This window comes from Eleutherodactylus coqui, chromosome 8, assembly GCF_035609145.1.
Source record: "Eleutherodactylus coqui strain aEleCoq1 chromosome 8, aEleCoq1.hap1, whole genome shotgun sequence".
NCBI classification, from domain to species: Eukaryota; Metazoa; Chordata; class Amphibia; order Anura; family Eleutherodactylidae; genus Eleutherodactylus; species Eleutherodactylus coqui.
Genome location: NC_089844.1, coordinates 87,604,497 through 87,659,057, shown reverse-complemented (window position 1 = coordinate 87,659,057; position 54,561 = coordinate 87,604,497). Strand labels below are relative to the sequence as shown.

The following is a 54,561-nucleotide window of genomic DNA, read 5'->3' as shown; positions in this document are numbered from 1 at the left end:
ATCACAGATTCGGCACAAAATAGCAGCAGAAATAGCGCTGCATGCAGCACTTTTTTTTCAGTAAAATGCCGGACAGCTGAGTGGAAACCGGACGGACCCCACTATAGTTTGGTTCCATCATAATATGGAACTGATGTGAGGCTGTTTTGTCATGATAACTGCCTTACATCCGCAGAGAATTCAAAGGATGTGGAGCGCGATATGGGGGCGGGATTCACAGACCCAGATCGCGCTTGCCAGTGTGAAGTTAGCCTGAGAGCTTATTTACAGGAGCGTATATCAGCCGCCATTTTCACAGCCGGCCGATATACACTACTGTTTAGTGACGGTGTCATGTTGGAGGCCCATTGAGCTCTCGGGTGACTTCCTATCACATCCCACAAGTCTGTCTCTGTCAGGTACGTTCACACGGGCGATTTTTTTTCACACACGACTTCTGTTCAATAGCGATATGGATGGAACTTGTAAGCTCAGCACAGCAACTGTTAGCAAATTGCTAGCGGCAGCCTACAGAGCTTGTGTAATTGCGCCCTGAGGGTGCTTTCACGTAGACCGGAATTGGCCCGCATTATGCACCCAAAGGCACCCCTTAATCTGCCGCTGCAAATTCTACACCAAAACCTACAAGTCTCATTATGGATTTTAATGTAGAATTGCCGGAAAACTGTGTGTGGTCCTTCTGCATATATTTTTTTTGGGGGGTGCGCAGATGCACTGAATTTTTCAGTGCAAAAGGACCCGTAGGATCAGGTAAAATATGCGCGCGTAAGTAATTCTCGATCGTGTTAATATGCAGCATATTTACACAGCTGAAGTGCGCTTATGCCCGTGTGAATGAGCCCTTAGATGCAATAAGACGCCCCGTCTTCCCCATCACCTGCGCCGCCTCCTGACCTCCCTCTTATTTCCTGTATAAGATACTATTATTTTCTTCACTCTACTGTAGAGCAAAACACGTGGGGCCCCACTGAGGGGGACTCCCACCAGCAAACTTCTTCTCAAAGTCCTACAGAAAGCAACCGGGTCACATTGCAGTCCTGTCATTAAAAGGTTAATGCTCTTTGTTATCTTCTGTCAGACTAAAGTGAGGATTAAAGAATCAGCTGACTCCAAATTACAATCAAAACAGAGCAAAGTCCACAAACCCCTGAGACCCTCCCTTTCCTGTATAAAAGCCCAGTGCAGAGCTGAATGGGAGCAGTAAACAAAGAGTAGAAGAAGTAAAAGGACTCTGAGTAAATTATGGCAAAAGAGGGTGCTGTGCAGGTCACCGAGATGAAGGGAGGTCATCTTCCTGCAGGTAAGTAGTTGGCGCTGACTTTTGCACTGGGGTTATTCTTCATTTACTGTAGTTTTTGAATAGTATGACTGTTAACAAAAGCTTTGGATTTTGTCTTGCTACTCTTATAGTCCTGCATGGATATACAGATGGTTATTTCATGAATTGCATTTTTTTGAAGAAAAAAAGCATTTTATCCAGTGTTTTATCTGCTGTTTTTTGTTGTTTTTTTTACTTGCCCATAACTTTTTTTTCAGCAAAATTGCTGCCGCCACGTGTTGGCTGGAAACAGATATGAAACGTTATAGTTTTCCCCTTTTTTTTTTTTCTGTGGTAGTTTTCCTCTGCTTGCACGGTTCTCTTGCATTTGCTCAGTCCATGAAGGGTGTCTTTTGGCTTGTTAGGAAAGTGACCACATATATTAGTATAACACAGGCAGATACTGATGAACGGTACGTTCACATGTAGCGAAAAATGGTGCAAGTCTACTGCAGATGTTCAACAAAATCTGCACCAAATTGGCTACACGTGAATGCACCCCAAGGACTTATTCACGCTTTCAATTGCAATTCTTAACCCTCCTCCTCCCCTCCAGGCCATGGGTCTATGAAAAAAAAAATTGCATATTTGAAAAGACCCACTGAAGTCAATGGGTCCATGTGCAGCCCGTTGCAAACACAGACAAAAAAAAAATCCCTAATGTGCATGGGACTGCTACATCATCCACGATTGGGGCGATGTGTGTTCTCCATCATAGAACTGAACATGCATAGTTTTTATGTGCCAAGTATGCCTTTTAAAGGGAGAGGAGGTCAAGGTGCATTTTACTGCATACGTTGCCCAGATAGTACTTTGTCCTTGTCTCAGCAGATACAATGACAATTGGTCCATATACTAACTGGTTTTCACTTGAGATACTCAGTCTATGGTTGCAGTTTATCAATGTTGTGCTTATAAAACATTAAACCAAAGCTTAAAAAAAAACAAAAAAAAAACTGGAATGTAAACTTTATATATGGGGAAAGGATGCCCATAAAGGAACCCCGAGAGGCTACTTTCTCACGTTTGGGTACAACATCTTAACAGAATCCTAGATGGAACATGAACAAAAAAAAAAAATGCAGACATGCAAATAAGTCCCAAGTTGAAACGCTCGTCCTACGTGGTGTTGCTCTATGAAGCTGTTTAGCAGGCCATCTGTCACTACAATTTTATCAGCTGAGTGACTCCCATTCACACGCATTGGTGATGTAGATCTAGGAAGACGTGATGAGGCTCAATCCAGGTTAGGGAGAGGGTGTGGAGTTTATCACTGACTATTGCTGCTAACTGGGTACTTGCAAAAAAAAACCCCAAGTCCTGCCATCATTGATGCAAATCATTGTTTGTCTTTGACCATTACATAACACAACATTTTCCTCTGAGAGATTACGTAAATTCTCTTCTCATAGCCGAATCTTAATCTTGTATTTCCAATGAAGAATGTAATATTTGCTGAGCAAGAATTCCCTGAAGTCTGTAGTTTTCATGCAAGGTTTGGTGATTTGTAATACAGCAGCTGCAGGGCAGGCTTGTATGACTTCTTCAGATATGAGAACATTATGTATCCCGAAGAGCAGCTGTAGCAAGATGTAAATGTGTAGAACTAAAAGCTCTGCTCTGCTCTCGCCCATTATTGTTTGATGTCTTGCCAAGAATATTTTTGCAGTCCAGACTTGCCCCAAAAAAGACACTACCTTAACCAGTCTAGAAAAAAAACAAGTCCTCCAACTTGCATAGTTATAGATTAGACGTGTGCTGATGAGCTCACATTTTTAAGACTCCGATGTTGGTTTGTACTTGATTGTAAGATAGTTCTGATATTGCAAGTAAATTAAACCATGTAGTTGGCCTTTTATAGAATCGTTTGTTACGTTGGACCTTATGTGGGAAAAATGCCCTCAAATATCACACCTAGAGCGTTTGAAAACCTCATTGGGGTTAGAAAAAATGGCAAAAAAGCCCCCACAAAAATACAGTCCGTATAAAAAAAAAAAAAAAAAAAAAAAAATGCAGATCTAAACAGAAAGTGGTTGTATGTTTTGACTTGTAAAATAAGGTCACTAAAGCATGACCTAAACAATGTTGTATCAAAGTCTAGATATAGTGGCGTGCAGAGGTAGAAGTTGCAACTGGTGCCTAAATGACACATGGTAGGCGGAGATCCTGTTACATAATACTGCCACTCCACCCAACACTGTGCATGTGCTAGTGAGACATGGTACTCTTGACACACTAGGATATTTTCTCTTGCTCTTTGGGATCCCCCTCCAGTTAAAAACATACCTGAAGTCGGGCTGGGATTAGTAGGCCCCACATACAGAGCTTTAGTTTGCAAGGCACAGTAGTAATTTCCCTCTACCCTGTAATGAAGACTTCAATTCCAGGCCCGGCCCAGGTCAGAAACAGGGCTTGGGTAGGGAAGTACATCATAGCATGGGGGTAAAAGACTCCTCCGGGCTTGCAGTTCATGCTGACAACCGGGAGTGTTTACCTGTTTAAACGACAGTCCTTTACAGCTTCGCCTTCCCTCTACCGGGGTAGGTCGGTAGTGCCGAGATGCAGAGGAGCTGGAAATCGTAGAGGGATTTGTTTGTACGAGGTCCAATCGCCCAGAGTTGAATGGTTACAAATGAGATGCTTTTTCCCCTCTGTGGTTTTTGGCCATAAACTCCTTCCAACACAGACTCTTCACTAAGAGATGCTCCCTAATGCTACACAGGTACCTGGTGTTCTGCTTCCACTCAACATTTCACACCAACATCACTATTTGCAGGTCTCCTTCATCCATTCCTCTGAGTCGGTAGCTAACTCTTCTGCTTAAACTGGGGACCCCTTTGTACAGACCCATGTGAATCGGGCCTAATGAGTTGTTCACCCCCTCTTGTATTTTTCAAGTCCTATAGAAACACGAATGGCGGGGGAAAAAAGTCCCAAAAATAAAGTGCCCTTTGTGTAGTGCATATTCCACTACAGACTTTAATGTAGATCTGACTGAAGCATTTTTGGACCAAATGCGCTTCTCAAAAAAGTGGTGTCTTTCAGTGAAACACAAACAAGCAGAAAGCCCGTTTCATTCAAGCTTAATACAGGTGAATTGGAGCTCTCATATTAGTGCTACATGTCCTGGATCAACCATGGGTCTAATGACCCGAACTAACAGCATCAGCATCTAAGATACTGTCAGTTCAGGTCATTAGACTTGCAGACATACTATAGGAGCATAAATGCACCTATACTAGTGTCACCTCCTAGTAGGGACTCCTTATGGGGCATATGAAAAAGTGCATAGATTAAGAGTGGATTTACACTAGACAAATCTGCAAAAGATGAAATCCACCTCCTAAAACATGTAGATTTGTCTGTGGCATAAAACGACTCCATGTGAATTCACTCTAAGATGGCTCATTATTTTGATCATTCAGATTATTTTCTTTTTAGTTAAAGCCGGGAGAATGCGAGTTTCCAAGAAACAAGGAAATGAAGAAAATATTACACCAGAGAAAGTGGCAAAGAAAGCTGCAACTGAAAAACCAAGGTACAGGCGTGGGCATTGGCACGGTGTTTGAAAGGAAGTGTGTATATCCTGTTTGTCGCTGTTTGCAACCTACGGTGTTAAAGTAGCAGACAGATTTTGGGACTGGTAGTCTAAATAGAAGTTGCAAATGAACTAGGACTAGACTGTAAAATTGCTGCATACTAGTGTTAAGAAGCAGACACGGCAAGGTTATCCAGGTTAAACTAGGCATCTTCACATCTGGCCTGGTATGATCCTGGTTGTTCCTTGATGTTGGCCCTATCACTTTATATGCATCGCTTACCTGAGTAGATGCTCAGAAAAAACAGAGAATTAAAGGGATTTTCCTGGCAAATGTCATGGGATAAAGAGATTTTCATGTAACATGTTTAAGATTAATATATGGTGTAGCAAGCCATATAACGTGTTGAGAAGTATAATAGACACCACAGTTTACCTCAAGGTCTACTAGGACGCCTGGTGTATCAGTTGCAGGTATGCAGCTCCTACAGGGTTGAGAAAGGTCTATTCGAAGCATGGCCGATGAGCTATGAGAAGCTAATTCAATAAAAGACAATGGCCATATGTAGCATATGAGTGACTTGCTGACATCAGAGTTCGAATACGATGTACCTAGGGCTATTTGCCTGAATACTACTGGTTATCCTGGAGAGTGACGTTAAAATGAGTTGTCATTAAACGTTTACAGTCAGGACCCTCGTGTGCAGAGTGGAACTCAATGGTTAAGTAAAGTTTATTTTATAAATGGGTGGGGGGGGGGGGGAATGCTGCCATGCCATAACACCACAACCTTACAGCACCTGTGCCTGGTCAGAGCTATCTGTTCCCTCCCCATACCCCAGTGTTGTGGCGCTGACAGCAGGCATCTGACCGGCTGACTGACCAGGGCCTCAAGTGGCGCACCCAAGTAGGTCATCAGTAGTTGATCGATCTTGAGGTTAGGTCCTCAATAGTATTTGCCTGGAAAACCCTTTTAAGAATGTGTTCAAAACTAGAACTTGACTAGCCCCAATGCCTGGCATTGTCTCCATGCCAGTAATACAGGGGTGATTATTACACCACCGTATGAAACCATCTTGCTGCTGAGGTCGAGAACTTGCATCAGTGTATAAAGATTCAAGTAATTTTCTTATGTTCAAAAGGATTTTATTTACTTTCATAGAGAAACTACAGTCTGACCTGAAGTATAGAATATTGAATTAAACAGTGTGCATTAACAGAAGAACATTTTACAGTCCTATATAACATTACTGGATTTGTTCTCTTCTTCCTCCACAGCAAATGTTTCACTTTCTTGTGTATATAGAACAATAAACCTTTCGCCACTTTCCCATGCCATGCCCAATGAGCACCCGCCCAGCCAACTCCCTGGACAGTGCCCAGCGGCCCAACACTATTCCCTTTCAAATACTAAATCGTTCCTAAAGCATACCAAAGATAAGTAGTTTTCTTATATGCCAAGGTATTGCAGGCATCCTGTGTAACCGACGGGGGCTTCAGGTCATTGAACGTCTTAAATCTGCCAAAGAACAAAGTTCTTGTGTTAATAATTATCAAGAAATTCTGGTGCAGTTGGCTATTAAAGCCCAGTGGGCATGGTATCATATCACAGCCGCACATTGAGGTGTTACAGCTCACTGAGCCTCATTAGCTAGAGAAAGCTGTTCTAATACAAGATATCTTCTACCCCCCCCCCCCCCCCTCCCTTTTTTTTCTAGCTCCACAGTGAACCTGACAAAGATGCAAGCTATGAATTTCCTTGCTGGAGCTCTAGAGAAGGTTGGTATCTGCAAGTGACTTTTGTTTGCCTATCTTTCATAAGTTTAGGTATATACTGGCCACTTTATTAGACAGTGACTCTTCCATGATTGGCACTTAACTGTGTCTAAATTCGACATGTGACCCACAAAAAACTTGTCACTTGGTTTTTTGTTTTTTTCCCCCCCTTTACTGCACTCTAGGATCACTTTCAGTGTGACTCCACAGACGGCCGGGTCGGATCCCGCTGCAATGACCAGTGCGGCGCTCACCTCTCCCACGGCTCTCGGCTCTTTGATGTGCCGGCTGGCGCATGCACAGAGCGGAGCCAGCGGCCCAGGAGTGACATTTCTGTGCAACCTCTGCGAGACCCGCACAGAAATAGAGCATGCTGCAATTTGTTTTCACACGGATTTGTCCGTGACTTCACACGGACAAATCGCGGCCGTCTGCATAGGGTTGCGTATTGTAAGGCAATTCTATGCAGGTGTGCACGGGTGGAAGTTCTGCGGGAAATCACACCGCGGAATTTCCACCCGTGTACAGGGGGCCTTAGAATGGGAAAAATCACGCAATCTGAATGACTTTCAATGAGGCCTGGTCATCAGTACTACATGGGCCAGTCTGTCCCTGCCAACCTTGTGGGGTTTATTCATGCAGTGGTTTGGAAAGTATTCCGAGAGTGGGGTGGTCAGGAAAAAACATCCAGCAAAAGGGGATCGTGTGGACATAACTCGTCACTGGAAAGGGGTCAAAGAAGGATGTCAAGAATTGTTCTGATAAACAGTCAAGCAACTTTTATCAGTTTAAAATGCTGGTGCTCCAACTAACGTTTACAAATCCCAACTCCTCATTCCTCAGCACAGATGGGCCATAATGGCAGATGACAAGTTGGAGTGCCATTACGGTCCAGGAAACAACGGCAAGACTCCAGTGAGCAAAAGAGCACAAAAACTGCTTGGTTCACCGATTGCCTGGCCAAAGAAATCCAAATTTCTGTTACACCATGCTGATGTGAGGGTCAAAATTTGGTGCAAGCAGCATGAATTAATAAACCTTTTCTGTTAAGTGTCAATAGCTCAGGCTGGTGGAGGTGGAGTAATGGTACAGGGAATATACTCTTGGCACACCCTGGGTCTGCTAATACCTGTGAATAGAGGACATGGCAAGCTGCCAGCAGTTCTCAAGGCCAAGGGAAGTTCAATGCCCTACTAGATTGGTGTCTGTAATGTGGCCATTCAGTCTAGTTACAGTTTCTGGTTCAAAATAAATATAACCCTAATCCACTGCCATAAATGAGTAGCTTTACGATGTTATTAAAACATGACTGCCTTCTTTCTAAATTGGTGCCACATTGGTATGTGGGTTGTCTAGTACTGCAGCTCAGTTGGTAAATGGGGGAGAGCATATTACACACCATTTTATGGACAAGTGTGCATTTTGGAGGAAGGTGGCTTTTTTTCTATACTAGATAGCCCATTTTAACAGTACATGTAGATAATGTATACACTGCCCTAGTTTACCTGAGGCCTATAGTCAGCTGATGCAATAGAAATGTTCTGCAGTAGTCAGCACTTCTGCTGTTGTATCACATATTACATAGTCGCCTATGTCCACTTCCCATCACCCAGAGAAGATTGGATTTGCTCTGCTTTAAGCGTCTCTTCATTGTTAACTGTCTGGATCTTGTCTAATGTAATGCATCACTGACAGAATGAAGAAAAAGCAAAATCTTTCCCTGCAGTTCTGTTCGTAGAGCGGAGCGACTGCACTCCTCAGATGCTGGAGGAAGACTTAATGTAATAGGGATTGCAAGTCATACAAGAGAATAGACTTCACTTATTAGTCCCTCTTAGCAGTCTGGGACGCTTTGTAGCTGCAGTCTTCTGGGACATCTTGTTGGCCGGCGGCCTGAGCAGTGCCTGGGTTTTATCATGTACGTTAGCGGTGACGTGCCATTGCTGTACTATAAACACTTCAAAGATCTTTCTTCTCTCCATATCTATTTGTAAAGGAATGCCTCTAATGTAAAAGTCTCAATAGTTCACTGCAAACTTCTAGAACTAGGTGTATAACCTATGGCCTGGGAGACTCGTCACCTTTTGTGCCCCACAACCTTCAGGAGCCAAAAGCGCTGTTCCTGTCTGTGTGCTCGTGTTTCTCTTTGGGGGTCACATCCTTTCTTTGGGGGTCACATCCTTTTGGACGCAGAGAACAAACTATTGTTAGACAGCAGCTCCTTTTTTTTTTTTTTTTTTTTTCCCCTTCCTTGCACTGATCGCGGATGTAACTATAATGGGCGTAGAAGATACAGACCCACCTGGATCCTGGAGCCTTGGGTCACTTCCATACATGTGCTTTTAACCACGGTCGCGGTATAACGCTCCATTAACTTCAATGGAGCCTCACAGACCTTTTCTAAAGCTGCGATTTTTGAGCGCTGTCTGCTCTATTTTTGGACTGTTTTGGCACTTTTTAAACACTCCTTATCACTAGAGATGAGCGAGCGTACTCGGAAAAGCACTACTCGCTCGAGTAATTTGCTTTATCCGAGTATCGCTGTGCTCGTCCCTGAAGATTCGGGTGCCGGCACGGAGCGGGGAGCTGCAGGGGAGAGCGGGGAGGAACGGAGGGGAGATCTTTCTCTCCCTCTCTCCCGCCCGCTCTCCCGTGCTCCCCGCTGCGACTCACCTGTCAGCCGCAGCGGCACCCGAATCTTCAGACCCGAGCACAGCGATACTCGGATAAAGCAAATTACTCGAGCGAGTAGTGCTTTTCCGAGTATGCTCGCTCATCTCTACTTATCACCCATCATCATGTTTGAAAAACGCTGTTGGAGGTCTCAAATCACTGTTTTTGAAAAAATTCATGCTCGTAGGAATGATAATATGAATAGTTTCCGGGAGATGTGAGAGCCATGGATAAAAAAAACAACCACCTTGAGTTATAATAAAAAGGGTAAGATGAGTCGGTGAGGCTTTAATCCAGTGGGTCAGCTACAATAGGCCTATAATGTCATCAATCTTTTGGTGTCAAATCGAATAATAATATTGGATCTCATTTCCTTCCCCTCCCTCTTCCAATTTGTCTCCTTCCTTCTCTCTACCCCTTTCTATCCTTCAATTTACATTTACTTTTAAAGTTTTGGATATAATGTGCCAAACAGGGCTTTTTAGCACTTATGGAAATTTGTAACATACATGTAACAGTTGTATAATACTCTATAGTGAAATGGCTTTATTATCTCAATAAAAATCAATGAAGCTAAAAACAGTTGTCGGACACAGTATCCTACATTCGAAAACCACGGTACGATTGCAGTAAAACGCCACAACCGAAATTGCTGACACGGTTTGTGAGAGTGGCCTTAGGGTGCCCATAAAGGTCTATCTTCACCATATGAGGAAAGCGGTGCTATGAATGAAGCAATATAGTTTGGGGCTCTGTTACATATATTGCACTAGCGCCCAGCACTGATTGTGGATATCGTGTACATCTTGGAAGGTGCATGCTCACAAGTTATTGTTCTCCTGTATGTACTGTTACCAAAGGCTTGTTAAGCAGCACGTACAACATGGAACAGATGAGTAATTATGGAGCTGTATGAATTTTATTTTAACCAACTTAAGGCGGTCATCCTGTAAAAACCTGAGACCCAACATGGAAAGTGAGCAAGAATGGCTCGCTTGTCGGCGTCACTTAGTTTTCAGCACACCTAAAAACCAAACTACTGTTGTCCCATTTAAACAGGCAGTTGCTCCTCTACTAATGACTGCCTGTTCACTCTGAATGGAGGCGGGCGGCTGGCACAGATCTCCATCGTGCTCCACCTGTGTTCAATGAGCGACCGTTGCTCCTGTATGGAAGCACAAGATTGATGGAACGACCGCGCACCTAAAAGCCTGATTGTTCTGTCTAAAAGTATCCTTAGTAAATCCTGTAATCCAGATAAAGGACATTGCTGGAGAAGAGCTATAAGAAAAGATGCATTGTGCTGCTTAGTTGTTCCTTCTGGAAACACAAACAAGTTGACAACTAGGTGTTACCCTTCCCCTCATCAAGGAACAATGGTGCATATTATGTTTTGTACGCCAAAGGGGTGACGGTTTATGGCTTACTGCCATGCTTTACCCTTTTTGAAAATGTGTGAGGCGTTTAGTGTCACTTGTCTGGCTGCACGTGGCCCGTCAGATTTACTATAACTTCACATCAGAAACTCTGTTTTTGTTTTTTTAAATGGCTGAAACCTACAGCGGCTCGTAGCTGGTGTAGGTTTGTATGGTGCATGGAGGCTGCCGTACAGACTGGCCCCTCTTAATACATTTGTTGCGCTGTCATTGGTGCAAACTACTGGCATATGAAGTGCTGGTCTATTTAAGTATGTCCCAGTAGCCTTACAAAGAATGTGTGGAACATCAAGGCATACTGATCATTGTGGGTTTCCTAGTGCACTTCACTTATGTACTTGTGCATGATTATTAGTTGTTCCCACCTACCAGAGTTTATTGTATCTCAGTCAGTTTTAACCCTTTCCAATCCACTGTCTGACGTCTAAAGACATTAGGAGTTAAGGCTGTACAGCTCTGATGTTGGAAGACGTCCATCGGGGTTCTCTTACTGTATATTGCCAGACTCTCTGCTGTCGGAGCCTATCCAACGTGTCACCTCATGCAGTACTGGCTTTAGCCGGCAGATAACGCTGTTGTAAAAGAGTAAGCCCCCTAGGAAACCTAGGATACAAATTGGATTGGAAAGAGTTAAATGTTGCAGTGTAATGATGCACACTCTGACAACTGAATGTATAGGTTCCCTTGTCAGCACACACTTCCAGGATGAATAACAGAGGAACAGTAAATTTGAGTGCATAGAATAGGTGCTCCAGAATTGTTTCAAAAGAGAAAAAAAAATAATATAAATCTATATCTATCTAGCTGAAACAAACATCAGGAGGGCTTTTAATTCCCGTACATAATGGGGCTGTATGATCAGGGGAAGAGAAATGGCATCACTTATCTAGGGCTTGTGTTTTGCAACTCATCTCTCCAAGTGAACAGAGATGAACTTCAATGGAAGAAATAACCATAGAACAAGGTACTGGAACATTGTTTCTTTCTGCAACACCTTTTACCTTCCAAATAGTATTACATATTAGAATACCAACACGGAGTAGTCATACACTTCATACGGCAACCAACAGAAATGGGATTCTCATGTGATCTGTAGATGACGCTCCGTTTTCTCTTATACTGTGTTCCTGCAGCTCAGCCATGAATTTCCTGCGGAAGCGGCTCAAATAGCTCACCAGAAGCCCAGACCCACGGTGGAGAAGCTCATCCATTCCAAGAGACTACATGTAATCCAGCAGCCACGCAGATGTTAGAAGACTTGATGACACAGTGGCGAACCACTAAGGGGCCAACTATTGTATAGTTTTGTATCCGTTGATAATAAAGAGCATCAAACTTATAAAATCTTTTGTCATTCACCAGGAATACAGTATTCTACTGTTATAGTCCTATTTTGAAAATGCCTCGTTCTCCTGAAATCTTCTCTTCCTGTACTTTACAACTTATTGCCAGGGAAACCAATCAACTCCACTTGCAGGACCCTATGTCATGTTCTTCTTGATGGCGGATCTCTGGAGCGCATGTACACTAGTTCCCAGCCTGGCTGCTGCTGTGTATATAATATATGATTTTTACATAGAAGGTCTTCTGGGCAGCACAAACAAGTCCTCCGTGTTTACACTGCTCAGAAGCCCTTCTATGCAAAAAAAAAAAAAAAAAAGGAGCGCAGCAGTAGCTGAACGATCCCAAATGGACCCGATTGACTATAATGGGGGCCGCTTGACTCCCGTCCGCCATTTTACTGGATAGAAATATCCTTCACGCGGGTCTTTTTTGTCTGGCCTTTCATCTGCGAAGAAACCTCCAAACACAGATGCTAACATAGCCTAGATCCGCTAGATAAAATATGCAGTTACTATCCCCTAGAACAAATTATTAGCATCCTTTTGGGAAAGATGTACAGTGATGAAGTCAAAATAACCTGAATTACTGGTAATGACTACACCCCACCAAAACTTGGATATTCAAATAGTGTCTGTCTGGCTATCTTGCAGGTAGTCACTTTTATGGTGACTGTCCAGCATTTGCAGTCAGTAATGGCAGTGGACGTTTCTTTAGACAATTGGCAAACTCAAAGTTGGTAGTGCCACTCCAAGAATCAGAGTTGTACACTCTCAGCTACAGGAAAACCCAGCTCTCTAGTAGCATTGGGGTACCTCACTCCTCACAAGGCTCTTTGCAAAAACTGTCACACCCAGAACCTGTGTCCGTGTAAAGTAAACATGGATCCGCGCTCCGAGAACTGACACTTCTTTCTTCCTTTTAAACAGGTTTATTTCGTGTCTCTTACACAACGCGTTTCGTCCTTCTGTGAGGACTTTTTCAAGTGCATCAATACATTAAATCACAGTCTATTTATAATAAAATACACATACCTTCTCCCCGTGTGGTCTGTTCCGTCCTGTGCCTCCTCCAGCGTTCTGTGGCGTTACGCCCCCCCTGTGCGTGTCACGTGACCTGGATCACATGGTGCCGTGACGTCACATGATCGGGCGCTGCTCCTTATGTGGGAGAGAGTCTAGACGGGCAGGATCGCAGCTATTGGGATACATGAACAATATAAGTGTTACTGGCCTGCACTTATATCTATCACTTTTCAATGGTTTAAAACATTCAACTTTGCAATCAATAGTATTAATCTCCTATTTCTACAATATATAAAAAAGTTTTTATGGCAATTCACTCTTATTCCTACCTCATCATAAATACCTAAAACTGTTATCCTAACTCATCATAAATACCTTAAAATGTTATATATCAAATAAGTTCTATATAGGACAAGAGAAATGTTCTGGATATTTCGTCTTAATACCCTAGTCCCCAGGGGTCTAAATGAGATTTTAGAGAAGCTATAACAAATGTATATCATGGGAAAAATGACAAATAGTTTTTAAAATAGAGTTTATTAATATATATTATTATCATTATTAATATACAATACTTTTATACGATATTTATTATTAATAGTCTTTGAGAGTGAATTTTTATGAAACCTATATAGAACTTATTTGATATATAACATTTTAAGGTATTTATGATGAGTTAGGATAACAGTTTTAGGTATTTATGATGAGGTAGGAATAAGAGTGAATTGCCATAAAAACTTTTTTATATATTGTAGAAATAGGAGATTAATACTATTGATTGCAAAGTTGAATGTTTTAAACCATTGAAAAGTGATAGATATAAGTGCAGGCCAGTAACACTTACACTACCGTTCAAAAGTTTGGGGTCACCCAAACAATTTTGTGTTTTCCATGAAAAGTCACACTTATTCACCACTATGCGTTGTGAAATGAATAGAAAATAGAGCCAAGACATTGACAAGGTTAGAAATAATGATTTGTATCTGAAATAACATTGTTTTTACATCAAACTTTGCTTTCGTCAAAGAATCCTCCTTTTGCAGCAATTCCAGCATTGCACACCTTTGACATTCTAGCTGTTAATTTGTTGAGGTAAGCTTGTGAAATTGCACCCCACGCTTCTAGAAGCATCTCCCACAAGTTGGATTGGTTGGATGGGCACTTCTGGCGTACCATACGGTCAAGCTGCTCCCACAACAGCTCAATGGGGTTCAGATCTGGTGACTGCGCTGGCCACTCCATTACCGATAGAATACCAGCTGCCTGCTTCTGCTGTAAATAGTTCTTGCACAATTTGGAGGTGTGTTTAGGGTCATTGTCCTGTTGTAGGATGAAATTGGTTCCAATCAAGCGCTGTCCACTGGGTATGGCATGGCGTTGCAAAATGGAGTGATAGCCTTCCTTATTCAGAATCCCTTTTACCCTGTACAAATCTCCCACCTTACCAGCACCAAAGCAACCCCAGACCATCACATTACCTCCACCATGCTTAACAGATGGCGTCAGGCATTCTTCCAGCATCTTTTCATTTGTTCTGCGTCTCACAAACGTTCTTCTTTGGGATCCAAACACCTCAAACTTGGATTCATCCGTCCACAACACTTTTTTCCAGTCTTCCTCTGTCCAATGTCTGTGTTGTTTTGCCCATCTTAATCTTTTTCTTTTATTGGCCAGTCTCAGATATGGCTTTTTCTTTGCCACTCTGCCCTGAAGCCCAAAATCCTGCAGCCGCCTCTTCACTGTAGATGTTGACACTGGTGTTTTGCGGGTACTATTTAATGAAGATGCCAGTTGGGTACCTGTGAGGCGTCTGTTTCTCAAACTAGAGACTCTAATGTGCTTATCTTCTTGCTTAGTTGTGCAACACGGCCTCCCACTGCTTTTTCTACTCTGGTTAGAGCCTGTTTGTGCTGTCCTCTGAAGGGAGTAGTACACACCGTTGTAGGAAATCTTCAATTTCTTAGCAATTTCTTGCATGGAATAGCCTTCATTTCTAAGAACAAGAATAGACTGTCGAGTTTCAGATGAAAGTTCTCTTTTTCTGGCCATTTTGAGCGTTTAATTGACCCCACAAATGTGATGCTCCAGAAACTCAATCTGCTCACAGGAAGGTCAGTTTTGTAGCTTCTGTAACGAGCTAGACTGTTTTCAGATGTGTGAACATGATTGCACAAGGGTTTTCTAATCATCAATTAGCCTTCTGAGCCAATGAGCAAACACATTGTACCATTAGAACACTGGAGTGATAGTTGCTGGAAATGGGCCTCTATTCACCTTTGTAGATATTGCACAAAAAAACAGACATTTGCAGCTAGAATAGTCATTTACCACATTAGCAATGTATAGAGTGCATTTGTTTAAAGTTAGGACTAGTTTAAAGTTATCTTCATTGAAAAGTACAGTGCTTTTCCTTCAAAAATAAGGACATTTCAATGTGACCCCAAACTTTTGAACGGTAGTGTATATTGTTCATGTATCCCAATAGCTGCGATCCTGCCCGTCTAGACTCTCTCCCACATAAGGAGCAGCGCCCGATCATGTGACGTCACGGCACCATGTGATCCAGGTCACGTGACACGCACAGGGGGGGCGTGACGCCGCAGGATGCTGGAGGAGGCACAGGACGGAGCAGACCGCACGGGGAGAGGGCATGTGTATTTTATTATAAATAGACTGTGATTTAATGTATTGATGCACTTGAAAAAGTCCTCACAGAAGGACGAAACGCGTTGTGTAAGAGACACGAAATAAACCTGTTTAAAAGGAAGAAAGAAGTGTCAGTTCTCGGAGCGCGGATCCATGTTTACTTTACACGGACACTTTTTTGAGCGGCTCTCTGGCTGAGAGACGGAGGATATACGCGGCTCCCCAGCTGACTGGCCGAGCAGGACATCAGGGAACTAGAGGCACACTTTATTGAAGGATTATCCGGATAAGGGGTGTGAGTGGAGATCCCATAAACAGGATCTTCACTGAGCACCGGGAGAGTTCTATATGATTTTATTAGTACGTTTTTAATACCACAGACCTGTCTACTCTGGAAGCGCTATACTGATTTTTTTGCACATTGTTTTTTACACCCAGAACCTGCCTTTCTAATTTCAGTCCATCAGCAGGCAGCTCAGGTCCTGTTAGAGATAAAACAGTCATGTGACCTCTAAAGGTGCTGTTAAAAAAAAAAAAAAGGTACAGCAGTAATATCTCTGAATATATACATGGACACCCCTTAAAGCTACACAAGAGACTTGGAGCTCTTTAGCAGAAAATAAAGCTCCATGACCTATTCTGAAATCACCACAAAAGTTTGTTTTAGTAGTGTCCATGCATTTAAAAAAAAGTTAATTTTTCTCATACATCCTTCCTGTTCCACTTTTAAATAGCATGTAAGCAGACCACCTAAGTTGGACCATATTGTATTAATAAGCTTCAGCAGAAATGTTTGTACTGAATATGGCTCAATTTGTTCAAGTAAGTAATTAATAATCACATGCAGACTTTTCTGTTCTTTTTAGGCAGGACTGCTGTCTGTAAGTTTTATGGTTAAAAAGTATTTTATAAGCTGCATCAGATAAAAGAACACATTCACAGGAGAAATCAGATTATGATAAAGACAAGGCCACATTGCCTCACTCCTGCATGTTTTGGAATTAACCAACAACCTGTGCAGATTTTCTGAGAAATCATAGCATAACATAACATTATCTGGGGGCTAGGAAGAAAAATAAAGGTATCAAAACCTGAGAAAGAGATGGAATATGAAGAGGTGGGAAAGACCCTAGAAAAAAGGAGGAAGGGAATGGGGTGGGGGGTGTAAGGGTACTGGGGAAGCCTGTCCAGGCTGCGTAAATCTCCGTAGCGATCTCACCAGCAGATCAGAGCGTGTTGTCAAAGCTAAAGGGTATGTCAAGTCTGTTCAGGGACCGACAGTGCCACTAATCAACCATGCACCCAGCTCAGGCGAAGCCCGAAACTGCAGCCAAACCGCACGGGTATCGTAAAATGTAGAAAATTGCATCTCATCTTTGGCACAAAGTTCCTGCATGTGTTTTAGATTGTCCATGGCTTCCAAGCACATCAGTCTCGAAGGGGGGAGTCGTGGACTTTCATCTCCTAGGGATACTCTGCCTCATGGCTAGTATAAAGCAGCGTGATAAGGAGCTTTTTGCTTGTAACAACGCCATTTCAGGGGTAAGGTTGAGCGAGCTTTTACAAATGGCTGTGTACAAAGCTTCCACCTCTAGCCATAGTGGCTGAATTAGTGCGCAGGACCACCACAAGTGGACAAAGGTCCCTCGCTCGCAAAGACACCTCCAGCAAAGATCCAGATACTGGGCCAGCCCCGCCGGGGTCCTATACCATAGAATTTTATAACTCCGCTCCTGTATTCTGCTAGAGATCTTCAGCTTGTGGGTCATGACCTAAGCCTTCTCCCAAGATTCCTCCAGAAAGTCTATTCCTGTTTCATACTCTTATGTCCTGTTTCTTCCAGATGTACCCACCTCTAATAGTGATTTATAGAGAGAAAAAACATTCAATGTGGTGTCCGGGTTTGACATAGAATCATAGAATCACAGAATGGTAGAGTTGGAAGGGACCTCCAGGGTCATCGGGTCCAACCCCCTATTTAATGTGGAATTCACTAAATCATCCCGGACAAATGTCTGTCCAGCCTTTGTTTGAACACTTCCATTGAAGGAGAACTCGCCACCTCCCATGGTAACCTGTTCCATTCATTGATCACCCTCATTGTCAAAGTTTTTTTTCTAATATCTAATTTGTGTCTCTTTCCTTTCAGTTTCATCCCATTGCATCTAGTCTTTCCTTGTGTAAATGAGAATAGGGCTGATCCCTCTGCACTGTGATATTTGTAGACCGTAAAGATGAGCGAGCATGCTCGGATAAGTCAGTTACTCGAGCGAGCCTCGCTCTTCTCGAGTAACTGCATTCAGTCTATTGTGAGGGTATATGCATATATTGCCATATGTTCTTTATGCTTTTATACCTGTATGCAAGTTCTATTCAAAGTTAAAATGAGAAAAACTTATATGTCGCCTTACATCAGATATGCCAAGAGGCCTTGCAAGGCGAAGACAAAATGTATCTTGAACACAAGGAATAACCAGACACGAAGGCCGCGTGTACTTGGCTGTTTTTCCAGAGGCGCCGTAGCAAGATAACAACTGTTCAACTATGCATCTGAACTTTCACTGTCTCAGGCCGGAAATCCGGACTTCCCATATATGGTTATGCTGTGAATTTTAGCCAATGAGCCCATCACCCATTTCTAGTGATGAGACCAAAGGGTATAAGATCTCATATAATCTGTTATAAAGCGAAGCGCAGTCATGTCCCCGTGTGAGAAACTATACCAGACCTCCGTGTGGTGTTTTCTTCTTTCCGCCGGCAGCGGGGCAAGTGGGGTGGGCCTGATTGGTGCTGTACTTAGAATTTTACCCTGACAATTTGGCGCAACCAACTGGGGCGGTAAAACCGGAGCCGTACAAACGCATTCCACCCGGATCCACGCCACGCAAGCCGTCCTGCTGCAAACCGAGCCTGATCAACTCACAGAACTCCAGGTAAGACCAGCATATATTTATGTTGTGTATTATGCTGAGAGTCTTGCAGCAGGAGGGACTATCTGTGTTTTGTGACCGGACGGGTTGGGTTAAGAGTTCTACACGGTAACTCGTGTGGGCTTCGGGTTTGCCGTCATGGACCACTGACCGTGATATGCGCACCAATCGCTCACCCAGGAACTAGTCTGTAGCCTATTTGTACTTTGAAGTCCGTACTGTTTTAACGATAGTGAAGGTTGTTTGTTGTATCTGCAGAATTTTTTTTCCTCTTTTTCTTTTCATTTGGTCTCACAGAAGAAGGAACCCTCGGTTATTTTAGTTGTTGATGGTTTAGCTAAGGAGAGGGAAGCACTCTGTGAGACAGGTCCCATAGAAGAAGAGACCCTCGGTTTTAGTTTAGTTTAGTTGTTGATGGTTTAGCTGAGGAGAGGGATGCACTCTTTGGGACTGGTTCCATAGAAGAAGATGCCTTCGGTTGTTTTGCCATATATAAGGGGCTGACAATTCGGGTCAGAAGGATGCACTCTATGGAGCATGTTATTATTATTATCATTGTTGTAATATGCGTAAGACCTTATTAAAGAAGACAGAGCCCCTTATGGGCTGCCGCCGTGCAGATGAATTGGTGGAGGAGAGTCCCAATCTGTAGAATGTAAGAAAACTTATGAAAATGTGTAACAAGGACCCGCACGGTAGATTACAGTATGGTGACTAGGAGGTCTTTAGGACCAAGAAGCGTGCCTTAAAAGATCAAGGTTTGCTAGAAAGTGCTGGAGTGAGAAGCAGAGAGACAGTCAGAGAAAGTTAAGTATGTACACATTATTTGTTTAAGAAAGTATCCGTAAGTGAAATGTTGGAAAGTACAGTAAGTGATCAAGAGGGTGTTGGGAGAGTGTCTATTAAAGGTTACATTGGCAGTTAGGTAGGGAGAAAAATATGGGAAACAAGCAAAGTCGAGAGGAAAGTTACAAAGCATGTGATTTGTTGGCAGAGAGAAAGAAGAAAAGGTGTATAATACAAGATAGATAATAGATATATATGTATATACTGTATGTGCAAATAGTTAACTGAGCTTGCTTTTAGAAGAGAAGGGTTTGTTTACATGTAGCTACAGTCTGTGTCTCGTTTTCAAGGTCAAGCAATAACAAAGCAGAAAGAATGCAATAATAACCCTGGATAATATCTTTGCTTGCTTAAATGGAATGGAGGCTTGAAATGAATTTAATTAATTATACTGTCTTAGTAGGCAGGAAATATAGCAATTTCTAAGATATATTCTTACTTATACAGGGGTTGAAAATGAATGTTGCAAGGTCCCAGGATATGTGTTATTTATGAGTTCAAATGCAGGGAATAGTTAAACTAAAACAACTCAGTCTGTGTTTCATATTCGTAGAGAGATAACAGTTGGTTTTACAAAGGTGGGGGCTTTCAGATTCACTCTAAGCTCAGGGTCACGCATTCTAAAATACTTCAGCGTTTAATACAGCATATAATAGCTTCAGTAAATAAGAAATATAGAATGTCTCAGTCACTCAGCAAACTTTTTCACATAATTTGTCAAAGATAGCGCTCATTCACAATCTCATCTCAATAGAATCATGTACTTTATAACATTATAGCACTCACCTCAATGTTTTTCAACTGATGTATGTTTGTTTGTCAAACTTTTTTTTGTCTGTGTATCTATATGTACTGGTACACCTTCAATGGGGGGTGACGGAGCAGACTTGAGCGCATGGATGGATGAGAGTTAGTGACCAGTGTGGAATGTGTGATGCAGATATTGACTGGGGATAAAAGTCCCCCCATGCATAAGACTTTACTTGTTTGAGATGTGGATGCTTAGACTGTTAAGCTGAAATGAAGTTCTGAAAAAAGACGCACGCAGCCAATATCGAAGGGGTGGAGCTAGATGATGTAATAGTACGTAATATGGGTCATCCCTCTTGTCCACAAGGGAGGGGGTGAGAATCTTGAGCAGCTAGTAAAAGTTTTTTGTTTTTTTTCTCTCTCAAATTTGATAAGACATTGCAGGCAGGATCAGATTAATAATGAATTTGCTTAAAGGGATATCACATTTCCAATATTAATAGATGTTTGTAGATTATTCTTCCCCGATGTAACTCATGTCTCTGTTATTGGTGCTAGCATCTTACAAGCCTTATCTGCATCCATCAAATCTTTTTACAATGTTATAATAACTTGAACCCGGCTACTATTCTTCCAATTGGGTACCCTGGTTTAAAGGGGGGGAGGAGAAGGCATAGGTGATCTAGGTATTGCAAATCAGCCATTTTTAAATTTTTTGCAAGCCATTTTTAAATTTTTAAATTTTTTGCAACAAGATTCTGATCTTTTTAAAATAAAATACCAGCATGATTGTCTAGCAGTGATGCAACAAGAAAATTTAGGTTTTAAAAAAAGTTACTGAAAGCCCTTGTTAATAATGCATATTTTGAGTTGTTTTTTTATAGATGGTACCAGGGTGATTGACGACTCCACACTGGATATGCAGTGGTCACGCAACAAGATGTCCTAAAAGCAGAATGCCTCCGCATGTCGCAGCACAAGAAGCGGAACTAAAGGCCATCACTGAGGCGTGTAGAGTGGCAGAAGGGAAGACGGCAACCTTTTACACTGACTCCCGGTATGCATTTGGCATAGCTCATGATTACGGCCCAACATGGAAGGCCAGACAGTTTTTTACCTCAGCAGGACAGCCAATTAAAAATAGTGCAGCGGTGCATTCTCATGGAGACCCTACTTCTACCTGACAGTGGAAAGCTCACACCAATTCCTACACCGGAGAAACAAGAGGCAACGCCATCACAGACCACACAGCAAAAGCAGCGGCCCTCAAGCCGTGGAAGAACAGAAGAAAAGAAGAATTTAACAATAACTTTGGACTTTGATAAAAACTTGGACTTTGATAATAACTTTGGACTTTGATATGCTAAAGACTTTACAGTTACAAGCCAGCAAGGAAGAAAAGGAAAAATGGACTAAAAAGGGACGGCATATGGTGAACAGTCAACAGCACTTGCCTACCACGATCCCTGTGCCCCATGATGGCCCAGCTGATGCACGGAAAGACGCACCTCTCAAAGCAGCAATAAAGTCGACGCTTGAACAAGGACGGGTGGCTCCTTGGTTTTCTGTAGCTGCTGCATCATTTGTCCAGTTTTGCATGATCTTTGCCGTAAGGAACAGGGCAGAAGTAAATTTGCCACATCACACTTGCCTAGACCACTCTACCCATTTCAGGGATTGCAAATTGGCTACACTCAGCTCCTACTTGTTGGGAAGCATGAATATGTGCTTGTTGTTGATTTCTTTTCAGGTTGGAGAGACCTACCCTGTTACCAAAGTAAATAAGCAGGTAGCCGCACAGAAGCTCATCAATGAGGTAATCTGCAGATACGGGGTACCGGAAGTGGTTGAGTCAAACAAAGGTACACACTTCACAGGTGAAATAATGCAACACATCATGTCTGCTTTGGGTATATTCCAGACTTTTCACACACCCTACCATCCGCGGAGTAGTAGGAAAGTAGATCCAAAAGCCAATAGAGAAAATGGGCAAATTTTGAATTGAGTGTCTTCCATTAGTTTTTCTTTTTCTCCGGAGGGTACATGCCACAGTATCAGAGTTTGGGGAATGATTTTCTTGTTAATTTTGTCATAGGCCTCTCCAAGGAATTGTTAGTAATGCATTCTGCAGTCTCTGCTTTTCTCCCAGGTCCTACAGATGAGTGTCACAATCTAAAACCAGGTGACAGGGTCTATGTAAAAAAGTTTGAGAGAAACCCGGTTTGAATGTCCCTACCAGATGTTGTTCACCACCCCAACTGCAGTCAAGCTCGAAGGAAAGCCCACTGGGATCCACACCTCGCACTGCAAGAACTCATGATCCTGCATATCCTTTACATGCTATAATGTGGTACAATTCCTCTAACACACACCCTTGACTACTGTACACTAGCCCCCTGTTTCAGAACAAATTAATACAATCAAATGTGCAATATGAAGAGTACACTGAGGGTGAGAATCCTACACCGCATCGTGCTAAGAGAGAAGTTGATGCTCCAGGTGGTAACTTTGATCCACATGTATACATAGATGCAAGAGGAGTGCCAAGGGGGGTGCGAGATGAATTTAATTCTAGAGATCAGGTTAAAGCAGGTTTTGAGTCCTTATTTGCTATTGTCACTGTTAATAATAATGTAGATTGGATAAATTATATCTATTACAATCAGCAGAGGTTTGTAAACTACACCAGAGATGCTTTACAAGGGTTAGCTGACCAGTTAGGGCCCACTGCATCCATGGCCCTAGAGTGGCCCTGGATATGATTTTAGCAGAAAGAGGTGGGGTATGTAATTTCCTGTACGTATATTATGTGTATTATCCCTTTGATCAAAAAGAGTATGAGTAAGGGACTGGATAATGTGACACCAAAATTTCCCTTGTTTGAAAAAGATGAAGAGCCAGTTCCGATAATGCCAACCACGTACGTTACCAGAAGAATGGAGAAATGTACTAGTACTGCGCCTGTCCCGATCTCCTAAGATGGATTGTCAGTGGAATTCCCATAGGCCTAGGGACAGTGCAGAAGACCTTAGGTTCCGGCGAGGGCACACCCTGTGGGGTGTTAACTTGTACAGATAGAGGGTATGGATGCCCGGAAATAAGCCCAGGGAATCCATGGCCTCCTTCTGAGGTGAGGTAGGGATCCCCCCTCCTAGGAGTAGGGCCTTACGGGCAGTGGAGAAACCCTGACGCAAGGGAGAGACGACCGAGGAAGACCGAGGAAGGTCTGATGCTTGATCTCCATATAAGTTTTTAGGGGGGTTTGTGAGGGTATATGTATATATTGCCATATGTTCTTTATGCTTTTATACCTGTATGCAAGTTCTATTCAAAGTTAAAATGAGAAAAACTTATATGTCGCCTTACATCAGATATGCCAAGAGGCCTTGCAAGGCGAAGACAAAATGTATCTTGAACACAAGGAATAACCAGACACGAAGGCCGCGTGTACTTGGCTGTTTTTCCAGAGGCGCCGTAGCAAGATAACAACTGTTCAACTATGCATCTGAACTTTCACTGTCTCAGGCCGGAAATCCGGACTTCCCATATATGGTTATGCTGTGAATTTTAGCCAATGAGCCCATCACCCATTTCTAGTGATGAGACCAAAGGGTATAAGATCTCATGTAATCTGTAATAAAGCGAAGCGCAGTCATGTCCCCGTGTGAGAAACTATACCAGACCTCCGTGTGGTGTCTTCTTCTTTCCGCCGGCAGCGGGGCAAGTGGGGTGGGCCTGATTGGTGCTGTACTTAGAATTTTACCATGACACTATGATCTATTAGTACACAAGTTTTTTTCACATGTGTTGCTGCTTAGCCCAATTCCTTCCCTTCTGTATGTGCTTTTTTTTCATTTTTCTTGACCAGATGTAGGACTTTGCATTTCTACTTGTTAAATACCATTCTGTTAGTCGCTGCCCACTGTACAAGCTTTTCTAGATCTTTTTGAATACTCTCTCTCTTTCCTAGTGTTAGCTATCCCTCCTAGCTTTGTGTCGTCGGCAAATTTGATCAGCTTCCCATCAATTCCTTCCTGCAGATCATTTATAAAAATGTTGAACAACAATGGGCCTAGTACAGAGCCTTGTGGTACTCCACTTGATACATTCTTCCACTTATATGTGCAGCCATTTATGACCACTCTTTGAGTACGATCACTCAGCCAGTTGTGAATCCACCTAACAGTTGCCTTGTCAATCCCATATTTGGTCTTTTTTTCAATAAGTATAGTATGAGATACTTTGTCAAATGCTTTACTAAGGTCAAGATAAACTATATCCACCGCATTTTCCTGATCAACCTAGTCGGTGATACTGTCATAAAAGGAAATTGGATTGGTCTGACATGACTTGTTTGTTACAAACCCATGCTGGCTCTGGTTAATTACTCAATTTTCATCCAAGTACTTGCTTACATGCTCTTTAATAATTTGTTCAAAGATCTTTCCCGGTATAGAAGTCAGGCTCACAGGCCTGTAGTTTCCTAGATCCACCTTCTTCCCTTTTTTTGAAGATCGGGACAACATTTGCCTTTTCCCATCTTCGGTGGGTCTCCCGAGCATAGCTCAGCGGACATGATGATCAAAGTTCTAATTGCGTTGTCCTCTGCCTCCCTTTCCAGGACAAATCCTACCTGGTCCCTGTCTATCAGCGAGGGGACAAATGCCCTCAGACATGCCGCCAACATCCCAGAATAAATCTTGGTATCGATATTTAACAGTGAGATAGGACTGTAGCTGGCACATGAGAAAGGACCCTTCCCAGGTTTAGGGATAACTGTTATGGTGGCCTGCAGGGCCTGTGGTGGGAAAGAGCACTTGTGCGAAATGTCGTTAAAGGCGTCTAACATTATAGGAGCCATCGGCTCCCCCCACAGTTTAAAGAAGCGTAGTGTAAAACTGTATGGCCCAGGGCCCTTGTCTACCTTGAGGGTCTGAAATATATAGGTTATCTCCTCGAGGGAAAAATCCTCCTCTAACAAACGCCTGTCAACTTCAGGGATACTGTCAGGGGTGTTCTATGATAGATAGGCATCTCGTATCCTATCTGTCTCCTCTAAAGGCCCCGAGCGGTCTTTCGACAAGTTATACAAACTGTGATAGAAGGAATGGAAACTGTCCAAGATCTCCGTGTTAGCGTGTACCCCCCTCCCTCCGTGACTGGATGGAGAAAACATATGTCCATGGGGACCTCGGGTTAAGCGCCCTGATGCATTTGTTCCCATATTTATAAAAGCTCCCCTTTGCTCTGTCTCTCTGACAGAGCGAAGCTTGGTCTAACAGAAGTAGGATCTTATTACGAACATCTGATATTTCTGCTGCCTTTTGGTCCGAGGGTGCCATTTTGTTGGATGACTCCAGGAGACCCAGTTTAGCAACCAGCTCCTCCAAGGCACTGGTTCTGTCTCGTTTTATTCGTGCCCTGTGGGAAATAAAAATGCCCCATAGCACGCATTTGAGCACCTCCCATTTAATTGGAGCTGGAGTGTCATCTGATAAGTAATCGACCTTAAACTGCTCTATCGCTCGATGAATCTCCTCTAGATATACCGCATTGTTTAACAGATTGTCGTTAAGCCTCCAACTATTGTTATTTCTGTCCCTCTGGCCCCACTCTAAAGACCCCCAGACCGGAGCATGGTCTGATCATAGGAATGACCCAATGAAACACTTAGGACCTCTGTCTAGTAGTCTAAGGGAAATTAACCCTTTCCAATCCACTGACCTCTGAAGACATTATGATTTAAGGCTGTACAGCTCCGATGTTGGAAGATGTCCGTCAGAGTTCCCTTACTGTATCTTTCCAGCCTCTCTGCTGTCAGAGCCTATCCAACTTGTCAAATCATGCAGTACTGGCTTTAGCTAGCGTATAGCACTATTGCATAATGAAAAAGAGTAAGCCCCCTAGGAAAACCAGGATACAAATTGGATTGGAAAGGTTTAATAAATAATCTAGACTGTGGTAACTGTTGTGCACTGGGCAGTAGTAACTATAGTCCCTTTCTTGAGGGTGTAGTACCTGCCACTAGTTGTAAGTTCGTCATCTCCCTCACTAGTCTGCGTGTCGCCGTAAGTGACACGCCAGACTTACCTCCCAATGAGTTGAGGCCAGGATTCATACCCAAATTGAAGTCACCTCCTAGAATTATGATGGAACCATCTGCAAAGGTCGCCAAAGCCCCCAGCATCTGGATCCCAAAGTGGATCTGCACCTGATTTGGAAAAAAAGCGTAAGCGATAGTGAATATTTCCGTACCCAGCTGTATCTTCAGGAACAGGTAGAACTCTGCCAGGTCAACCTCAGACTAGAGAAGTTTGTGCAGGAATTGTTTATGAATGGCAATAGAGGTGCCTCCCATTTTTTTCTGCGGATGAGGGCGGTGGTACCAAGTTGGGTAATGGCGGTGTTTTCACCCAGGAATACTTCTTACTTGAAAATGTCTCTTGAAGTAGTGCTATCATTATGCAATGTTTGTCCAAATAGTCTAGTATCTGCCCTCTTTTAGATGGTTCGTTTAGGCCCCTTACATTGAAGGTGCCAAATGTGAAATTAGCCATTATGTGACTGCTGTGTGATATGCCTTAGAGACTGGACGGACAAGGGACCGAAGATGGGAAATAGAAGAGTAGGGAGAAAGAGAGAAAGCAGGAATAAAGAGGAGAAAAATTGTGAATGGCATATAACAGCCGTTACATGCTAAGTCTTGAACACTAGCGACTCGCCAGAGGTCACACTCGCTATCTCAAGGGTTCTGTCTTACACACTTCCTTTTAATCATGTTCAGTATCACTAGATGACTACTGCTTCAGGTCTTAACATGCTCACTCACATTACACCACCCAATACACTGTCCTCACATTCCGCTCTAGTCCAAGACTGCACCACCAAGCCACATCTCAGGCCTGCAGGGAAACAGCCCTCATCAAAGCTGATCTCTGGCGCTTCTGCAAGGGATTCCCTCCAATCTCACACTGGTCCCATCTACAGTAGGGGATACTGTTCATCCCCAAGACTGGAGCTAACAATGCACTTCAACTATCACTGTAGAGGAAACGGCCTACATGGCATACTGGTAGACCGCTTTCCACACTGCACCTACAGCTGCTGGCCCAAGACTGATGACAAGTTACCTCCCTGTTCACAAGTTCCAGGCCCCCGCTGAGCGAGGTATAGTCTCTCTCTCAAGGATCCACTTAGTTTCTATGCAAACTCTCAAATTCATACTGGCTCTTTGTCACGACTCCTGACCTTTGCTTTACCACCTTCTTCGTCCAGTTTACAGTCCTTCCCCATCACACCAAAGGATGACCAGATCCTGGCCTAATGCTTTTTGGACGCCCTCAGCAGATAGGTTTAGCACCTCAGGCGCTTAGTTCACACTCTTTAACCCCTTAAGGACCAAGCACTGTATATTTACGGCACTTGGTCCTGGGCTTTAATCCTGCCCTATAGCAGAAATACGGCACTGGATTAAAGCCTCTGCTCCTGCAATCAAGGAAGAGCAGGCCGAGTACTTGGCTGTTAGTCACAGCTGAGAACCCGGAGGAAAAGGGAGAAGCATTTTTTAATTGCTTCTGCCTTCTCCTTTCCTTGGTACATAGCACTCAATGAGCACTATGCACTAAAAAGCGGTATAACAGAGTCACTCTCTGTGTAGCTTTATCCATTACCAGCCCAGACTATCACACCCGATAGAAGACAACGCACTTCTGGTTTTGGATAATTGAACCACAGCACCCATTTTATTACAAATTACATAAAATTACCATAATTAACCCAACTAAACCAACCAACACAAGGGGAGGTCCTTGGAGCCCCATATATCTGTCACCTCACCATTAAATGAAGCATATATACCAATTGCCTCCAGGTGCACCCAACCACCTCGGAGACCCCCTAGCCTTTACAAGGCTCACCACCATCTCTGCAGGGATTACCCCCCGCCCCCCCCCCCCCCGTGGGGCCAAAAGGTGACAGACCCAAGACCAACCAATAATAACAGGGGGGCATGGCTCTGCACCCCCTGACTTCCCCCTGCAACTAATTTGGTTACCAACTCCAAGGACCCACCCCCCACTCGCTGCTGTCATGACTATTTAATATCCCCCCTCTTATCAAATCATTTCTGGAAAAAAAAAAAATTAACATCCCACTGCATCCATAGGGTGGGAGGGTGGGACATCCTTCTTCTCTTGATGTCGTGCACTTTTAGCTCCGCTTCTTCCTTCACAGTAACTCCACCTTTTCCTTGCACCAGCTCCACCTTTTTCTTCTGACATCAACCTTCCATTTCACTTCCCTGGTAACCCCGTCATGCCGGGCCTCTGCCTACGGCCCTCATTTTATGCTCTGCATTAGGGACCCATAGGCACTCTGAGCCGCTGTATTTCTTTCATTTATATAGCACATACGTTTTTTGCAGCGCTGTACAGAGATCGTAATCACTTACATCCAAATTAACCTATTACTACAAGTTGTATATTCTCATGTCTCACTAGAAGCAATGCTCCCAGGGTTGGATACCTCCTCTACTCGTGTTACACAAGTAATATGCCAAAAGGTAAAAAGAAAGAAAAAAACAGCAGAGCAAAACATGCATTTATTATGAAAAAAAAGTCAATTCACACAGGTGTATCTTCTGCCCGTCCGCTGTCCGTGTTTTTTACTGACTGAATATGGACAGCGCATGGACCCATAAAAATAAATTTGTGTATGGAGATGTGTATTTTTTATGCGGACCAATGTTGCACATAAAAAAAATCGTAGCGCGTCCTTTTTTGGTACATATTCATAGACCAAAATTGCCCATGAAAGTCTATGGGTGTGTAAAAAAATACAGCAAACATGGATGGTACATGCATTTAAATGCATTTTTTCTGCCTGTTGCCATGAGACAGTGAAAACAGAAACGTGACATCAATTGAGCAATCTTGCATTATTTTTTTTTGTGTGTGAAAAATGGATAAAGGACAGACATTAAAAAAACACACATACAGCAAAAACTCATGCAACACGCACCTACAGAGACAGAAGTTCAGAAAAGAGCTGCCAGATGGTGAGCGCTCTGCAAACCAAATCCTATGAAGAACGGTTAAAGGATCTATTAATGTCTAGCTTGCAAAAATGAAGTCTGAGAGGAGACTTAAAGGGGTTTTCCAGTGAAATACTATTGATGACCTATCAGCAGGATAGGTTATCAATAATTAATCGTCCGGGGTCTGCCGCTTGAGACCCCGACTGATCAGCTGAGCGGGCGCATGCGGAAGCCTCTGCGCCAACCTCTGTGTAGTGGCTGGTGCTTGTAACTGCAGGCACGGCTCTCATTGAAATCGATAACTGTCTACAAATATCTGAAGGGGCTGTCACAGTGTAGAGGGATCAGCCCTAGATCTGGGCAAGAAAAATGAAAAAAGCACATACAGAATGAGAGGAATTGAGCTAAGCAGCAGCACATATGAAAAAGACTTGGGTATACTAATAGATCATAGACTGAACATGAGTCAACAATGTGATGCAGCAGCCAAAGAGGCTAGCACAATTATGGGATGTATTAAGAGAAGCATAGAGTCTAGATCACATGAGGTAATTATCCCCCTCTACTCTTTCTTAGTCAGACCTCATCTGGAATACTGTGTCCAGTTCTGGGCACCCCAATTTGAAAGGGACAAACAACCTAGAGCCAATTCAGAGAAGAGTAGGATGGTGAGCGGTCTGCAAATCATGTCCTATGAGGAATGGTTAAAGAAAAAAAGAAGGCGGAGAGGAGACTTAATAGCCGTCTACAAATATCTAAAGGCCTGTCACAGTGCAGAGGGATCAACCCTATACTCATTTGTACAAGGAAAGACTAGAAGCAATGGGATGAAACGGAAAGGGGGGGAGGCACAAATTAGATATTAGAAAAAACTTTCTCACACTGAGGGCGATCAATGAGTGGAACAGGTTACCACGGGAGGTGGTAAGTTTTCCTTCAATGGAAGAGTTCAAACAGAGGCTGGACAGACATCTTTCTGGGATGATTTAGTAAATCCTGCACTGAGCAGGGGGTTGGACCCGATGACCCTGGAGGTCCCTTCCAACTCTACCATTCTATGATTCTATACACATAGTGAAATCGATCCGTTTTTCACAGACCAGAATTGCATACTTCCCGTGAGTATGAGCCCTTACAGTGTTTATGCAATGTGGACTGTACAAATAGAACACATTTGTGTATCTTTCACCTATACAAGTTGCATCGCAAATTCTGTCCATTTGCAGAAAACCACGTGCAGTGGACTCACTACCTGCCCCTATACTGTACGGTCCCATAACAAGCTCAGTACAACTCGGATCCAGCTACTCCCTTATACAGCTATGGGCATGAGGAGTTGTGCTACCTCTCGTCTGCACGAAGATCTCTCCCGCAGCTCACTGTTTCTTGAGCTACATAGAGACATTTGTTTGCAGTTACACTGTAAGTTTAGCACCTGACACATGGTTGCCCATATGGAAACACTGAGGTCACAGTGCAGTAATCTTGCAATTTTACTCCATTCATATGTCAATGGCAAACCACTGTAAATGAATCCAACCACTCACTTGTTCCTGTGGTCACATGAATAAGTGCCTAGGGAGCGTTATCAGCGTTTTTCACTACAGCATGGCGTTCCGTCCAATGGATCCATCAAAGGTGCCAAAAACATTGTAATGGAACTCCTGCATGGAGATGGACTGGACCATTCGCTGTCAGTAGTGTAACAGACACCACTTTGCAGTATAGAATAACACAGTCGTCTACACTATTCTATACTCCAACTATAACGGACACAAAGAGATCCCTTGTGAGAAGAACACCAAAGTGGCGCCTACGCTAATGACAGTGAATGCTTCTGTTTGTTTCCGTTTTCAGGTTCCGTCACAATGCTGTTTTCTACACCTGTGACGGAACCCACTGCTTGCTATGACATAGGTGTATGATAGGGCAAATATCTGAACATAGGGTCACATCAATATACATTGAGTCATTATGTATCATTTTTGGAAGTGGTTACAAAATTGGAGGTGATAGAGGTCTCTTTTCATAAACTGGACAGTTCAGAGGACATAATGACATCTAATGACCACTAGAGGGCGAGCTAGTCTATCAAAACTATTATATAGTATTTGCTTATAATGGTGTGGGGAAGGGAGTCTCAGGCCACTCTCACATACACGTTTAGACAAACGCTGCGTTTTAGAGTTTTTGTGAGCGTTTGCCTGCGTTTTTACTGCGTATTTTGTGCAGTAACAATGCAGGCAAAGCAAGCTGAGGATGTCAGCATTTTTTCCCCTCTCCCGGTGACATAGTAAGCATCGTTAAAAACACTGTAAAATCGTGTATACGACATTTTACAGCATATTAAACGCACCCCATTAATTTCAAAGGGTGATGCAGGAAATAAAAAATGCACCGAACGCCTGAAAATAGAACGTACAGCGTTAGTCTTAGCATGCGTTATAAACGCTGCGCTAAAACGCTTGTCTGAGAAGCCCCATTGTAATGAATGGAGGCTTAACCCTTTCCAATCCAATTTGTATTCTGGTTTTCCTAGGAGGCTTACTCTTTTTCTGCCATTTTACAACGGCGCTGTGTGCTGGCTAAAGTCAGTACTGCATGAGGTGACACATTGGATAGGCTGCAACAGCAGAAAGGCTGGCAATATACAGTAAGAGAACCCCGACGGATGTCTTCCAATATCGGAGCTGTACAGCCTTAAATCATAATGTCTTAAGATGTCAGACTGTGGATTGGAAAGGGTTAATGCGTTTTTTGCAGGCATTAAAAAAAGCCCACTAAATGCTGTAAAAAACGTGTGAGGGAGGCCTTAGGGTGGTTTCAAATCTTCACTCGGGGTTCTGCTTTCCTGCTCCGTTCAGTAAGTAGGAAAGGGAAATGTCCCATTGTGTTCCTGGGACCTGTAGTTCCATGGGTTCCCAGGAGCACACTTCCACAGGTGTGGTATGATTGAGCTGGCTGGGTGTGTATTGCTCCAGTCAGCCACACATATATTGTGGGTGTGTATTGCTCCAGTCTGCTGCACATATATACCAGCCACTCTTGCTAGCGGCTGCTGGTCATTTATCTTTCTCTCTCATTCCTCTCAGAACCCTGGTGGTTGGAGTCATGCATGTGTTGCTGCATGCATAAGGTTCTGGGTTGGATTCCTTCGTCTGTTGGTGTGAACAATGTCCTGTTCAACTTGTATATCGTTTACCAACTATTGTGAGCTGAAAGCTGCTGCTGAATGCATTGAACGATGCTGCCAAGTAGTTCACCCGTTATAAAATTAGAATGAATTATAAAATTAGAACTACTTAGCACACCGCTCAACACATTCAGTGGCGACTTTCAGCGCTCACACTGGAGATACAACGGGAAAGATGAGTATAAAGCCTAAATCCCCAAACTCAGCAAGTCAGCTAATAAATTTAGCTTATAGGGCTAAAAGTAACTGGCTGTCTCTTTAACCCCTTAATGACGTAGCCCTTTTTTTCCCCTTTTCTTTTTTTCCTCCCCCCTCTTAGAAATTTGTAACTCCTTTATTTATCTATCGGCGTCACTGTATGAGGGCTTGTTTTTTGCAAGACAAGTTGTATTTTTCTATGGTACTATTTAATGTACCATATAAAGGACTGAAAAGCTTTTAAAAAATTCTAAGTGGATTGCATTTAAAAAAAACAACATTCGGCCATCTTTCAGTGTCTTGTTTCTATGGCGCACAAACTGCAACAAAACTGACAAGATAACTTTATTCTATGGGTCTGTATGATTACTACGATACCAAACTTGTATAGGTTTTTTTTTGTGCTGTACTACTTTTATTTTTTTTTAAGACATTTAAAGGGGTTGTCCCGCGGCAGCAAGTGGGGGTATACACTTCTGTATGGCCATATTAATGCACTTTGTAATGTACATTGTGCATTAATTTTGAGCCATACAGAAGTTATCAAAAGTTTTATACTTACCTGCTCCGTTGCTGGCGTCCTCGTCTCCATGGTGCCGACTAATTTTCGGCCTCCGATGGCCAAATTAGCCGCGCTTGCGCAGTCCGGGTCTTCTGCTGTCTTCAATGGGGCCGCTCGTGCAGAATGCCGGCTCCATGTAGCTCCGCCCCGTCACGTGCCGATTCCAGCCAATCAGGAGGCTGGAATCGGCAATGGACCGCACAGAAGAGCTGCGGTCCACGGAGGGAGCAGACCCCGGCGGCCATCTTCAGCAGGTGAGTATGAAGACGCCGGACCGCCGGGATTCAGGTAAGCACTCTCAGGTTTGTTTTTCTAACCCCTGCATCGGGGTTGTCTCGCGCCGAACGGGGGGGGGGGGGGGGGGGGGGGGGGAAACCCGTTTCGGCGCGGGACAACCCCTTTAATTTTTAAAATAATTTTCAGCCACCATGTTCTGCTCACAATAACTTTTTTATTTTTCTGTTGACATAGCTGTGCGAGGGCTCATTTTTTGTGGGACATCCTGTAGTTTCTGTTGGTACTATTTTGGAATACATACGACTTTTTGATCACTTTTTATTACATTTTTTTCTTGGAGACAGGGTGAGCAAAAAAGTGCATTTCTGGTGTTCTTGCATTGTGCAGGGTAAATAATGCGTTATTTTAATAGATTGGAGTTTAACAGATGCAGTGATACCAAATATGTATTTTTGTTTTATGATTTAGACTATTTTATTATAAATATGGCAAAAGGGGATTATTAAAACTTTTTATTACTTTTTTTTTTTTTTTTTTTTTACTATTCATAAAACTTTATAGATCTCAATTATACTTTTTTTTTTACTCCCCAGAGGGACAACTTGCGGTGCTTCGATCACTACTGCAGTATGATGTACTGCCGTAGCATTACATCATACTGGGATCGGGTAGGCAGTCTGCCAGGACAGCCCTTGGGCCTTTCAGAAGAACCACAGCTGCCATGACACCTGCAGGGTGATAGTCTCATCACGGGAGGCTGTACGGAACTTGACAACAGCGTTTAAAGGGTTAACAGCTTTGATCAGCCGCAAGGCTTATCTGAGCTGTTGCTGCCAGGTGTCGGCTGTAGTAAAACAGTTGGCACACTCAGAGTATGATGGGAGATCGCCATGTGATCTCCCGTCATACATACCCCTACGCTGCGGGATGTAAATGTATGCCCTACAGCGGGAAGGGGTTAAAGGGGTTGTCTGCCCTCTTTTCAACTGATGACCTATGCTTTGGATAGGTCATTAGTAACTGATGAGAGGGGGACCACCACTTGGAACCCCCGTCATTAGCTGATCGTCCAGCCCACTGTCCGGATTCCATCATCAGGGGTCAGAAGAGGAAGTGCCAGTTTCACTCCCATTGAAAACAATGGGAGCGCCATGCTGCCACTCCACTTCTTGAATGCATTTGTCTTGTGCCTGTATGTTGTCAGTGTTTTTTATGTGGCATGAATTTGATGTGTATTGCACCTCTGCAGCACTGAATGGGTTACTGTCTGGGTTATGTCTGAAAAATGTATCTTGTTGTGTGTCATGTGACCATGTTATATATATTTGATTGCACAGTGTATGCAAGTCAGTCTAAGAGAGGGTATGGAGTTAGTCTTACTGCAGGAGTCAGTCTAGCAGAAGTCTGGAGAGCTGAGAGACTTCTAGTGAATGGAAGAACTTGTGTATTGTCTTACGAGGAACCCCAAGATGGAAGAGGCTGAGCGATTGACTTGTGTGTGTGCCCTGGGCCAAATTCACCCAGGCCTTCCTGCTATGAACTTGGAGGACTGAGCGAGTAAGAGGAACCGCCATGCAGCGCTGAGTGCCCTTCCCTTAAATGTGAGTGTTCACCGGTAGGTAGCTGGAGAAAGAGAGGAGGAGAGTGGCCGGGAACAAAACCCCACAGATAACTTGGACTGTGGACTCGTCTGTCATCCTGTGATTCTTCCCTGTCACACCACTAATTTGCTGGCACCATTGTCCTGATGGCTTGTGAAAATTGTATGGACTGCTAACCATTGGTTCAAGTAAACGAGCTTAACCGACTATTCCCGGTTCTGCTCTGAAGTGTTATCCCTGTGTGTGGACTCTTTATTAAAAACGTCTTGATTCACCGCGGAGGATAGAAAGGTGGGGTCACAAGTGACAACAAGGACAAAGGGTAAACCGAATCTTGGGTTACCCTGTGAAACTCCCCCAGCAGTAACTTGGACGGGTCCTGTGCTACCCCCAGGGGAGGAGATGGTAGAGCCCCGTGACAAGGCCTTCTCTACCCCGCTATCTCCTCGGCTGTGGGATCACTCCTCAGACGCTGCATTGGTATGGGGACAAGTGGGCCCAAACAATTGTTACTATAATCGTTTATGTCCATAGAGCCGGCTGTATATCTCCCAGACAGATGTAGAGCAGTTTGCTCGTTTGTCAGCTATTTTTTGTCCTTTTACACCTCTCATTGATCAAGTGAACCTTTATGCTCAATAATCAGACCATGTAAAAGAGCCTTAAGAGAACCTGTCATCACCTCTGGGTGACGTAAACTATGTTATATGGCTCAAATGTGAGGGAATGGGGAGTCCAGGGAGCGGTGTTTCATGTTCACCGTGTGCCCTGTTCTAGCACTGTGTTCCCACTAAGTTGGCACCTGCACACAGCGTGGCTCTTTTCGGACGACTGAGACAGGGCCTTCTGAAAAGAGCCACGCTGTGTGCATGTGCCAAATTCAGGCCAATGTCCACGGGCGGATTTGATTTGCGGAAACCGTGCGGGGGATCCGCAAATCAAGCCGCTCATAGGGATAGGGAGGCATTAGCATCCGCAAAACAATTAAAAGCACGTGGATGTCATTTTTTCCCAGTGTGCGGATCACACGCGCGGGAAAAAAATCACAACATGCTCCTTTATCTGGGGATTCCTGCATGGACTGCTTCCATTGAAGTCGATGGACGCCGTCCGATTCGCGGCACACCTGCTGACACGGTGGACGTGCCGCGGATCTGCGGAAAGCAATAGATTTTTTTTAAATGTGCTGCGCAGTGAAGACAGTTGAAGTGGCACAGAGCTTGGTTGAGCACTACAGCCCCTTGTTTAAACGATCAGTAGGGTCTCAGCAGCAGGTCCTACACTGATCAAAACGTTTGACATATTGCTCTGACATGGCAAAAGTTTGTAAAAAATGAAGTTACTCTTTAAATGCTCTTTGGATCAACCCCAAATATAATTCTTACATTATACAGGCATTGCACATTCAAATGATCATATGAAATCTAAGTTTAAACCAGCAGGGGGTGCTAGCGTCATTACTGTTATAAACTTTATTCAAATAGTGTTGTATCATAGTCTTGATGGCAGGCGTGGCTTCATATACTGTCAGCTTTTATGCACTTGCCCTCTTTTCTGAGAACTGATACTTGTCACAGATATAGATGTAATTATTAATATAGATTTCTTAGAGCTAGCATCCCAGTTAGTGCAGCAGATAGCATTGTGGCCATGCTGCAGGTGTCCAAAGGTTGGACACCACAAATCAGAATGTTATTGTATATCCTAGTACGATACCAAGACATTAGTATATGGGAATACCCCTTTACTGTGCTGAGCATGGGGTGCAGCATTTACTGACATATATACTATCTTCTGTCTGTTAGTTATGTGACAGGCATTTGTATAACAGTATAGACGACATTTGAAATTTTTGGTCTTCCAGTTGTCAAGATTCATCATTAACCAAGTGTAATATTTCTTCTATGCACAAATTTAAGTTTATTTCAAAACCAACTGGTGACGTGCAGGTATGTAAGTGATCTTCACTTACCAATATATTGCCTACAGTGTGTTACAGTGCCTCGCTGCTCACCTGCTGCTGGGGCTGCAGTCAGACATTGCTGCCATTCACGTTCTGCATACCTCTCTTCTGCTCCATCCCAGCTTCTGCCCATAGGGCTTGTGCACGTTTCCTTCCAGGAGCCAGTGCGTGCTCCCATTACTCCAATCCGAGCCTTGCACTTGATCAGAGACCGTGACCCAGCTAGCCTGCTGTGAGTGTACTGTTAGCACCACTCTATCCTTAGAGCAGAGGCCGTCCTCTTACTAGTAGCAACTACCTATAAGGTTATAAAAGCTGTCCTGCTACCAGTGGTTCCAACCGTTCTGGATTTGGGCAGCTGTCCCAGGAGGGCATGCCACTGCCGTGCCCCACTTGCTATATTGGGCATCCACCCAGAGGCGTAACTTGAAGCTTCTGGGCCCCAATGCAAAATATGTAATGGGGCCCCCAACTATAATGCTTTACTCATTGTACTAGGCTCCCTATATGGAGAAGAGAGGCCTTATGGGCCCACTAAGGCTCCTGGGCCCGGGTGCAACAGCATCCCCTATAGTTACGCCCCTGCATCCACCCCCTAAGCAACTTGGTCACATTTTTGCCAATTGTGAAAAAAACCCTCGCTTGTGTTCCTGGTTCTGACCCCCTGCCTGCATTTCAGTATCCTGACCCCTGTACTCATTGACTTCGGTTCTGTATCCTGGATTCTGCGTTGTCTGCTGCCTGCCCAGACTATAAGCCTACATCTCATTTATGCACCTGTGCTACCAGCCCTGGCCCAAGCTTGTCTATTTACTACGTGTCAGCTCAGACCTTCAGGTACTGCACCTAGCCCCAGTGTAACGGCACGGAGACCAAGAAGAAAAGGTGGTATTCTACTTGGAGGGGTTAAGCATGACAACCGGAGTTTCCCAGGTGCTGCCATCTCAGTCAAATCAGTATGTGGCAAGGAGGATCCACATCCTCCTGTCTGACACATTGCTGCACCTTTTCCTAATGGTCCTTAAACCCAGCAATACCATAAATATTCATTTAGTGACTTCCAGCATGGTTGGAAGTAAAAGATCTGTAGCAGATACCCTAAATATAGGACGTTCCCTTTGTTGATCCCGGTTGAATAACTGCATGACCAGAGACTGTGACCCAGCCATCTGCAGAGGGTGTCCTGTTAGCACCACTCTGTCCTTAGTGCAGAGACTGTCCTGTTACTTGTGGCAATAGCCTGTAAAGCTATAAAAACTGCCCTGGTGCCAGTAGTCCCAACAGCTCTGGATTTGGGCAGCTGTCACGCTGTCCTGGGAGGGCATGCCACTGTTCTGCCCCACTGTCACCAGCGTGTCTCCCTTTCACTATGTCATTTCATCTAGTAAAGGTACCATGATGAGATCATACTCACAGGGCCTAAAAGCAAACTGCACACAACACAGCTTCACTACTCCCCCCTGACTCCGAATGCCCAATGATGGGAGCAGGAGCCATAGGGAACCTGTGCTGTGTATGTTAGGTCCTGCGAGTATGATCACATCATGGTGCCTTTACTGTAGATGAAAGAAGTTACAATGGTGGAGCAGGACTACTTATAAGTGGGGTAATAGGGAACACTAACTAACAGGGGCCACGCCACAGAGAGGGCACCGTAATTACTATTACTTTGTGGGGCCATGGAAGAGGCGCCATTACTATGCAAAAGTTATTGAGATGGCATTGAGGGTAAAAACAGAGCGTACTGAAATGAGATGTGGCTGAAAGAAGTCATCATGGTGGTTTGAACCCAGAGAGAAGTAAAGAAAAATAGATATCACGAATCATAGATCGCCTGTGATGACAAGCAGTAACTGCACTGTAAACACTATCACTGTGTAGTGCTGGTGTCTATTATGTAGAGTTACACTAGTAATGTAAAGGAGTCTCTGAGAGGTACTATTGCTGTGAGGAGTTCAACGAGGGGAACTATTAGGACTCACGGGTGACAGTAATATTGCTGTGTGAAAATCGCAGCGATATCTTAGCTGTGTTCTGTGCGATATCGCTGTGTTTTCTCGTGGCGATATCATGATTGTGAATTGCGTTGAATGATTGTGATTGGTTCTCGAGCGCTGCAGTGATTAGCCGCGCCACAGCGCTCGAGAACCAATCAGAGCCAGCGCTTCCTGGAGGCGAGGTTTTTGAAACCCCTGACCAGGAAGCTCTGGGTGAAGACTACAAACAAATACCGAAGCTGTGGAGGAGAGGTGCGGCGGAGTGGCCAGGGCCTGTTGGGTAATGTATTATTTGGTTTTTTTTCTTTTTTTAAATACAGCTAGGGCTTATTTTAGGGCTCAAACAGTAGGACGTCCTACTGTAAAAGTTGCATCACACTGCACGAAAACCGTGTTTTCATGCGATGCGATACAGAGGTAGACTCCATAGGGAAACATGGGCTACAAAACATAGCAAATTGCGGCAATATTCAGTATGCTGTAATTTTTTTCTCGCAATGTAGCAGCCTACAAAACATCGCTAATGTTAGGGAACCTATTGGAAAGCACGGGCTTCTCATACATGCGATTTGTAGCACTGCCGCATTGCAAGAAAATCGTGCGATTTTGTCGCCCGTGTGAAACCGGCCTAAGGGCGCATTCAAACGACCGTATATCGGCTGGGATTTCATGCCCAGCCGATATACGACGTCTCTCTATTCAGGGGGAGGAGGCTGGAAGAGCCGGGAGCAGTGCTCTGAGCTCCCGCCCCCTCTCTGTCTCCTCTCCGCCCCTCTGCACTATTTGCAATGAGAGGAGAGTGAATGGGGGCGGGGCTAAATTCTGGGAATTAGCTCCGCCCTGTCCCGCCTCTCCTCATTGAAAATAATGCAGGGGGTGGAGAGGAGGCAGAGAGGGGGAGGGAGCTCAGAGCACTGCTCCTGGCTTTTCCAGCCTCCTCCCACTGCAGAGAGAGACGCCGTATATCGGATCGGCATGAAAACCCAGCCAATATACGGTCGTCTGAATGCACCCTTAGTGTGAGAGGATTGCTGAGGGGCACAATTACTGTGAGGGGATCCAAAGGGTGTTGCTTAGCATGAAAGGAGCATGGCCTAATGTAAAAAAAAAACTTGCTGTGGCATGCTGGAGGTGCTGCTATAACTTGTCCTCCTTTTCATTGTTCAAAAGTCGGTATGCATGCACTACCATTAGCAACTGCCAGGTGGAGCTATTTCACAAACTGTAAAGATTCCATTACTAGTGACAACCGCCAAGCTCTGCGCCACAATACTGCTTGCAACCACCAAGCTCTGTGTCACAGTACTGTGTGTAACTGCCCAGCTCTGCGCCCTAATACTGTGTATAACCACCATGTTTATGCCCTCTGCGAGAGGCTGTAAGGGTGCTTCAAAAAAATTATTCAAACGAGAAAATCGCAGCAAAATCGCAGTTTTCCTCATGAGATGTGTAAATGTCAGCAATTCTCTTTCTTGCAAAATCATCGCTGTCGCTTGCGATATTCTCGCATATTTTTATCGCTCGTTTTTCTCGCGTTACTGTGCCATCCTTCAAGCGGGGTACAGTGTTAAGGGTCATAGGCCACAGCCGAATTCTGACCTTCTTGCAAACCCACCAAGTCAGCTAGAGCAGGAGTGTGCTAGGTAAATAAGGGAGATGGAATAAATCCTCCACAGTGCCACCTACTGAAAGGCAGCATTCCTTCGAGTCAAAGTGGGACTTTTTATACAAGTCTTGCTACAATGACTGGGAATCAAAAGCAAAGCCAGACCCCATGTACATACAGCTGTTTCCGGGTTATTGCCCATCATCAGTGTATCAGGAGAAAAGAGCGTTTCTGACCCCTGTCCCTGGCCTCTTACACTGATGATGGGCAATAACCCGGAAACAGCTGTATGTACATGGGGTCTGGCTTTGCTTTTGATTCCCAGTCATTGTAGCAAGACTTGTATAAAAAGTCCCACTTTGACTCGAAGGAATGCTGCCTTTCAGTAGGTGGCACTGTGGAGGATTTATTCCATCTCCCTTATTTGCATATTACCCAGAGGAGCGTGCGTGGCCATTTGAGTCTCCTCACTTATTTATAGTATATAGTTGCTCTCCCTAAGGAGAAAAGAGCGTTTCTGACCCCTGTGCTAGGTAAAACACAGATATAGTAGTATGCTGGGATGTCAGCGGTGTAATAGGGCATTCAATAACTAGTGATCCGGGAAAGCCAGGGGACAAAGCCTGGAATGATCTGGCTTGTGTGTTAGCAGTGCAGACACTGCAATAATGAGATTTTGGCCTGTTTACAGTAGTAAGGGGTGATGCGTGGAGTCAGAGCCGCAGAGCTCTGTTTACTAGGAAGCGTCCTCACAGTTTACCTTTCTGTAAGTCTTTGAAGATTTGGCCAACACAAATTCCTCCGATAGTCCAGCTACAGATCATATCTCTGAGCAAATATAAATCTGTTTCCTCTTGATATAAATTTGTTCTGAGCTTCACGTTGAGAGCTGAAAGAGGTTATTCTGTAAGAAATTCTGCAAACAGAGAATATGCAAACAATCTACGGGTCGGAATACAAATAATCTCACAGTGTATCCCAGCAAGGAATCTTCTTTTGAAAGCTTACTTACCATGTACCGTTGCCTACCCCAAAGCTACAATCTTCACGAAATTGTTTTTATAAAAAAATCATAAAATACTTACATTTCAATTCATATCCCACAATTCGGTGTGATATTTTAGAGCATCGGTAGATTTTAGATTTGTAATACGCTAAATCTCTGCAATGGAGTGTAAGAGGAGAGTGCTATGAAGTCATTATTTCCCGCTTCTATTCTTCCCTAATGTTGTTTGTACTGCACTGCACTGATGGTTATGATATAGCGGATGTTTACCTTGTGGTGTACTGTTCATGCAGCGGGGAGGAGTGAGAGCTCTGGCTCTGATCACCAGATAAAACTTTATAGAGACATTTACAATTTATATCTTGAACTAGTAATTATTAGGAAATTATAGTAGCAGTGTTTCTGGTGGCATAATGCGCCACACAATGTACTACATGGTACATCCATTATGATCCCCACACAATACACATACAGCTCTACTACATCCATCCTGACACCACACATCACACAGCTCTACTACATCCATCCTGATTCTCACACATTACACACACACACAACACATTACACACACGGCTCTACTACATCCATCCTAACCCCACACATTACACACACAGCTCTACTACATGGTACATCAATTATGATCCCCACACATGACAAATACAGCTCTAATACACCCATCTTGACCCCACATATTACACACAGCACATGACGCACACAGCTTTGCTACATGGTACATCCATTCTGACCCCACACATCACACACACACAGCTCTGCTACATCCTGATTCATACACACAGCCCTGCTACATGGTACATCAATTATGATCCCCGCACATCACACACAGCTCTACTACATCCATCTTGATCCCCCACACAAGACAAACACAGCTTGGCTCCTCCCACAGCAATGATGTCACCGCAGGTTCTTTAGCTCACCAGATCTCTCTGGTGGAGGTAGGTTAGTGTCTTCTGTCAGGACTGCTAAATTGTGTCTGAGAAAATAATGGCTTAGTTGTATTCTCATTTTGTTACTTTTGTCCTCCCCTTTTCAAAAGCCCTAAGTGTTGTTCTTCTGTCGGTCAGGCTCTGTGTTTTATATATGTTGTAGGACCTTCAATGACATCACTGGTGATGGGGGGGATGATGTCACTAGGGGGAGGAGCATGATACGCACTCACATACTAACTGACAAGTGGTCGTTAGTAGTTAGATTGTAATCCTGCGTCTAGCCGGGCAAAATAGTTGCAATAGTATTACTTTTTTATATGCAACATAGAGTCTAAGTCTGGAACTGGATTCTCCCAGAAAGAGCATTGTGTGCTAGATACTTACTAACGGGGTGCACCACTTGCCCAACTGTTGTGCAGCTATGACCAATGCTGCCTACCATCGGTCTGGCCCAGCCCTTTTGCTTAAACAGATGTCATCCCAGGGCCCCTACTGTCACCGCCAGACCTAAGTTTCCCTACGAGTTGTGCCCATCTAGAGCCAGTGATGAAGCACCCGCTCCAAACTAAACCATCGTTACCACTAGCTTCATAAGCTTGGAGTTGTGATGCCAGAAAAACTCATGGACCAGTGTGTTGCTGTATCTGTAAGAAAGCAGCCATGTTTCTTTAATCCTGGACAAACCCTTTTAGAAGTGCACTTACGATGCAATTATTTTTAACATATGCCATGCAGATTTATATAGGTCACACCCCCAACTTAAAGCAAATATGGCATATGATCCCCTTCAACAAACCCCAGAATCAATACACTTGACTCCTAAACAAATGCAGAGACCAGACAAGACCAAACTCTGCAAATACTCAACTTTGTTCAATGTTGGAGCTTGAAGTATTTTTCATCCTGCTGTTCTTGTCTGTGATGGGGGCTCAGGAGTGAAGGGAACTGTAGCACAGGGGACTACCCTGTGGGGATGAGTAAACAGTGGCAAAATAATAGTTGCAGTTAATAGATCCATAAAAGTTAATGAAAAATGTTATATTACATTAGTGCCTAGTTTGTGCCGGGAACAGTGATAAAAGTGCAATAGCTGCTTTAATTGCTATGTGAACAGCTCTTTGCACAAACACTATATGAATCAGCTATGGTTGCCTCATGCTGGACTCACACAAGAGAATTGGATTCTCAAATTGCACATGATCATTCATGGTTTCGGTTTTCCGCGTCAATGCACTGCATATGGCAGAATATCGTCCACGTGGATGAACGATCACAAGCAGGAAAAGTAGTATAAAGCACTTAAAAAACAAAAAACAAAGACGACTTCTTGTGGAGGAAGAGCCCCGAAGAACAAGCGGAGGTTGCAGACAGCAGCCTGGATGGAGTGTTGCTCCCCAGACTTTGTCCTGCATTGTCTGCCCACAAATTCCTGCTTTCTTTTTACCATTGGTTATCTTGTCTCCCAGCAACTTGCGAACGAATCCGCATTCATACGCAACGTTAATTGCATACGCACTGTAGATTGAATGCATCCATAGAGATCAATGAAGCCTGCAATAAAATAGAGCATGCTGTGATTTTTCTTCTGCTCGCAGAATACGCAATTCCTACCCGTAAGTGTGAGCGAAACTTTGAAAGTCAATGCCTTGTAACGCACACATATTCAAATCTGCTCGTCTGAGACCGTCCTCATTCAGAACAGGAAATCCGCACACTTGATTCACCTGTCAGTTACCTAAAAACAATCAGCTTCCTCTCTTTATATGATGTAGCAGGGCACCCAACAGAAAGGCTATACACAGATGTGAACGTAGCCTCATTTTGCTTTACTCCTTTCTCATTCTAATCCCCCTTCTAGATTTCCCATCCTTTCATTTGTTTATAGGACCTAACTCTGTTCATATAATCAGAGAAGGAAAACAAATTACTGGCGCCCCAAGAAGACGAACTGCAAGCACATTTATTTTAGTGTTTGTTTTGCTAGTTACCTCATTAGCGATTGCTTGGCAGAGATGGCTAGTTATCAGACAATAACATTCTGAGAGGTTTTAGTATATAAATGTGGTCACATGAACACAGTCAAGTTGTGTTACAGAATGTGTAAATCAAAAAGAAGAGCTGTGCTCTGACTGGTGACATATAAATGAGGAGGGAAGCCAAAAAAAACCCCCACACACCTAAAATACAGGACAGGACACTATACCTCCCGCCTGGTAGGCCCTCAGTTGGGTAGTTTCACATTGGTGTTGGGAATTCCGCTTTCCTGCTCTGTTTGGGAAGAAGGAAAAGGGAATCCCTGCAGCTTAGGGGTTCTGTCTCTGGACAGAACCTGAGCAGCTCCGGATTGACTCCATTGACTATAATGGGGTCCGCCTGCTTTCCGCCCAGCTGCCCAGCTTTTGGACGTCTTTCTCTTCCGTTATTTTGAACCAGATTTCTGATGGAACCTCCTGCTGGAGGCTCTGATGCAGATGTGAAACCGACTTCTGCATCTTTTCCAAACACCATCGTATATGGCAGGAGGGTTCCCAGTCTCTTCAGGACAGCCAGTCAAGGAGTGCGCCAACTTCACATAACCGTAACCACATGGGCCTGGAAACAGCAGCAGCGATAGAGTAAAAAATGGCTCTCAGAGATGGCCTTCAGTATTGGTCACAAATATGTAGTACTGATGGAAAGCACTTATTTCACTAGTGCGTGTGGGGTGAAAATTCACCCTTTTCCACAGCCTCCTAAATCCGGGAAAACTTTATTAATATTCATCACTTCCAAGTGACAAAGCAATCCGAGATATTGGCGATGCAAACTACGCCGGATTTCTGCAGTCACTACTGAACGTAACGATTGTCTGTAACAGTGTTCCCCAACTCCAGTCCTCAGGGACCCCAACAGGTCATGTTATCAGGATGTCCTCAGTATTGCACAGGTGATGTAATTATTGTCGGTGCCTCACACATTGCCACAGGTGTTCTTACTATAGGATATCCTGAAAACATGACCCGTTGGTGGTCCCTGAGGACTGGAGTTGGGGACCCCTGGTCTATAAGAGGTCTTATATTATTAAAAGTCTTTACATCTGCTTGAGAAAGGGAGTAGTGAGACTGCAGGCACTTTACCCCCGAAACGCGTTTCAGTTCATCTGATGTCCATTCTCGTTTTGGACAAGAAAAATCTTTTTTCTGGAAGACCAGAGACTGTTAATAAAGCTTTCCCAGATTTAGGGGGTTGTGGAAAAGGTTCAACATTCACCCTACACCCCTTAGTGAAGTAAGTGCTTTTCATCAGTATTATATATTTGTGACCAATATTGGAGGCTATCCCTAAGCGCTTTTCCTTTCGATTTTTAACTCTATCACTGAAGTTGTACTACAGATCATAGGTTGGCTGTCTCTACTAGGGAGATGTAAGAAAGTTTATAAAACGGCTTCATTTGTCTGTTTTTTCCCCTTGAGAGATATATTGTAAGCTCCAGATGCTGCTCTGAGACGTTACTGGCAGCTCAAACAGCAAGATTTTGGGATAACTTGTCGTTTTTTATTTGCAGGGATGTACTTTGATCTCCATGCAAGTCATCTGCTCCTGGCTGTTTATCTAACAAAGCGTAGGTAGTAAACACAGAGCGCTTCCCATGTGCAATGAGGTCCTGTCTGCACTGACAGATGTGGAAGTCATTAGGCAGAGACGTACCAATGCATGCCACATCTGTAACACTTCCAGGGCTTCAGGAGAAAACACTATAGAACTGGTACATCGATGTCGTATCGTGCACATTATACATCCAGCATGTACACTGTATATAAGCAGACTGAGTAGGTGTTTTAGAAAGTTTGGGGTATTTTTTAAACAGACCTTGTGGTACCCAACATGAACAGCTTTCATTTATGGAAAGGGTTTATGAATATTCAAGGAGATTTCAAGGACAAATTTAAAGTGACAGAGCCTTATCTCTTAAAGGAGCACTAAAGTCCATTTTACATGGGATAATCTGTCGGGTACAGATACCAACAGGTCGTGCCAGCGATGATGTTTTTAGACAGGAACGATTATCGCTCATGTGAATGGAGACGGCCCTGTAAACAGGCAGTTGCTCATAGATACACGACTGCCTGTTTACCCGTGCCGATCATTGTTCAGTTTTTATGCGCGCATAAACAAACCAACAAACAATAAGATAATGAATTATCATTCATTGTTCATTCAGGGCATGCATTTACACTGAATACACCTTTCATATTCTCGTTGGATGCGGGAATGTGAACAATTTATGGACCAGTGTAAAAGGTAAAACGTATACATTGGAAAGGGCAACAGTAGGCATAACACAGTCTATCACTTTTGTCTAGAGTGTTCTTCTAAGACTATATTCACACAGTGTAATGTGTACATGGATTTTGACTCGGACTCCATGCTAGCGTTGTAGCTATAGGGGGTGCGCTCCTGGGCCCTGGAGACTTTGGGGGCCCAAAAGCTCCTCTATTACATAAGAAGACACCAGTATTGTAACTGGCACATGGTAGGTAGGGGGCCCACTTACAGATTTTGCATTGGGACCCAAGAACGTCTAATTACACCTTTGCTCCATGATTAAATCCACATTACACTCATCATAGTGTGTAGATTTTAAATATGCATCACACAATAATAAGAGTTGATATGGCAATTCTTAACATTGCAGAGAAACTATGCAGCGTGCGAATTTGCAAGATTGAATGATGCCAATTCCACTTGTGGGTCCATGAAATTTTAAAATGCAAATCTGCACCATTTTAAATAATCTTATGGCCTAATGATAGCTGATATATACTGTACATTGAGCAAGGAAAATGCTGCCTATCATCCTTATCATCCTGACAACTGCTTGTTTCCCCGATAGCAGATGGAGCGGCAGTCACCTGCCAGAGGCTTCATTCTGGGTGATATATAGGAGCGCTTTCATTATATGGAGGATTTATGATGTATCCCATTGTGCGCTCCATCATCCTATATCCAGCCCTAGTTCATTAGGCAACACTTGGGGTAAAAAAATAAAGATTGGATTTGAACTGCAGTTTGGGATATCCATAGTAAATCAGCTCTTCTAAACAAACACTATGTGATTTCACCATATTTAGTAAAACGATGGAGCTGAAGAATTGTGCTAGTTGGTAAGAGCTTATATGTTCTTGTTTACTCGTTTTTTTTGTTTTTCCATTGCCTCACTCAATAATCCTGCTGCTCACAGAATAAACCTTCTAACAACTGACAGATCAATGACATCTGCAAGATATAACAAGAAAGGTGGAATACTTATGTGATTAGTTACAAGGCAATTAATATCATGATGTTTCTTATCTAGGAAATTACACAATAAGTTCATTTACATTGTAAATTAGAGTCAGAATCAAAAAATCAATACATGCAATTCGTAAATGAAGGATTATATGCATCCTACCTTTCCATTCATCTCTATTATGAAGATTGCAGAGTGCTGTACTCGGCGTATCTTCTGTAGTCCTATAGAGATGAATGGAGTGGCGGGGCACATGTTCACCTGTCAGTCCATTCCTACAGCAGGACACAGGACCCTCGTGATTGGTGGCAGTCCCAGCGGGCAGACACTTATTTGCGATCCTGTGAACAGGGGAAAAGTTAAAATCTTGGATTAAACTCTGTGAACGAGGCTGAACTGCAATACTAGCCACAGCCTATGGACAGGAGTGGAGCTGTTTTTGGAAAACAAACAGATCATTTTAAAAAAAATCACATACATGTTGTTATGGTTGCAAACATGGCCAGCGGTTCCTCTTACCTCCTCCTCTCATTAGCCAAGACCGACGCTGTGGGCCCATGTCACCTGCCTCCTCTCCCCCCCCCCCCCCCCATCAAGGCTGTCATCTCTGCCCAAAGGGTGTGCCTGTGCGGTCAGACCGCCTCTTAAAGTGTCAGTGTGTCCACTCAACTTTTCAGTCCCCAGCCAATACAGATGGCTGCAGTCTATTTAAGCCTCTATCCTCCACTAGAGGGTGTCTGATCAATTAGCCTCTTAATTTTGGAAAGTGCTAATGCGTTTTCTGTCTGATTTCTTGGTTTTCACTTTCGACTTTCTCGATCTCCTCTCCTGACTATGGCTTCAGCTTGCTGCTTGCCTTAAACCTTAGACTTCTTCTCAATTATGCAAGATATCTGTCTGCTGTGAACTTTGCTCCGTTACTTGACTACATCTCTGTCTAAACCCTCTGGTGCTGTGACTTTCAAGTTTTCAGCTGGATTGGACCTCAGCTCTGTTCTTCAAGTATATCCCCGTCTATACCACATTATGGTATTCCTGATCAAGTTGCATCAGCTGACACTAAAATAAGACTATTTCTAGGGTCTGGTGTTTGCTGCAGCGAAGACCAAATCCCAATTAGTTGGGTTAAAGGGTGAAAACTGGAGATCTCTGGGTGCAGCCTCAGATTTAGCCCTAAATTAAACATTTTTTTTAAAGGAATGTTTATTGGGTATTCTCATACAACATAAATATGCACAGGAAGAGGTATTAGCATAATTCTTTCCATCCTTCATAGTTACATATACCCTTTTATTTATTTTCACACCCCTAAAGAACCAACCCCAATATTCCCAACCTGGGAAATCACAGTAGAAGTTTTGACCGACTACACAAGAAATTAGTCAGTTACGTCTGATGTGTTATTAGGGCATTCAGTCCATCGGCCCCATAATCTAGCAAATTTAGCGGGGCAACCTCCACCCATATATGTCATTTTATATAGAGTATAGAATGACCCCATTTACTTCATGCTGCCAAGCAGCCATAGTAGGCTTTTTTAGGTGCTTCCGGTTAAGCTATATAACTTTTTTAGTATAAAAGAATAGCAATTTGTATAGAGTACGTGTTACTGTGTCTACCGGAATGTCCTTCACAAGGCCAAAGAGAGAAATTTTAGGATGCAGGATACGCGGGCCCCCAGGTGCATCTCCATAAATTCGAAGACATCTCTCCAATAGATCTGCAGAACATGGCATTCCTTGAACTATTGCATGATGGTGCCCGCACACATCAAGCATCTTAGACAGTCTGCACTAGGAATTAGGCCCATGGCACACAATCGAGTGGGAGTATAGTAGGTTCTGTGTAGAAACTTGACTTGATCAACCTGTCTCTTGCACTAAGCAAGGCTCCTGAGCTGGCCAGAAGGCCGCTTTGGTCCCCCGAGTCCAGGACCAGTATATCTGAGCCCCACTTCTCAAGAGTCCCATCTCTCAGTGAAGCAAGTCCCCGTCAGTTGTCTAAAGAAACAGGCTTCAGAATGTTGGCCATCTGTGCCAGCTCTTCTAGCCGGGACAGTGTGAGGGGTATGTTCGGGCCTCCAAACTGGGCTCCAAGGACATGACAGAGCTGGAAGTATCTAAAGAGGGAGTTACAAGGAAGGCCCGATCCCATCTGCAGTTGTGAAAAGCTACTAAGAACACCATTCTCAACCAAATCCAAGAAGGTAGTTATCGCATGGCATCTCCAAAAATGAAACTGGTTCAGAGGTGGATTAGAGAATCCATGTCCGCTGTGTGACACAAGTCTTTACAAAATAGATTTTCTACATCAAAGAGTACAGTTGCTGATGTCAGACGGGGTATAAACCAAAAATAGTAGCAATTTACTGTAAAATGTGGGTGGTTTTGATGTGCTGTGATTTGTCACATGTCATAAAAATGAATACCTGAATGCACCCTGACAGATTCAGTTCACAGGGATACTGATAACGCTAGAGATTTTTAGCCTTGCTCTCCTACAAATGGATTCCATGGCGAAAATTTGTTGGGTCAAGAGTAACAGACGAGCAAAAATTAGCCATATTGCTAAATTTTCCAGTCCTCCTGCTCCACAGGAGGTTTTCCAGTCCTCCTGCTCCACGGGAGGTTTCTGTTCCCCCTGAACTCGCCTTAGGACACCTGTGTTACAGCTCAGCTCACTCCAGACTGACCAGCCTGATCCTTGAGAAAACATTACAGATCTACAGAGCACTCAGCACACATGGAAAAACTTGAGAATTTGTAACCCAGAGCAGCTGTAGTTCCCCATATAGCGGCAGTCTATTTAAGGAGTGTGGTCATTCATTGCAGACGACGGCGGTCGGATCTCCTCTCTGTATACATATGGCCTCATATAGTACTCTCTAAAAGAAACCGTATGTGTAACATCTATGTGGCCTCTTCATATGGTACGGAGCAGTAAACATCACGTTAATCCAGTGAGATAAAATAGAATCATGAGCTTAATCTAAAACCTAATCCTAAAGAATGCTTTGAAATATTAATAACAAGTGAACTGATTGCTTACAAATGGTAAGCGAACATTAAATTAACGACACTTAAATTAAATTAGAAAGGAAAAAATATATATAATATACACATACATAAAGATACAAGGGCAAAATGACTTTAGTTTAGTCTAAGACAAGACTTTCCTTCTCATCAACTTCTTATCCTTCCCTCCTGGCAGCATTAGATAGAAATCTTCTGTAACTAATGATTTAAATGGGTTGCCAGAGTTGTAGGTTTTAAATAAAAACGCCTTTCCATGCTGTAAAATATCTAAGGGTGCTTTTAGATGGAACAATTATAATTCAAAGAATCTTTCAAACGAGCAAAAGTGAACTATGATCATTCGTACTAAGCGCGAGCCAACGACGAACGAGAATCGTTCGCTATTCATCCACTTTATACAGGCATAAAAACCATTGATGGCTCGTTCACTTATTGTTTGGTTTAAACAGCAGTTGTTCAGTCTTTCACATTCGCTAATACAACAAAATATGAAAGACTGAACTATTCTTGTTTGAATGACCCATTGATGCATTTGCCTGTCTAATCAGGCTGCCTGAGAGCGAACGAGCTAGCGGTGACGTCACTCGCATGTTCACTTGTTCAAACGAGAATCTTCCTGTCTGAAAGGACAGATATATGCTCACCTTTCCTGCTGTGTCCCGCGCCGCTGCTCCCAGTCTCCATCAGACGTCAAGTTTACAGGCTGCCACAGTCACAGACACTACAACCAATGACAGAGCTCAGCACTTGATCACTGAGCTCTGTCATTGGTTGCAGCGTCTGAAGTCCCGTAGAGCCGGGACTGCAACCTGTAAACAAAAAACAGGCGCAGAGGACCAAGCAGAGATGCGGGACACAACTGGAGTGAGGAATGGTGAGTATATGCGTAGTAGTACCCCAGAGTTGGGTACTCCAGCACTTGCTGTGCCAACTATATCCTTACAATCCGGTGTTCGTGTGATGTTTAATAAGTGTAAAAAATGATAACACTATTGTTCATATTTCTCCAGTGTAATGTACGTTTTGGAAACATTCTCCAGCCCCTAGTGTGTACGGGTCTCTTAGCAACAGTCAGGGGAGTGTTTAGTCAGGTTTAGCAAATAGTAGGTATCCTGGGATTGGTAGTTTAGATCCCCATCACAGGTTGAGCTAGCTTGGCAATATAAAAGGTAGAGAGTGGGTGGAGTTAAGTAGTCTGATCCAGGAGTCTAGTCCAGAGAAGCCTGTGATAGAGGCCAGGGAGGAACCAGTGTGGTGGGAAGTTGAACAGCTGAACTGTGAGTACTAAAGAATAAGAATGCTTTGGCAACAGAAAAGAAGAGTAGAAGGAGATCTAAGTCAGCCATTCCTAGGCACCAAGCAGAAAGGAAAGCAAGTCGGTCAGAATCAGGCCCAGCAAGGGAACAGAGGTAAAATTCAACGCACAGAGGATAAATGTATTTCCCTGTATCACGTCCCTGAGGATCTGGAGAAGTAATTAATGCCTGTAGCTGTAACCATTTCTATCAAAGTCTTTCAATGTGAGCTGCATACAACAAGTCAAGTTTATCTCTCATCTGCTCTTGAAGAATAAAACTGTTTTGGTTCACTGTATAATCTGACTCCTAGAGTCACTTCCCACCATCGATGCCATCTTCAACATCGGCACTGAGGTACCACACTAAGCACTCCAGGCAGGAAAGAGGCTGATCCCCCATTATGGTTTAGTTCTCCACTTTTTCATATTTATTATTTTGTTCGGAACCGTTCCTTACCCGTTCCTTACCTCTACGGGAAGTGCCCCACTACAGTATCACCATCTTACCTTGCCCAACCCTGGGGGAGCACGCAGTGAGAACTGCCAAATGTTACCACTGGGCAGCACCACATCCAGACCAGGTTTACGACCTTGCCAGGAGGAGCAGCAGAAGCACTGCAACTACCATCTCAATTTCACTTGCTGCTTAACCCCTCCTGGCTCTGGCTTGTTGCATATGCCTGTTAGTCATTTTTCATGCAATGCTTTTTAATTAAAACCCACAACTCAAACAATCATTTTCAGACCACTTTTAAGGGGATTGTATAGGCTAAAAACATAAATATGACTACATGGGATTCACAGTAAAAAAAGAGGGGGTCATATGTTTAGGACTCCTATCTATTAGCTAGAACAGGGGTCCCTAACTAATCCTGGAAGGTGAGGCCATCTCTCCATTGTTTGCTAGGATGCAGAGGCCACAAGTTCCCTCACCTCTACCCTGGAGATAGCTACAGGTCCCAGAGGTGGGAATGACATCTATTAGATATCCTACAGATAAGCCCTAAATGGCTAAAATAAGATGAGAATACCCCTTTAAATGACAACTGATCCTCCGAAAGAGTGGGTTTCCTTGGAGACATTCTGCCATTGGACGGCCTTCACAAAAATGTATCTAAACATCCTTCAATTCTAACAAACAAATAACGGTATACAGAGCAGTTTTGCACCCCCCCACCCTACATAACAACAATGCCACAAAGTAAAAATTCAATGCCACGACTTCTATCTGCGTCTTCAGCTGCTGTTGAAGCAATAAATAATATCCCATTTGTGAGAAGTTCTTTGTTTAGATCTTCACGCTTATTAATGGAGCAATAGCATTCTGTACTTTTCCATAGTGCTGGTATTCAGTTATTTCTATGCCATACATAGCCAACCCCGTGTCCGTGTGCCCCGTTAGATGCCATTGAGGGGTGCCCAGCAGAGGACTGTCGTCTATTAGCCTCCGCAGAGAGCCGCTGAAAGGAGCACTCCATAGTCATCCACGTGCTTTGGAAAAAGTGTTTTCCGATCTGATCTTTGGCTCTACATAGGCCGCCTGCAGATGGGCGTAAATTCCGCGGCGGGATTTCCCGCGGAATTTCCGCCAGTGGAAGCTGCCATAGGATTACGTTAACAAACAGAATCCTATGCAGACGGCCGAGATTAGGCCGCGTGAAATGTCGTGTGGCAAACAAATCGCGGCATGCGAGCCCCGCACAAAAACGTCACTCCCCGGCCGCCGGCTCCGCTCTGCGCATGTGCCGGCTGCCGGGCAGCCGGCACATGAAAGAGCCGGGGCCGCGGGAGCAGGTGAGTGACGCGCTGCTCTCTGCAGACGCTCGGGTCAGGTCCCGCTGCGAGAATTCTCGCAGCCAGATCCGACCCGGCCGTCTGCAGGCAGCCTACACATCCCTATTTTCCGTATGGAGCTGTAATACGATGATGTACGTGAGCCCTAAACAAAATATTAACTTTAACCCTGCGTCGGGCACACCTAGACTCACAGGTGAAGCTCAGAGGTTTTTGTTCCCATCTCCCCTCTAAGGGGGTGTAAAAGCCCACCCCTCCTACTACCCTCCTACCTTTAGATGCTGTTTGAAACAACCCTAATTATTTAGCTCGCCACCTTTGTGGCACATTGCGCCCAAACTCGTCTCTCGTAGCATATAAGTGCCTAACAATTTTAGTTTTTTTTTACCTAATTTTAATGTTCACTTAATGTTGTATTCTGAAAATTGAAGGCAATTTGGTGGTGGGTCTGGAATTTTGGTATCTTTCGCTTCAGTACTTTTATAGCTAATAAAGGGGTTTTTTTTGCATCAATCTTCGTATATTCTCTTTTTATACATCTCT

At 43.7% G+C, this 54,561-nt stretch overlaps 1 protein-coding gene across 1 annotated transcript; it reads left to right on the top strand.

Moving 5' to 3' along the window:
• Nucleotides 1-976: 976 nt before the first annotated feature.
• DAPL1 (death associated protein like 1) lies at nucleotides 977-12,085 on the top strand. Its single transcript, XM_066575992.1, has 4 exons — nucleotides 977-1,300; nucleotides 4,760-4,856; nucleotides 6,575-6,635; nucleotides 11,875-12,085. The coding sequence occupies exons 1-4, from the start codon at nucleotides 1,243-1,245 to the stop codon at nucleotides 11,992-11,994; spliced, it is 336 nt and encodes a 111-aa protein (XP_066432089.1). The 5' UTR covers nucleotides 977-1,242; the 3' UTR covers nucleotides 11,995-12,085.
• Nucleotides 12,086-54,561: the final 42,476 nt, after the last annotated feature.

Coding starts and splice junctions, on each gene's coding strand:
- DAPL1 (XM_066575992.1), top strand. CDS start 1,243: ATGGCAAAAGAGGGTGCTGTGCAGGTCACCGAGATGAAGGGAGGTCAT. Junction 1,301..4,759: donor GGGAGGTCATCTTCCTGCAG/GTAAGTAGTTGG, acceptor TTTTCTTTTTAG/TTAAAGCCGGGAGAATGCGA. Junction 6,636..11,874: donor TTGCTGGAGCTCTAGAGAAG/GTTGGTATCTGC, acceptor GTGTTCCTGCAG/CTCAGCCATGAATTTCCTGC.